General features: G+C 41.7%; 4 protein-coding genes across 5 annotated transcripts; 2 read left to right on the forward strand and 2 right to left on the reverse strand.

The window, feature by feature from the left end:
• The first annotated feature begins 9,539 nt into the window (after positions 1-9,539).
• Positions 9,540-12,053, forward strand: LOC137476595 (serine/threonine-protein kinase pim-1-like). Its single transcript, XM_068194959.1, has 6 exons — positions 9,540-9,999; positions 10,150-10,371; positions 10,471-10,574; positions 10,667-10,717; positions 11,025-11,391; positions 11,790-12,053. Exons 1-6 carry the CDS (start codon positions 9,540-9,542, stop codon positions 11,972-11,974), a joined length of 1,389 nt encoding a protein of 462 aa, XP_068051060.1. The 3' UTR covers positions 11,975-12,053.
• A 1,793-nt stretch (positions 12,054-13,846) lies between these two features.
• On the forward strand, positions 13,847-26,502 carry ZDHHC13 (zinc finger DHHC-type palmitoyltransferase 13). Its single transcript, XM_068194961.1, has 9 exons — positions 13,847-13,872; positions 16,409-16,539; positions 19,854-19,986; positions 20,995-21,057; positions 21,432-21,525; positions 22,891-22,974; positions 23,972-24,129; positions 25,297-25,394; positions 25,905-26,502. The coding sequence occupies exons 1-9, from the start codon at positions 13,852-13,854 to the stop codon at positions 26,035-26,037; spliced, it is 915 nt and encodes a 304-aa protein (XP_068051062.1). The 5' UTR covers positions 13,847-13,851; the 3' UTR covers positions 26,038-26,502.
• Positions 26,503-26,977: 475 nt separating this feature from the next.
• CSRP3 (cysteine and glycine rich protein 3) lies at positions 26,978-40,864 on the reverse strand. The gene is made up of 6 exons (XM_068194165.1): positions 40,726-40,864; positions 34,777-34,907; positions 30,826-30,994; positions 29,322-29,457; positions 28,765-28,858; positions 26,978-27,658 (listed from the first exon to the last, which is right to left on the reverse strand). The coding sequence occupies exons 2-6, from the start codon at positions 34,886-34,888 to the stop codon at positions 27,579-27,581; spliced, it is 591 nt and encodes a 196-aa protein (XP_068050266.1). The 5' UTR covers positions 34,889-34,907; positions 40,726-40,864; the 3' UTR covers positions 26,978-27,578.
• Positions 40,865-44,120: 3,256 nt separating this feature from the next.
• On the reverse strand, positions 44,121-55,426 carry E2F8 (E2F transcription factor 8). Of its 2 annotated transcripts, XM_068194167.1 has the most exons (14): positions 55,269-55,426; positions 53,750-54,025; positions 53,256-53,412; positions 51,854-52,159; positions 51,054-51,215; positions 49,521-49,658; positions 49,001-49,210; positions 48,400-48,484; positions 47,647-48,127; positions 46,550-46,768; positions 45,577-45,706; positions 45,166-45,482; positions 44,990-45,052; positions 44,231-44,453 (listed from the first exon to the last, which is right to left on the reverse strand). In XM_068194167.1, exons 1-13 carry the CDS (start codon positions 55,305-55,307, stop codon positions 45,026-45,028), a joined length of 2,547 nt encoding a protein of 848 aa, XP_068050268.1. In that variant the 5' UTR covers positions 55,308-55,426; the 3' UTR covers positions 44,231-44,453; positions 44,990-45,025. The 2 variants fall into 2 exon arrangements, with proteins under 2 accessions (XP_068050267.1, XP_068050268.1); XM_068194166.1 differs by lacking the exon at positions 44,990-45,052 and having other exon boundaries at positions 44,121-44,453.
• Between the last annotated feature and the right edge of the window lie 14,549 nt (positions 55,427-69,975).

Below are 69,975 nucleotides of genomic sequence, written 5' to 3' on the forward strand. Positions count from 1 at the left end.
AGCTGAGCCAGGCTCTTCAGCTTTGCTGCTTTTGAGCATCTGTGCTCCACTTATGCACTGTGACATCTCTCGAGGTTGTTTGCCTTTGCCAGGCTGGAAAGTGCCCGCTAGTTTATAGAGCTGGGCAGGAGAGGGCAGAGAGCATTTTCATCTGACAGCAGGTTGCAGATTGCCTCGGAAAGAGCCGTGTCCTTGGAATGTGCAGCAAATGCAATTTCTTGGCAAACCGGGGTTAGTGTGCAGTGCAGGTACACTCTCCCCTTGCCAAATGGAGTGGGAAAGCTTTTCGCTAAGATCTAGATGACTAGAGAGGCAGAAGATGCAGCTTTGGAGCTCTCCAAAGGTAAGTGCCGGTTCCCGGTGTCTTTCAGCGGAAGTGGTGCTCCGCAGAGCACCGCTGCCGCTCTAATGATCTGTGCACTAACTAGCTGCTTCTTCACCTCTGAGAGCCAGAGTAATTCTTGCTCGTCCCTTGAGGCTCCAAAATGCAGAGAACACGGTGGCAGCTGCTGAAAAGAAGGGCAGCGGTGAGTTTGCCAACAAGCAGGAACCTGGTCAGCTGACTGTGCTTGGGAAGGAGCAGCTGCTTCTTTTTGTAATTGCCTTCACAGTGCACAGAAGCCCAGTGCTCTGCTGCTTTGTTTTTCCCAGTCAGTGAGTTGCACACTAGTGAAGTTTAGCCAGGCTCTTCAGCTTTGCTGCTTTTTAGCATCTGTGCGCCACTTATGCTCTGTGACATCTCTCGAGGTTGTTTGCCTTCGCCAGGCTGGAAAGTGCCCGCTGGTACCTAGAGCTGGGCAGGAGAGGGCAGAGAGCACTTCCATCTTACAGTAGTTTGTAGGTTACCTTGGAAATAGCATTGTCCTTGAAATGTGCTGCAAATCTGATTTCTTGGCAAGATAGGGGTTTGTCAGTTTGCAAAGTGCCCTTGGGACTGTTACGGCAGGAGAAGTTTGAGGTGGGGGCAGGTTTGGTCTGGGACTCATCTTTGGTTGTTGGGATTTTTTGGTGGCGGCCGCCCACTCAGGGCCCCGATCCCTGAAGACAAAGAGGTTACAGAAAGGGCTGCGGTCTGTTCTCTTATTTACTGCCTATGTTAGCACTGAGCTATAAAAAAAGAAAGATGAATAGGAATAGTGTTACATTTAGTCGAAATTTGCAAATGATGTTTGGAATACACTGTTTAATGACGAGATGCTATTTTAAAAAATGGCATCTTATGGGAAAAGGTCAGCTTTAAAAAGGTTTTGGGACAGTTGTTTCTGGGAAAAAAAAAAGAAAAAAGACATCTAAGGTTTTTAGCTATACCATTTTGAAGATTGATTCAAAACACAGATCCTTCATATAGGCGGAAGGGAGGACCATAAATGCCACCCATTTCAAAATGGAGAGTTCTATATGGTTCTGGTTGGGATTACTGGACGTCATTTCTTGTCAAGTCAAGGGTCTGCACTTAGCTCTCCAATCATTTCCTTCCCTGAAATTCACCTGCATTTGCTCCTTTATCCAGAGTGCCCCTTTATTAGTGATGGTATACTCCATCTATGCACTAGACTATTCAAGTAGGGTGTGTGTCTCATACTTTCTAGTTAAAATTGGCAGGAACTATCAGGATCTGTGATAATTAGATGCTTTCGAGATTGTAGAAAGTCTCTGTCTTTCAGCCCCGCTGCCAAAGAAGGAATCGTAATTCATCTGTGCTGGTTTTCAAGGTTGTTTATTTCTTCTTATCAAAAATATTTTCTATCTGACATGCAGCAGGTCTGTCTTACACGACAGTGTGCGGGACTCTGCCCCTCAGTGGGATGTTACAAACCTTATATGCTAAAAACTATGTGTGGTATATTTACAATAATGTGCCAATACCTATCACCCATGTTGAACAGTGTGTCCCCAGCCTAAACCTATTGGGGTTCCCAATATTCCGACAGAGACCTGCCCGGGCTTGCCTTGCTGCTGAGTCCAATGGCGGCAGCTGGGATGTTTCCTCCCCAGTGACACCCTTGGGTTACTCAGAGGCTGCGAGCGATATTCCTCAGTGGAGAGGCTTCAGGCGATGGTGAAGAAAGGAGGCACTTCTGCTAGAGCTTGATCCAGAGTCTTTATTTCAGCTACAGAGTTGTGGACCTGGTGGCAGCTCCAACAGAAGGGCCGGCCACATGGCTGGATTGTCCTTTTAACCCGGGGGTAAGGGGAGGGGCAGGGACAGGTAGCCACCAACCAGGTGAGGGGGAGGGGTGCCAGGGGAGAAGGGGCACTTAGGTCTACCAATAGCCACAGGGGGCAGGGGGTATCTTTCAAATCTGCCAATCACTCGACCCCCTGGACCCCCTGTCTCACAGCCAGGGCTCATGGGGGTTGGGGAGGGGGGAGAGGGTTACCTTTGGGAGGGAGGAGACACACCGCAACATAAACCAACAGAAAAATGCCAACGCTACAGTGAAACATGGAGGGCATGAAGAAGGAAAAGGACAAGGCATGCCCAGTTTCCTCCATCTTGCCTCCTTTGAACCCCTTATCTCAAATCCTAAAATTCTACTTTTGCACCTGTGCCACACTAATTACTACTTATATCAAACACTCAGAGCTTGTAATTCATCCTGAAAGACTGAAAAATCTTTTGCATGGACAGAGATCAGAGACAGTGTCTCTCAGGGCTCTGTACAGGGGGGTTCCTGGCCCCCTGCCAGGGTCTCAGACCTTCCAGGGCAGCCAGAGGGATGCCCTGGATTCCCACAGGAACAGAATGGATATTTACAGTTGCTTCTATAGAATAGTCTTCTTTGGACAAGTTTTCTTTTGACAATGTTCAAGCAGCAATAGCAAATAGGAAGTACAGCTTGCAGCAGGGAAAGACACTCTTCTGCTTTCTCCAATTTCCTGGAGTTCAATACACGTCAAAAGGCTTTTCATAGTACTACTACTGTCTTGTAGGAATACTTGATAGAATCCTACCTTTGATCAAATTACTAATGGGCTACTTTTCCACAAGGAAGAAAATCTGTCTTTTAATCATATGTTTTTTGTAAGTTGGAAAGATGAATTTGTGCACCAGTCATACGGAATGTACTCCTCCTTCTTCATAAGTTTCACAACCTTCTTTAGAAAATATCCACACCACGTTAACTTAAAAAGAACTCTAAGCATCTTCATTCTATTGATGTCATATTTTTTCTACCATGCTGTTCTTTTTTGATATTCAACTCATTTTTACCAATAGAAATATTTTTCCATGACACCTATGGAAAAGACCACCTATGTTGGCTCAATATTGCAGCATCAGTCCATTGTTTCAAAGGATTTCAACATGGTCCCAACCATATCTGAGAGCTAGACAGCAGAGCTTAGCAACAGTGAAGGGGAATAACTTCGGAACAATTTCAGTCCATTTTCCAGGAAGGGCTTGCTTGCTGCCACTGTCAATTTTCCCATAGATATTGTCTGGTTAACAGTTGCAGCAAAAGAGTCTTGTTGCACAAACCTTGGGGCAAGTTCTGTCTCACATTTACTAGTGAATGCAAAGAGGGTTTAAGTGCTGCTTCCAACCCTTCTGTGCACTTTCGGTACCAAGATGGGGGTGACCCCAGAAAGAAGTTTTTGATCTCTCTTCAGAACACAAGGCACATCATCACCTCATTCATCTTTTTCTGGGACTCCTAGCATCTAAAGACTAAGAGGCTCTCTTGCTTGCTAAAGTGTGTTCAGCAAAAAATCCTTGTCCCATCAGCAAATTTGAACACAACTACAATAGAGTCAATTCCAATGCTGGTAGGGCAATACCCTACCCCAGTAGTAACATGCCACTATTAGAAGACTGTGTAAAAATATTCCTGTATGAAGCAATCAAAGGGAAAAATAAAATTGGGAACAACTGCACATGGTTCTGGAAAAAACCTCCTGCAACAGTCTTACAGCCATCATTTGCTGGTATCATTTTTCATCCTTGGGCTTCTTTTTAATTTGGTATAAGATAAAATATGACTGCATCTGGATGGTTTCTTAATAGAAGTACAACCATTTCTTAATATCATAGAAGTAAGCCATTTGAAGATGTGCAAATGGCCTTTTGGAATACATATGCTATAGCACACTCTGAAAGTAATTAGCTAGAAATAGAAATTCAAAGGTTGAAAACTATTTGGAATCAAGTAAGTCTAAGGTGATAGAAGAAGAAGAAAACAGCATTCTTCTTCTGGTGAAAAAAAAAAGGCAGCAATTGAACAGTGCAGGTGCATTATTTCACTTCCTGAAAAACGGAGTAGGTTTGCTATTGCCAATGGTTTTCATTAGGAAGTAAGAGATTCCTTTGGAGAAAAAGACTTCCAACTGACTTTACATCAATGTTATGATATTTAATTTCACCAATCATGAACAAAAATTCTCATCACTTGCTATGGAAATCATGATGGTCATGGAGACAAGGATGTCTAGGCCATGCATCAGGAACATCAAAAAGCATTCAATTGCAGGTAAGACTGAGCTCCTCTACTAGTGAGAAGAGACTGCAACAAAGACATTGTCCTTTAAGAGTCTTCAGGATTAACAGCAGATCAAATTTTTTCATGTGAAGTATTTATGAATAGAATTAACCTTTAAAATAGCATTGTTTTCAATAACCTGTTGACAGTATCTCTTCTAATGATACACGGTTCTTACCAGTAGAAAAAGAAAAGCACTTTTTTTCAAACTGTTGTGCACTCTTTAACAATCGACAAGAAAAAGACTATTTTTTCATGCTGGAAATGATGTTAACTACAAAAATGCCTTGTAGCATACTTGGCGCAGTAGTCTCTTGATTAGCAGCATTTTTTGATTTATCGAACAAGTTTCACATTGACTATTTTTCAACTTGAATTCATGGTGCCTTTGTACTTAAGAAGCATGTGTGTAGAATTTCTTGGGTTTTATTTTGTACTCAATCCTAAATGCAAGGCAGGTTCTGCATTCTGCCATCTGTCTAGCTTTCCCATTTGATGCAGCTTCTGGGAGGTATTTTCAGAACTGGGGACTACCTGCAAGAATTATGTTAAATACATGCATTTTACTCCTTGCCTCATGCAAAACTATTTTTCCTTTACAGCACAATAATAATAGGAAAATAATGATGATAGATTCAATTCTTGTAGTAATACAAAGTGGACTATTATCATCATTAGAAACCAATGAATCTCTATCATAGGAGTGGATTGAATTTTTCTATTGCTATTTTGCTTCAACCAGAAAATTAATTCTTTTGACAGCCAACTCATGATTGCAACCTAACTTCCAACTACTGCTTTTAAAGGGTTGAGACATGTCTGTTTAGAAAACGATATGGTACAGTACACAATAGCAGATCAGGTCATGCACATTCAAAAGAAAAAAAAGATCCAAGGATGGAGTCATTCACATCTGCAAGCCCTCAAGAATGTACAGGTCAAATGTCTCCAGAAAACTAGGCTGGTAGCACAAATTTTCTATGTTGACACCAGCAGAAGCAGCTGCTATCTTTATAGGATGCAATCTTGCTTACAGCACCCTTCAGAGAAATCTTCTGTACCCCTGCCCAATACACCTTCTGCTCTATTCCTTGGACTTCACTTTGCAGTTCCACAGAGTCCTGCAAACAGACTCAAAGTTCAGGTCATAGATTGCCAAGATTTAGAAATCTTGTGTTAAGTTGATTTATTTCATATTTCGTCCTGTCAAAGCATATTGTAACTTTCTGAAGTGAAATATGTCAAGTATGTCACGTGTATTTTGCATGTTAGTTCTCCTTCACATTCAAACTTCTCACAGACCCCTGTGATGCCTTACTGTAAAAAATACAGAGCTGCAAAGAGTGGTTCCAGGAAGTTAGAATAGCCAGAAAACAATGGAAACAATCTAATAATAGAGCGTTGAATTTCTGAATAGAATTGCACCATGTAAGGTCAAAATAGAAGATTTCAATTCTTTTCATAGAAGGATGAGTGTGGGGAAGAGAGAATCCAGATAGGCTTTTTTTTTTTTTTATTTTAAACAGTTCCAGGAAAAAAATAGTCTTAACTTGGAAGTATAGCATTCAATATTTTTATACAGCATGAGTTCTCATTACCTAATAATACGATTTGTAGAAATGAATTGAAAAATAGGAAATAAACTAAGAAAAATATTCAAGTCATAAAAGATGTGAGTTTTCTCTCACAGTTTAAGATTTTCTTTGTATTTCAGATTAAAAATATTAGGTGGCTAAATGATCAGCCATTATTTTAAAAAGCATCTGGTCATCAAAAGGTATAAATTTCTGCACGACTTGGATGTCAGGTATTCCTGAAAACCTTGATTTCACTGCTGCCCAACCTTGATTCAATCCACTTCAATGCAGCTGTATTTCAGATGCTCAGTGAAACTCTCCATGGAAGGCATATCGTTTAGAAATCATCTGCAGAAAAAGCTAGATCCATTTGAAGATCTTTTTCTGGAAATGGCATTTCAATTCTTTGTACAAACACACTGATGGGATTTCTGCTGTCTTCTTCAGGCCACTTCCTCCAGAGACCTCTCCATTAAATCTCTATAGTTCTACTCTTCTGGGGATCCAAAGTCAGCACGGGCATTGTCCAACTGCATGGAATTACTGTATGCTAGAGCTGCACACTGAGGACTTCTGTGTGCAGCATCTCATGAGCCGTACTAATGTCACCCTGTTGCTATAAACTCAGCTAGCTCAGCTGGCTGACAGCTGGATCTTAAAGGACATGATTGTGCACTGATTTTGGAATACAAATGAGGTACTAAAAAGGAGGCTGGAGGATTTCAATATTTCTGCCTCCAGCTTCAGCAACACTAAATCTTGGTCTTATGCATTCTTTTTGGCCATTTTAGTCATGAGATTTTCTGATATGTTCTTTCAAGCTGAAATTGGTCCTAGTAGATACAAGCACACTGGTAGGTAAAAGTAGACTACAAAAGAGAACCTTCAGATATTCAGACTATAAAAGACAACATTCGTGTCTTCCCATTCAAGCCAGTGAAGAAAGCAGACAGGAGATCTTCACATGCTATGTGAGTTGAAAAGAATCTGTCCTTATTTGAAGCAACTGAGAAACTCACACAAGGAAATACAGTTCAGACAGATGAAAGGGTTACATATGATATCAAATATATACTTTTAAAGTTTGAATGAAACAAGATTTCTTGAAGTACAATCCTGTATAACAAGAAAGGTGAATTTTCAGAAGCAATTGAACTGGGTCTGTTTTATAAACACAATTTTTCTAATTCAGCTTAGGATTCAGGAAGGCAACCTTGACATTAAAAGGATTTAGAAACATACAAATACCAAAACTGGCAGTTCATTAGACGATAAGATTGATTTGGAACTTCTACTTGTAGTGGGTCTGAAGCTATTAGGAATGCTGCAATATTAAAACAAACAAACAAACAAACAAACAAACCAAAACAACTTTCTTTAAAAGCTTTGAGACACCAGAGAAATGATGATTTTTAGGGGTTAAGTAGTCCTTTAAAATTGCCTCTGGGAAAAGAGATAAAAAAACTCTAATGACTCTGAAGTATATTACAAAACTGTAATGAAGCATGTAAGGGGCAAGAGCCTGTAATTAAAATACTATGCTGGGTTCATCTGTTGAAAGCATTCCAGAATGGTCGAAATGACGATTCTGATGCTGTGGCAGAAAAAAAAAACAAAAAAAAAACCAAAAAACTGAGGAAAAAAATATTTGGAACATATTTTCCATCCCAAGAGGGTATAATGGCTTTATTTCATTTTGTTCCTAAGACTATGTAATATCTTATGAAGTGTTTTACAATAGAGAATGAGAGTGTTCACACTAACCATACCATTTGGATGGGTCTCTTTTACTTTATACAGCAGCAGATATGCTTTAGCACTCCACAGTTCAGTCCCCGAAAGCGAATGAGTGTGGCAGATTTAACCTAACTGCCCAGTCCACCAGAATCCCTCATTATCTTTAGAAATGTTTTGCTATATCTCGTTATCTGGACATGTCTCCGTATCTCCACTTTGAGATCCTTGATCTTTTTGATCATCAAATTGGATGAGATCCAATTTGGCCTAGCAAGGATATAGCCTTTCAAAACCACATCTTTTATCTTCTCTATTCTTACAAGTACATTTATGTGAATATGCCAGCCTGGTCAGAGAGCGAGAAAACGAGGTAAGTTTTCTCACGGTGGACTTGGGAGACTTTTAGGGAGTTGTAGAGAAACTATGATAGCTTGTTATTGTAAATAACCTGCAGCTGGTGTTTTTCTACTCTTTGTTTTTCTGTTCTTCTCAAGGATTGTGTGTGAGAAAAGTGTTTTTGCTAAATAGCCAATCAGGTAGAATGTGTCGGAACAGTCTATAAAGAGAAGAGTTTTTCGCATTGAAGTTGCGGTTGTGCAAAGCAGCCTTCTTGGAGTCTGTGACACTTTCATACTTGGTAGCGACACCTGTATACTGCAGGGAACAGTTTGGAAGAAACTAGTTTTTCCAAGCCAAAGCAGTAGGAGGACAATGAGTGGTCCTTGGCAAATCTGGATTTATTTAGAGAAGAGGCACAGCAGAAGTCAGTGAGCTGCTAACAAGAAACTCTTTGTGCCCTCGACAGCCAGTTCAGGAGACCTCCCCAGAGACAGAGGAACTTCAGCTCCCTTTGTCTCCGGAGAATCTTCTCAGGCACAGAGTATGGGTGTTTCCAGCTGGTAACGCTGAAACATCCTGGGAGCTGTGGGCTTGATGCTGCTGGCACCAGCACTCTTCCTGATGTGACACTGGCTCCAGGGAAGGATTCCTTGCAACAGGCTGAGCTCCCATTCTTCCTTCCACCAGGCTTTCCATGGCCATGTCCATCTTCAGCCATTTGCCGGTTCTGCTGATCCCTGTGGCGGGCTGGGATGTGACGGCACAAAGGGGCTGAGCGCTGGCGTGAAGCAGGGCTGTGACATCCCAGGGCTGTGCTGGCTGGGACATCAGCGCGCTGTCGCTATATAAGATGGGCCAGCGCCCACAGCTGCCAGTGCAGTCGTGTTGGGACGTGCTGGAGCCATGAGTGACGGTGGCATCCTGATGACTGTGCTTGTTCTGCTGCTGGCTGCTGTGGCAGTCTGGTGGGCCTTTGGCCACCAGCAACCATGGAGCCGGCGGACATGGACAGCAAAAGAGGAGCAAGCACCCCGGGGTCTGGCCCAGAGATTCACAGAAGAAGCGAGGAGCCCCTGTGGCTCCCAGGTTCCCCAGGCCTCGGGCAACACCCCACAAGCGGCCACGTGCTCCTGCGAACCCCCTGGGCAGCCCCTGCAGCTGCGACCCCTGTGTGGCAGTGGCCCAGCAGCTGCAGGAACTGATGCTGCTGCTCTGGGATGGCCATGGGACACGTGCGCCGCTCTACTCTGGGATGTGGCAGGTGTTGTGGAAAGAACTGGAGGAGCTGCTGAAGCGAGGCCACCTGCCCTACTGTGGCTCATCCAGCTCCTCCAGAAGCCTCCATCCCTTTAAGAGGCTGCTCCCAGCAAGATTCTCCATCCCTGGGAGAGCCTCAAGGCCTGCAAGGATGGCACAGCAGGGGGGAGCTGCCATCCATGTAGGAACCTCAGGCTGTCAGAGCCCCTGCATCCTGCCAGGAGCCTCTGCTGTCTCTGACAGCCTCCATCCCTCGCAGAGGTTCAGTGAGACCTGTCAGCCTGCAGAAGGTGCAGAGCCTGTGGACAGGTCTCCCAGCTCCCTTGGACTCATGGACTTCAACAACATGGGTGCAATCCTGACCATTGACGTGGCAGGAGCCCAGCCCGATGCAGGGGAGCCTTCTCAGGAGAAGCTGGTGGAGCAGCAAATGTCCTGGGGCCAGCAGTGGTCATCCCACAGCAGACAGGATGCTATGCCGGTTGCGCCAGCTGGTGACAGCCCGAGCCTGGTGGTGGAGACGAGCCTCCAGACACCAAGGAGGTTCCTCCATCTTCAGGAAGCTGCCCCAAGACAGTCCCCGACTGCCACGAAGGGCTTTCTAATAGCAGGTGAGAACTCCTGAGGAGCTGTCTGAGGCTCCCCCGGGGCTCTTGAGGGGCACGGCCAGGCCAGGCCAGGGCCCCTGAGAGCAGCCTAGTCGCTGGCTGTTTCCAGTGCCTCTGATGGCACGGCTTGAAAAAGCCCCGTCTGGTTTGCAGCTGCTCCTGGGACCCCCGTGTGTGAAGCCTCGGGCTGTAGCCCCAGCCATCGTCAAGAGCAGAGTCCAGCCCATGACACCAGGTACAGCGATGGTGCCGCCCTGCCCCGCTGCACTGGGGCTCCTGCAGCCACCTGTGCGCACTGCCCTGGCCCAGCTCTGCCACTCACCAGCCCGTCAGCTGGCAGGCGGCAGCCACTGCCTGGCACGCAGCAGGAAGCAGGTGAGAGCACAGCAGACCGTGGTGGCCCAGCCTGCTTCACTCGCAGGCGCTTGTGGGGTGTTCCTGGGCGCAGGGCTGATGGCTCGCTCTTGGCCACAGGGCAAAAGAAGCAGCTGCAGGAGCTGTACCAGCTGGGCCCGCAGCTGGGCAGCGGTGGCTTTGGCACCGTTTTCTCAGGCATCCGCCTCTCAGACAGGAGCCCGGTGAGTGGCCGTGAGGGCCGGGCATGGGAGGAGGGGCAGTGGTGGGGAGGGGCAGGGCTCGAGCTCAGCCTTCCTCCCTCGATGGCTTGCAGGTGGCCATCAAGCGCGTGGCCCGGGAGAGCGTCCGGCGGTGGGTTGAGCTGGTGAGTGAGTGGGGCCAGCGGAACAGAGCAGGGCGGGGCAGGCAGGGAGAGTCCCGGGGTGCCGATTGGGAGTGTGAGGTGGCGGATGGTGGGGGCAGCTTGTGAGCCGCGGCATTGCAGGCCTGGGCATGCCAAACACCGGTGGTGGGGCCAGGCAGGGGGCACCGCCAAGCATGCCCTGGGCAGAAGGAAGCCCAAGCACCAGGGAGGCTGCGCAAGGGGGCACTGGGGCATCCCAGGCAGGGCGCAGCGCAGCCCCAGGGCAGCATCAGGCCTGCTGGAGGCACTGATTTTCTCCTCCTCACAGCCCGACGGCACCCACGTGCCCATGGAGATCGTGCTCATGGAGAAGGTGGGCTCTGGGTGCCACAACATCATCCAGCTCCTTGAGTGGTTTGAGCTGCCTGAAAGCTTTGTGCTGGTGATGGAGCATCCGGAGGCATTGCAGGATCTCCTGCAGTTCCTGCAGGAGCAGGAGTTCCTGTGCAAGGAGATGGCGCGCTGGCTTTTCTGCCATGTGCTGGAGGCCGTGCAGCACTGCACCACCTGTGGTGTCCTGCACCGTGACATCAAGCTGGAGAACCTCCTCGTGGACCCAGAGAGTGGTGACCTGAAGCTCATCAGCTTCAGTTGCAGCACCTTCCTCCAGGAGCGGGCCTTCACGTGGTTTGCTGGTGAGCCCATGGCCTGGGCCCTGCTCCCAGTGCCAGGCACTGCACGGCCCCATTCCCTCCTGGACTGCAGGCTGTGGCCTTCAGCCGGCTGCCCTTTGGCATGGGGCAGATGCTGTGCCCCAGGAGCCAGCTGCCGGCCCTGCCGACAGAGCGGGGAGGCAAAAGCCAGCTCCCGGCCCCTCGGCTCAGCAGGCCCACGATGGGCCTGGGCTGCTCCGCTGGCCTTCTTTATCTTGCAGAATGGTTTCTTGCCTTTGGCCAGCTGGCTGGGGGATGTGGGGTGGCCTTGTGGGGGGAAGTTGTGGCCACGGGTGCAGCCCCTGCCTCAGCCAGGAGACTGGTGCCAGGCTCTGGAAGGCAGAAGCCTGCACCTGGACAGCACCGCCTGTCTCCCCTAGGAACACCTGTGTACAGCCCGCCCGACTGGATCTGCCTTGGCTGCTACCACGGCCATGTGGCAACCATCTGGTCCCTGGGTGTGCTGCTGTACGTCATGGTCTGCGGGAACCTCCCCTTCAGGGACGACCATGACATTGTGCTGGGACAGCTCTTCTTCTGGCAGCAGGTCTCTCCAGGTTGGTAGCCGGCCTCAAGAAGGCGAGCACTGGCAGATGGTGGTGCACAGCCTGGTGCGGCCCTCACACAGCTCCATGGGATGTCGATCTGCCCTCAAGGGCCGGCCGCAGGTGGTGGCCCATGCCGACGGGGTCAGCAGAGCATGGGCAGCCGAAGCAGGCGGCCGTGTCCCGCCGTGCCACTCTTCCGTGCGGGACAGAGTTGGTCGGGAGGCCGGTGCAGCCCTGAGCACACGCAGCGTGGCCCGGGCCCCACGGGCGATGGGGGAAGCTGGGCAGGAGACTTCTGCCAGTGACCAGCGCTTTCTGGCTTCTCTCCCCGGAGTGCCAACATCTGATCCGATGGTGTTTGGCCAAGCAGCCTGCGGACAGGCCAGAACTGGAGCAGATCTTGTGCCACCCTTGGGTGTGGGGCAGGCATTTTTGATGCCTTGCCGCAGCCTCTGCAACACCCACTTACCGAGTCCCATGCAGGACTGAGGACCCGAAAAATAAAACAACAAACCCAATGCGGTGTGTCAAGTCTGGTCCTTGTCAGCAACTTCAGCTAAAGAAACCTCTTGGGAAAAGGGGTAATCGGAGTGCTGCCTTCAGCCTTGGTCAAGCTTTCCATGCCTTTCCTCCAGGGTGGTACTCACAGGCTGTAGTGTGGGTAGGAGGTGCTTTACCAAGCCAAGAATTGCAATAGTGAAACAACAGCTGCCCTTTCAAAGTGGCAGGGCTTCTTGATGTCTCCTGAAGTGACACATGGGTCTGTGTGTGTATTCCAAGGGTTGGCGGGTTTCTGGGACAGAGACATTGCTCTCTTACCAAAGCTCTGAGGAAAACGATAAGCTACAAAATATCATTTCAAGTTAAGCCCTGCTGAACTCTTCTTTCTTCCCCTGAAATGGGAGGCAGGGCTGGGAGCTCTGTGTGTCAGCCATCGTCTGGAGGCTGAGCTGGGAGTGGTAATTATCCCTTTTCCAATGACCTGTGAGTGGGGACTGCCAATTGTCTAAGGGCCATGACACATTTCCTCCAGGAGCTGGAGGTCCCCGTGTCCCCACAGCCCTGGGATGGTGGTGACCGCAGGCCCAGAGCCATTGAGAGCTGGATGTCTCCGGTCACCACATGCTCCGTTTTCTCCTCAGGCCAGAGGAGATGGCATCAATATGGGGGCTGCCAGGGTCCCACCTCATATGGGAAACTTGTGGGTGTTTGACACATTTGGGTGTTTTCCCAGTTTATCCCCATTTCTTCAGGGGGTGACCACTTGCTCCTCACAGCTTGCCCTAAAATGGCAGCTCCTCCCTCACCCTGAAGGTCATTATGAGGGGACATTGGGGCTCAGCTGGGGGTAGAAAGGGTCCCAAATGGCCTTGAACTCCTGTGGGAACCGGGCCAGCAAGGAGGTGACACTACATCTTTCAGGGAATTGTGCAGAGTCAGAAGGTCCCCGCTGAGCCTCCTTTTCTCCAGGCTGAGCTCCTCCAGCTCCCTCAGCCTCTCCTCATCAGATGTGCTCCAGAGCCTTCACCAAGGGATTCCTTCCAGCTGCTGAGGCACATGCCCCGAAAAATTCGCCAGCAGAAAATTCGCCTTATCCGCCACCCATGGGGATCCTGTGCGAAAATGAAAGAGTTTTTCAGTGTGGTTGCCGGGGTAAAAGGGAAGGAGGTATTTCAGGCACCACTGAACAGACTTGGGAGCCGCCGATCTGCTCGCCCCAGCGGCTCCGTAGCAGCAGGGACAGCCTCAGGGACAGCCTCAGGAACAGCTCCCTGGGGCTTACCCGGACTCCCCTGGTCCCGCCCCGGAGCCACCCCACCCAGGCCGTGTGTGCCCGGCCCTGCCCCGCAGCCGTGCCCAGGAAGCGGGAGCAGAAAGCTGTGGGACCGCGGGCATGGCGGGCAGTGGCCCAGCGGTGAGTGAGGGGCCCGCGGGCAGCGCCGGGGCTGGAGCGGGGTTGGGAGCCGCCGCTGCTCGGGCCGGGGGTGCGGAGCGTGGCCGCGGGCTCCTGGCAGACAGCAAGGGCGGGGCCGGGACCGGGGTGGCCGCAGTGCTGCTGGGGTCTGGCGGGGGCTCCCGGGCAAGAGTCGTCCGTGTCGTGCCCTGCATGTGCCTTGTCTGTTCCCTCGAGTCGGGTTTCTGGCTGCACAGGTGGCACCGTTGCTGCCAAGTGCGTTTCAAACCTTCCCCAAGGCCGTAGGTTGTAGTTTCTGGAGTGGCAGCGCTGTTGTGGGTGAGGCTGCTGTTTTGGGAACCAGCTCTGCAGGGTGATGAACGCCTCTGTAATTCGTCCTGATGCACCTTGACCCCATCCCTACTGTTCTCTGCAAATGAAAGGATTGGTGTTGTGAAAAATGCATATTATATGGCTCTACACAGATATTTACTATATGTATTATGCTAGGTTGGAAAGTTATGCTGTAGGGGTTTTTGTAATTGAAATTAAGCTTTAGTAGTTAAAATAGAAAATATGTGTGTGTGGTATTCTTTTTGCTCAAAAGAAGAAGATAATCAAGAAATTCTTCGCACAGAGATAACAATTACAAAAACCCCTAAATCTTCCAGAGGAGAGGAATTTATGGCTTTCTTTATCAACAAAAAAACGAACTTCTCCAAACTCGACTTAGACTTCAAGGCGCCTGGGATTAACAAGAATTCCTCAACAAGTACCGGACGAATTTCTTGTTTTAAATAAAAATATGCATATTCATGAAGTGATTTGTGTATGCAACAGGTTACCCCTCTTAAGGAGGGAATTCTCTTTTATCGGGGTCCTTCTCCTGGCTCACTTTTGTTCAGAGAGAGGTACCCAGCCCGGGCTGTAACTTTTTGCTGTTATTGTCTCTTTAATTGTCCTAACTCTAATTGTTTAATCTTTATTACTATACTTGTATTAATTTTTTTTCCATTTTATTTTTAGTAAACTTTTATAAATTTTTAAAACAAGTGATTGGCGTTTATTACAGTGTCTTGCCAGGAGGCTTAAGTGTGCTTTGCATTATGTCGTGGTTTGACATGGAAGTGAATGTTTTCAGGAAGTTAGGTCAAACCAATCAGTGGTCAAGTTTGGATATTGGCACCTAAAGTGACCACTGAAGGTATGGATAGGCCTCTGAGAACACAGGGGGTTAAAAGCAGGAACTCCTAAGAGCTCGCTCTCTTGGTTCCGGTCAGGGTGCTGTGCAGACCTCCCCTGCCCAACCATGGGGCTGGGTGGGGGAGGGGAAGCCATGCGGCCTGGTCGAGGTGAGCTGAGGGGTAGAAGGACTGGAACCGAGCCAGCTCCTGTGGACGGAAGGGTGGAGAGAAGCGGAGATGCCTTTGTCGTCCCCCCTCAGAGGGAAGAGACTGGGAGTCCGGACGGCACCTGTAACTTTGCCGGCGCGGAGGAGAAGGAGGGGGCAGAGCATTGGCCGTGGGAATCGGCTGCTGGGCAGAGATTTCAGCCGTCCAGGGAGTCTGAACTTTTAACCCTTTCCTGGGAAATGAAGGCTTTGTAAAATATTACTCCTCTTTGATTTGAAGTAGAAGAGAGATAGTCTGGGATCCGAGATGATGGAAGAGGAAATTGTTTAGTTGGAAGGAGATGATGGAGTGGCTTGTGGCTGGACTTTTCTTGTTAGCCATAGACTGAACCAAATTCTCCTGACAGAGGCTGCACTTAGCGGGGTGCATTGGTGAGCCAAGAGACCTGTTTCAGTGATTACCAACAGAGGAGTGGAGAGAACAGAGGAGAGTTGAAGAAGGTGTGGAGAGGCCCTCTGTCTTCGAGGAAGAAGAAGAGGAGAAGAAGGTCTCTGTTCTTGGACCCTTGGCCCCAGGAGAAAATGGGGGGGACTGTAGTCCCGAGATGAGAAACTGAACTGTTGTCTCTTTTGGTCCACGGCAAAACATCCTTAAAGGAGCCCTATGAGCAGTCTGTTCATGGACAGTGGTGAGAGCACTGTGACATGGAAAGGAGAGAGTCACCATGGCAGATTTTCTCCGGGCGGTTGCGTTGTGTTTCCTGGGGGGTCTGTGGCACAGGAGAGACTCCTGTCTCCCTTGAAGGACTGAGTATTTGATTATCTGAAGGGTGGCAACTTGATCAGGATCCTGGGTGGTGTCTCACTGTTGGGTTTGTTTGGAAATTAGGTGGGAGGAGGAGGGGTGTTTTAGAAAGTCTTCATCCAAGATTTAGTGTTTGTAGTTTTATAGTAGTAGTAGATTAATAAAGTTCTTTTCTTTTTTATTAAGCTTGGGCCTGCTCTGCTCTATTCCTGATCATATCTCACAGCATTTGGAAAGGTGCATTTTCATGGGGGCACTGCCTGTGTCAAACCATGACACATTAACATCTTTGTATTAACAGAATTTACCACGCCCAGTGAGTGCTTCTGGTAAAGGGGGAGGTGTGTGTGGTGTGCAGCCAATAAATAGCAATGGTTAATAATTGTTTTGTTAACTGCCAGTGTAAAAGCCATTGCCATGGGCCTCATCGACCTCATATGCACAGCCACAACATCCATGAAGATAAAGGTCTCCCAGGCCCATATCCCATTACTGAAGACCCCAGCACCTGTGATATTGTCAAGGCTACGCAGTAAGTACATGTTCTGAGTGTGCAGAGTGTTGAAATAGATGGGAGTGTTATATGTAACGGGTATAATTTGCGCCATTTTTAGGATGATATTAAATATTTTTTAGAATGTACCTGTTTGTATTAGAAGCCCCCCCCACCCTCTCAGGCAAAACCAGGTGTGTGTTGAAACCCGATTTACAAGTAAAAGGATGTGGCTGGCCAGGAGATGGGCCTTATCTGAAGCACCCAGGTGCTGATCATCGCATGAACGCCCCGCAATTGGAGTTTCTTGTAAATCTAAACCTTGTTGTGTAAACTGATGAGCAGTACCAGATAATTCCATGTGACTGTTATTGTCTGGTAAAATTGGTTTAATCCCATTGGGAAGGGGCAAAGTGACTTTAAAGTTATACATAGACTAAAATTCTGTACCTTCTTGTGTCTATAGATTTTTGTCTTCTTTATAATCTGACCTATTTCATATGTTACTGGAATATCAGAATGAAGATATTATAAAACTAATGGTTTCTGTTAGCATCTCCATGTCACTCTTTAATTTTCCTCACTGAGGCTGTTGTACAGTGATGTATTTTGTCATGTGGTATAAATGGGTAACACATATCTTAATACTGAAAGCATCTCTTCTTTCTAACATTATAAGCATTTGACAGTTGATGGTGTTCATGCTCCTGCCTTTAAAAACAACATCCTCTATCACCACCTCCCTAAAAAAAAGGAAGAAATTTCTTTGTGTTCCTGCAAAGTAGACTGTCTAGTCTCCTGACTTTATTCACAGGTTACACTGAATCTTTATTATACAGTGAATTAATTTCTATCTGACACTTACTTGCTTTAAAGAGGCTTCTCAATGATGAGTACAAAAACATTTTAGTAGTTTGTGCTCTCTTTCCAGTGCCCTGCTCTTTTGTTACACAGTGGGCATCTGTTTATTGATAAAGTTGTATGAAAAAGCCTTTAGGAAGATACTTAGAACTGTGAATAATTTTGTACTAAAGTGGGAACCCAGGGCACGGGGAATATTTTTCTGTCTGCTCTGAGGGGACCTGATGCCTAGAGAAGCACTGATTTTGACCCTCATTCATGGAGAAAGCTTCCAAGATTTCAAGATAGACCAGAGTCCACAAAAGTGTGAAATAGATTATAGAGAGTAAGTATGGCATGTCACTTGGGTGAGAAAGGTAGGTTTTGGGAGTTTTAATATGTTGTAGATGGAACAAGCTGGAGGTTTTAGGGCAGAGGCAGGTTGTTCTTCTTCGCCTTCTTCTTCCTTCTTCGTAAGTTTGGGTGATGTCTTGTAATTGGGCAGAAAAGTCCACATTGCGGGCTTCAAGGGATCAGTTACTGGGTTAAGAGGGTAAATAATTTAGGTGTCATTTCTTAATTGGATAGCTTAGTCTTAAAAGACCTTGTAACAAGAGATTGTTGGCCATTTTTGCGGTGCTTTTCCAGTGCGCAGAGTCTGGTATAAAGGAGGTGCAAAACTTTAGGTATGATAACAATAAACAAGAAGCTGAAGACTGAAAAAGTCCTGTGCATCTCCTTTTCCTGACACAGACCACTCCAGGAGGGTTTTCCCCCGACAGGGGAACCCCAGGCAGAGTCCCAACCTGGGGCGAAGAGACCAATACTCAAGCAGCTATAATGTATTGCTACACAGTTTCAATTAATTTTTAATTCAGCCCTTAAATTACATTTTCTCTTGTACTGTTCCCAATTAAAATGCCCCCAATGGAATTATCAGGATTGACTTTGATGAACTGATCAAGTATATTCCTGCTGGGGATTCACACACATGCTTGTATAAATGGAAATGGTGTTATTGAATTGTTGTGAAGGTTTAAGGTTTATTTTATTGGTGTCATCTAAGTTAAAAGGAAAAAAAATCCACCGTTAGGGATTTAAGTCGGACACTTTGCTGAAGATAGTGAGCACAGCAATATTCTTGAAGTGCTAACCATAGCTTGGTGAGATGGGCCAGTGCATAGGTTTCCATTTCACTGTCCAACCCTTTTTCTCATGCATATGTTTTCCTTCTGGAGCTGGTGACAGATCTGGGTATTTTAAAAGTTTTCAGGATTTTAGTTACCTGTATTTGTCTGTCAAACTTCCTCTGGACTGAATGGAAATCCAGCCATTCTAACTAAAGATTTCTCTGAGCTCCAAAAAGCCAATACCAGTGCAAATAGATTAGCAGTATCCACAAGAAACACAGCATCATTTTGACTTCCTTAATTGCACCCTGCAACTGCATTGTAACAAACACAGCTGGTGTTTGTGCAAGTATTTCATAAGTTATCACTTTGAATTTATTACAACTGTTTGTAGTGTAGTGTTGTTAGTTCATAAGACAAAACAACTTTGAGGTTGCCATCTTGGATTTTTAAAAATAATTTTCACTGGAGTTCATGGAGTGACTGAGGGGGCACTGGAGATGCAATTCAGACTTGAGCTCTCTGCCTGCTCAAGCTCTCTGCCTGCTCCTTGGTGGCAGTAGGGACTGTTCTTTAGCAGCCTGAGCTCTCAAGTTTGATGCATGACTTTAATTTGTATGAAACTTGTCCCACTCCACATTCCTCTGTTGCTGTGTAGAGACAGTTAATCTTGACATGTTCTTCTTCCCCAGTCATCTGATACACAGATGGTTTTAGTTCATAGTGTAAAAATGGTGTTCCTAATGTCCCATTACCTTCAGAAGTGTTTAGCAGTGTGTGCTTGGGTTTTTTTTTTGTTGTTGTTGTTGTTGTTTTTTTTTTGTGTGTGTGTGTGACAAAAATAGTTTCAGGATGACTTTCAGTTACATTTTTCTGAGTGAGTATATTTAGCTGCTTTTGGCTGAAATGAATGGGACAGACAGGGTAAGACTGAGTAAGAGGCTGTTTGAGTTAGGGGTGGGTGCAGCAGCCAAATGAATCTCACAGCTGCCAGAAACTTAATAGCTCTGCATATCTGACTGATAATTGTTTAAATAAAGTACAAAAGCTCCAGAGGGAAAAAAGCAATCAGATTTTTTTCATACCTCTGAAATATTCAAAGGCAGAAGTCTGGAGGACTTCTAAGGAGGATGACATGGAGCCATATTGTGATGCAGGTTTACACAGTTTGTAAAAGTCTTCTTCAGCACTCAAACTGGGCAGAATATTCCATTTCTCTGATAAGCTGTCCTTGGAAGGACAGAGAGGATCCCACTGTAAAAGTGAAAGTAATTTTTTTCTTCTTATGTCTTGCATGTAAAGTAGTAATAACTAATTTTAGAATATTTTGCTCGTTTGACGAATAGTGGTGTTATGAGTTATAAGAATATAGTCCTTAACCTGACTATCACATACCACAAATGTAATTATTAAAATCACTGTTGTGTTCAGTATGATGGGTCTTCTCTATTATTTCTATAAAACCTGGAGTATTGATCCTGGATATATAAAGACTTCAGAAGAAGAAAGAAAAGAGGTAAGTGATTTTGTAAAAACAAATGGAAGGGTGGGGGTGGTGCAACATGTTTCAACCACTTCTAGTGGTTGTTTGTCATCATGTGCAGCTTTGTTAAACTGGAAAGCAGTGAAATATTCTTCCTTAAAGAGGTTTTAGCAATGTTGTTTAACAACACAGATCTTGGATAATTTCTCCTTCTACTGCTTGTTTCCTTATATTCCTTGTCCTGCTATAATTTCCTTGCGTGCGTCTTCTCATTGAAATGTGAGCTTTGGCCAAAGATTGTACAGACCCACTGGTGTTATCTGTGATATATTTTCACATAGAACTTCACATAAAAAATATAAGTTTTGCATGGTTTCTGCTTCAGTTGTCTCTAATTAGAAAGAAATAGTCAGAGTGCTTTCCTATATATCATATGCTAGTAATTATTTAAATTTGATCATGTGCTTTGAGGATGTGTATAATGGTTTGGTTTTTGTGCTTGAATATTGTGCAACTCACATCCTATTTCCTAACTATTTTATAGTGGCCAAAAGAAACCATGGGCAGCCAGTCAGTAGAGAATTTAGTGTCTGGTCTCTCCAACCTATGGGTTAAGGAAAGCTTTTTTTTTGTGATCTCATGGTTCTCATTGAGGCTGTATTTCTTCTGATTGCCAGGGAGAATAAAGAGCAGTTTTAACATATTTAATGTTTTGTCCTTGTAAAGGAGCAGGCTTCAAGTCCCTGAAGTCTGGGTGACTATGTGAGAGGTGCCATCTCATTTTAAGGAATATTTAATTCACATAATTTATTAATTTTGGCAACACAGAAATACTTTTCTGAGTAATCTTGTGTGGTTGAAGCTGTATTAGTCTTTACTGGTTTGTTTTTTCTTGTGCACCTCTTTAAATAGCAAGTTCTTATTCCTGTTCATGCTTGGCACTTAAAATACATAGAAACTGCAGAAGTCCTAATGCAGAAATCTTCACAGCACCTATGGAAATGTTATCCAAATGCAAGCACAAAATACTTTATCTTTCAGGACTTTATAGCTCTTGCAGAAGCTGATTGCTTGGACTTCAAAACATTTTGCACATCATGTCTTGTAAGTAGGGCTTTTGTACTTATTTTCTGTGTGAACCTGCCTTTTACTCAATACTGCCGTAAAAATCCTTTTTCCTCTCTGCTTGTCATTAAAGTGTTACACAAGTAGTTTGTTATGTACTGTTTAGATTTCTTGATTTCTTTTATAGTGATAAGAAATGCTTTGAGATCCTTGGACTCAATATTAATTTTGAAAAATTCCATCTTTTTTTTTTCAAATTAAAGGTGTATGGTTATCATCTATGTTCTGTGTTGTTAGGTCTATGACACAGTAATTATGCAAAATGTGATGGTATCTGTAAGATGATGCCTTAAATTTTGAGCAAAGTAGGTGCTTCTGCTATGAGTGTGTTCTTTCCCTTCCTCCTTACCTAGGTAAGGAAGCCTTTGAGATCTGTGCATTGCCTTGCTTGCCAAGCATGTGTAGGCAGATATGATCAGCATTCTCTGTGGACTGGACAGTGCATAGGTGAGAGTGTGTTGTTTCATCAAATTTGAAAATGCCACATATTTTAAAAGTTGCAGAGATAACATTTATCACCTTAGAGAGCACACATGATGAAAGAATAGCCTTTTGATACAGAAGGACTCTGATAGGTGCCAGAGGGAAATTAGATGGAAGAGAGAAAAGCAACGATTATTTAGGGGCTGTTAGAGTGGTCACCCTAAGATCACATATTACACAATCTGTAACTTTCTTTGGAGAGAGAAGGAACAGGAACAGAAACTTTAAAAAAGGAAAGGAAAAAAATATTAAGATGGTGGCTAAAATGAATACAGAATTATTAGCCAAGCATGTCATAGTAGAACTAGGGATTTAAAATTGGTAAAGGAGATATGTCTCCACATGGCAGGCAGGGAAATTTTGGAGCTTGCTGCTGTAAGGTTTTGCAGACATAGGCAATATCAGCAAGTTCAGAAAGGAATCAGACAAACTTATTTGGACAATCTGTCCAGGAGTAGATACTAAAAGAACCAGACAAGTGTGCACAGTCTGACATTTTAATGCAGTAGCTGTGGATGAGGAGAATGAACTGCAGGAAGTGGCTGGACTGGTGTGTCCTCCTGAACTTCCATTGCCCCTTGTCACTGTTAGGGACAGCTCTGAGTGGAGCAGCTGTACCACTGAGATAACCCTGCAGGGCATTTCCATCTTCTTGTGTTCTTCCCTCTTGCCCTCTCTCTTCCTTTCTGACTCATTACTGGTGATGCTCAAGATAGGAAGGTGAGAGCTTCACATTTGTAACAATATATTTTGTTCACATTTGTTTCAATATATTGTAACAGCCTTTTTCCTAGTGTTAAATGCTATTTTTGCAATGTTTGCTATTTACGAGGTGCTGAGACATCCTTCTGATGTGTTGCCTCAAAGCTTTGAGCAGTATCATTGTAATTTAAAAAAAAAATACCTTCTTGTAACAGTTTTTCTGACAGACGTCTAGGGTTTTTTATGTGTATGTTTTCAATTCTGAAGCATACAAGGTCCAGCAAATTGAATAGCTTAGACTTCTCTGTATATGACACAATTTTATTGTGCATGGGAGGGAGTTGTGGTTGCTTAATTAGGTCTCATCAGACTAAAACAGCTGAAGGCATGCTCTGAAGGGGAGACAAATCCTGACTGACTTTATCAGAACTAATTCTATTATATAAATTGGGATGGCTTACAGGACAAAGTTGAGAGAGAGATCAGCCTTGCCAAGCTCTCTTGTGGATGGCAGAGGTTAAAATAAGAAATGGTTTTGACTCTATTTATTCCTGCTAAGTTTAGTAGAAATGCAAGTACTGCTTAATTTTAAAATGTCCAACTTAAAATATTTTTCCTCACTTTCAGGCACTGGGAACCATTATTACTACCTGTTGTTCCTGGTTTTCCTGTCAATGACTGGTGTCTGGCTGCTTTATGGAACTCTTCAGTGTATGTATCCATGAATTTAGTTTTACTTAGCTTTCAAATCCATCTCTGGGTTGTCTTTATTTTTCAGCATTTCATTTCCAGGAAGTGCAACTTGCACAAGCCATACCTTATTTCAGCAGTGATGTTACTGTGTAGATTAAGTGAAAATGCATCCTATCTGAGTCTTTGGTCATACCTTATTTCAAGTTATACCTTACTTTACTATACTAATATACCTTATACCTTACTTTACTATACCTTATACCTTACTATACTAAGGTATAAGGTATACCTTATACCTTACAAGCCATACCTTATTTCAGCAGTGATGTTACTGTGTAGATTAAGTGAAAATGCATCCTATCTGAGTCTTTGGTCAAATACATGATTCCATTTGTATGGAGCAAGAACAAAGATGCTGCTGGAGTGGGATATCCATTGGAAAATTACATAGCAGGAAGCATTTTTGTTAGAGAGGAAATAGGGAAGCCATGTGGCAGAAGGTCAGGTGACAGGTTTTAATCTGGATGCCCTTTGCTGTAACAGAAAATAAGTTTGTAAATACATTATTGCAAAAGCTTGATTGATTTTTTTTTAATTTGGGAATATCCACACTGAACGCAGATATTTCTTTTTAATTTTAAAGTAGTTTAATTCTGAAGAGAAAAATTGTATATTATCTCATTAATTAATCACAACTGTTACTTTGTAAAATTAAAAAGTTTATTGGAAAGGAGAGGAAAGCCCTTATAATTTAGTTGCTGAGGATGAATTACTATAGCACCAACCCTTAAAACAAGGACATTTTTCTGTGGATCATGAACACAGAATGTAAAGATTGTGCAGCCAGAGTAGCAAGCACTCACACATCTGTGTGGGTGTTTTTAGGTGGCAACAGGGTAGATGAAACATGATATTTCTAGAGGCTGTTGCTATGTAATATTAATTTCATGCAAATAATCATTCCTCAGCTCTTAAGGGCTTAAAAACACAATTAACTGATTGTGTCTTATGTCAGATTGGTCCAACCACTGTGCAGCAAATTTCCATCAAAATGGAGCATGGACTTACTTCACCCAGATAGTGTCCTGCTCTCCCTGGGTTTCCTACATTTCCTCAGTAGCCTGTTTCCACACCCTGTGGGCCTCTGTGTGGCTCACTGTTCAGCTTTATCAGGTAATGTTTTCCTTCAGTTTATGCTTCTTGTCAAATTAAAGCTCTTCCCTGGGTGATTTGCTCCCATAAAAACTCAGTGCCTGCTCTCCCTGGTTACTGTCACAGCAAGGTGCTTCTCTTAAATCTTAGGGAAGACCTTGAAGTTTTACAGGTTCAGCTTGTGCACTCAGCATTTCTCTGTTGGAAGTAGAATCACAGTCTGCAAATCATTCCTATAACTGAGTTTTGGGCTGATTACTCAAAATTCCAAGCCTATAAAAAGTTGTATTTAAAACCAAGAAATTTATTTGACTAATAGAACTGGTATTAATGCCCCCAAAACTGCACAAAAGCTCAGTAACAAAATTATTCCTATGTTGAAAATTCTGTGGCAGAGCTCAGCCATGTATCATTAGACTGTATTAAATCCCTCTGCTATTGTAAAAATATATGACCTGGATTTTATCCTGTTGAGAACTGTCAAATTTCTTGTTTACGTTTTTCTCAGAGAAAAGCTTGGCTATGCAAACATAATTGAGAAGACCTGTCTTAAAACATCTGTGAAACGGCTTGTTTAGCAGCTCTTAGGAAAGAGGTGTCTTTGAAATATGTGTTAAGCACACTGAGCTAAGGCCTTGTTTTACATCTTGTTCAGTGTAGAAAAACCCAAAAACCAAAAAGCTCCACAATCTTAGATGTGTACTGCTACATTTTTGCAATGTCCAAGACAGTGGGATATCATGCTGGAAAAAGATAGGGACTACTGTGTTTCATACACAGTGATTTGAAAAGGTACTGCTTTATGGCATTTAGTGTCATTGTGGATCAAGGGATCTTTTTCTACCATTTTGTGTGGTAGAATGTAGACAAAAATCTGAGGAGATTGGTACTTAACTGTGATAGGTCTTACACTTCTGCAGATATCTGTGAAAGTACAGTCTCCACAGACATCCCAATTAAACTTGCCTTCTTGGGAAGCTGGTGTTAGAGCTTGCCAGGTTCTGTTTTAGCCCAAGTGATATTTAAAGGCATAGTTTTCAGTCATCAGTTATAGCAGTGGTTACTTATTTGTTAGATATGTCCAGGCTCTTCTCCCCTACTCCCTTCTTATTAGTATCTTTTGCTCACTAGGATTTTAATTTGTGATGTTCATGTTGTAACAATTTCTTTTTTTTTTTTTCCAATCAGACTGCATTCCTGGGGTTGACCTCACATGAAAGAATGAATCTCCTGGTACAGAGAAAATCCTCTAAGCATCCTGTTTCATTCAGGAGGACTCCATACAAGTGGGTAGTAATGAATAGAGTTGTAAGCATATTATCTCTTCAGTACTGATTTGCTTCACTGCTTCATAAATGCAAAAACACAGTTTTTGGGGTGAGGGAGTGCTGTCCAAAAATTTGTTCATCAGTCTCTGTGTCTGTTGTGTAGGATCAGAAAGAGAATTAAGGTCTGAACTGGCCTCTTTCTGACTTCTCCTGCAGTATTTAGCTCTATTAATAGAGAAATCGGTACCAAGGTTTCCCTGTTTCCTCAGGTATACTAACAGATGAGATCTTACTAAGTTTTAAATATTGAGTTCAACTTAATCTACTCTCATTTGTTAAAGTAAAACATGTTGTAAAAGTTCAGCAAAGGAATAATGCTCAATTGAGAGCTCTTCTGTTTCTTCTCCCTGAGCTGTCTGCCTTTACAGGTTGATATCTTAAGTACTGTCTCATGATGAAGTGGTATTTTTCATGCTTGCAGTCTTCTTTTTTTAGGTTTATGAATGCATATTCTTCTCTTTTTTTCAGCCTTGGATGCTTCCAGAATCTTGCAGACTTTTTTCAGTGTAGTTGCTTTGGTATGTTCAAACCCAACATAATTGACTGGACCAAGCTATACAAACTTTTTCATCTGGCAGAGAAAAATGTTCATTCTGTGTAAAGTTTTGCTTAATTTCTATGACGGTTGAGCTGAAAGCTAAATAAAACTAGATATTTTGGTAATTTCTACAAATTCTCCTGAAACCGCTTGTTTTTATTTTTTATTATTGTTTTGAATATTAAACTTACCTTACATAAGATACAGCAGATTTGTATATGGAACAGTCACTGTGTGTCTGTGTATGTATAGTTTGAGCTGAAACTATTTAAAATTTTATGTAAGGAGATGACACAAATATATATTTTTAAAGGTAAATTTTTGGGACAGAATTTCAGAATTATGTTGGTACCATTTGCTTTACTTTTCTGGTAACAAAAGACAATTAAATTTGAAAATTAGGGTGAGTGTTCATGTTTAACAACTTAATATTACAATTACATTGTAATTTTATTGCTTATGCTGTGAAAATCTCTATTAAGTCTTTGTATTTGAAGAGTTTACATGTAATAAAATAGAGCTTTCATACTTCTAAGTGTATTTTTGCAGATTGAAATAGATTCAAGGGATATGTGACCAGTGAGGTATTTAAGAGTGGGTGGGCACAAAACCATAAAAAGGAGCCTCTTTGCCTTATGTTTTTCACATATATATGCCCTGTTAGGGTATGAAAATGGGTAAGTTGATGATGGAAGATAGAAATGTACATAAAAAGAGGGAGTTATTCCCCACTGCATCTGTAATAGCTAATGCCAGTCATGTTCCCAAGAAAAGGAGGGGCCAGCTGGACAGTGTGATATGAATGTAAGTCAAAGTAGGTAACAATGAAAACCAGCAGCGAAAGAGTTCAAGATCAGGAAATTAAAGCCAGATACCATCTAGACTAGACATCGTAAGTACTGTAGTGAAATGCAATTCTTGTGAGGAGAAGAATTCATCTTGGTGAAATCCATTTATCTGAAACGTTGTAGAATGCATAAGCACAAGCAAATACAAATAAAAATAATGTGAAGCAATAAGTAATTTATTGTAGCTTGAAAACAGACACAACTTATAACACTGTATTCTGAGAAAATGTTGGGTTTTTTTAGAAATACCTCCCTCAGAGAAAGGTAATTTCAAATCCTTTTTAATTGTCTCAAAGCAAAGAACATCTACTTGTTCTAACACAAATGCCAGCATGTTCAAAATTCAACTAGGAGACTGTGAAAATACAGACACATTAACATTGTGAATAAAAGAAAATACAATCTAACTGGGAACACCAGGACCCTTCAGTCCAGAAGGGATCCCTATCATAATGGGGCACTATGAGTTTAAAATTCCAGTCTGAAATGTGACAAGTACTAGTTTAAGAAGCAATAATGTTCCATGAGGTTCCTTATCTTTATATACTAAACACAAACATGAGTCTAGTTTTATCATTGTACCTTTTTAATCTACTGTAAGAATTTCTTAAGATACAACTCACAAATTTTTCCTGCAAGGAGGAAAATCTTAATCAAATGCCCTAGGTACTTAGCAATGTGTTGTTTAATGTTTTACTTGACAGCTATCACTTGGTGTCATCAACAGCAGTTTGAGTCTGATGCATCCATTTTTTCTCATTCACACTCTTTCTTTTCCACTTGAGTGAGGCCACCAAACCCAATTCCTTTGGGACCAAAGTTTTTTGCATAGCAAACTGCAAAAGAAGGAGTGGGAGGTAAGTGGTACTCTGAAGGATCTCGGAGGTAAATGTCTTTCGGTTTTAATTTTTAAATTACTATCAAATTTAGGTTGATAAAAAGGAAGGAAATCTGAAATAGTGTATTTCCCATAACTCTATCCAGGTCTTAATAGTAAAACTGGTATTACATATTTGAATTACACAGAAGTTGCATCTGGCGATCTCAAAGAAAGTTAAGAAATTATATATTTTTTACATCTAAATAATACTTTCATTGAAGCTACTTTTCTATCTGAAAATGTTCAGTAAAACTTGGTCTAATGAATAATACAGAGTAAGCCAGAGATTTTTAAGAAGAACTGGAGCATAATCCAGAAACTATTGATGGGCATTTAAGTAATTCCATTTGAACTCTATATTGGTAAGTATGTGCATGGTTGTTTATCACAACTCTGCTAAGTGGTAATGGTGAGCATATTTCTCCAAATATGCTCATTTGATCCACTTGTGGTTGAGAGACTGTACCCAAAGTCACAGAACTCCAGTATTCTTCTTCAGGGTTATCTGTAAAGTTTAGCTTTGTATATAAAAGCTTCACGTACTTTTCTTCCCCCTTAAACAATTTCTAGGAGTCAAGTGAAGTCTGAACTTCGTGAATCTGAGAAGAACATCTAGATGTGTAATTTGCCTTTTTCACATTATCTTCTGTGCTACCAATGCAGTGGAAATATCTTTAAAATTTTACTGGCAAGAATTCTGATTTGGAGGGCCAAAGATCTGTATCTTTGTGGATTTTTTATTTTAGTGAGTGAGACTGTGCAGGTACAAGAGCCTGCCCAGCAGATATGGCCAGTGCTCTGTTAGAAGGTCTGACAAATTTGAGAGGTTGTCCCATTTGTAGAAAAATTATAGCTTTAAAATTTAAATGTTAATAGTAGAAGCTGCAACTGCAATGTTACTGTAGCTCTTTGCTTTCAGAAGATTTTTAAAAAAAGACAAAAATGGAATTTCTTGGCGGATATTAAGCATACAGCAAGGTAAATCACAATGGCAACCCTACATCTAAAGAGACTAACTTTAGATTGACTCTGTATGCCCGTTCAGCTCCCTGCAACTCTCACCTTTACAGTAGAGCTCTCCATCCTTGTCCGTAACGTTCGTGGATTCTAAACTCTTCCCACAAATGGCGCAGCGGAAGCAGGTCTTGTGCCAAGGCTGAGCAAGGGGAGACAATTCATTGTGTGGCACAGAAAGTGCATGGCCAGCAGGTACAAGAAACAAAAAAGTACTGCTTTGTGTGTGTGGAAAGGTTAAAATTCATTTGTAGATCTTGTGGCTTCCATTTTTAGTCATTCTGGGTTAGCCTTTTTTCAGTTACGTTGTCTAATATATCTTCAATTGCCACTACACATAAATGTTTATAAATATACCCAGAGATGGAGGAAGAGCCAGCTTGTACAGTAATCTGTGCTTGGTCCTCAGACATCAGTAAGAAGCAAAAAATTGAAAAATATTTACAAAAAGTACAAGATTTTAAACCTGTTGGTAGCAATTTGCAAATTCATCTTCGTGTTTTCTTTATGAATGAAAATTTAAATGATCAAGGACCTCTTAGCTATAGTTTCTCACCATTATAAAACAGTGGATTTTTTTTCCTAGTGCTGAAGTCACTACTTACTTTTCCTCCTCCCATGATCTTTTCTGCAGCATACACTGATTTGCCACAACGGGGACATTTATCCACATCTACCATCTTTTTGGCAAACTTTGAAGCATTAGTTGGTGTTGAAGGGCGAGCAGGCTTTGGTGACCCCCTAAAACAGAAGTTTTTAAAGCTGCTTTAAAATCTTATCTTCTTTAGAAAAAGGATTTAATTATTTTTTAAATAAGGCATAAAAAATACTAAGTTGCTCATCTCTGACATGCAAAAGGGGATAAAAAAAGAAGAAAATCAAAGTATTCTATTGAATTCTGTGTTGTGTGAGAAGTTGTTACTGTAAGCTCTGAAATTACCTGTTCTGGGCTAAGTTCATGGAGCTGGCAGCAGCCACATGCACAAAAGATTATATTTAATGAAAATTGAAGTAAAAACCATTTTTCTTTCATTGAGAGGTAACAGGGAAAATACAAGGAAAAGATGTCTCTAGTCTTTGTAACTGGTTATCTGCTGGTACTCAGCAAACTGAAAATAGAAATTCAGGTTTTGCATGCCATAGTTTCATTAGGCAGTGAAATGTTTGGACAGGGGATGGAGTTCTTACTTGGCCTTGGGTCAAAATGACATCAGAAAAGTAGCTTTGTTTTTTATTTCTGGACTTCATGCTTTAAATCTTTGTGCATAAAGCCTTTCACAGAATGATTTCTGTATTACCAGATAGTTGGACTGCAACAGGTCATTTTATCCACAGAATGCAACAGTTTTGAGTGCAGAACTCTGCCGGTAATGGCTTTGTTTGGTACAAGGAGCTACAGTTAAATATATTGTTTAAGCTTTTATTTCCTGCACAGCATATTGGTTAATTGGTTTCTATATAGTAGACCACCAGAAAGAAGAAGAAGAAGCATCATTGATTTAGAAATGTGCAGCTTTGAGAATTGCAGGAAAATCCTGTAACAATGAACTGTCAGAGCTAATTATGTGCTTTTGGAAGATGGTATCTCATTAGAATTTCTCTGTTCAAACACATTCTCAGTCTGTTTGTAAGTGTTATTAGAACCACAGGGAGGATTTAGATATGTTATTTCCCCCACTTAGAGGAGAGCTAACAGTATGGGGTAGTGTGATTATTTCTCTAAGAGTAAAACATTAACTGAAATTTAGCATCTAAAAGGTAAAAAAAAAAAAAAAAAAAAAAATTTCTATGGTCAATGGGACTTTACCACTGTGCTAGAAATGGCAGATTACAATTGCAGTGAATATTTACATGTGTGGTGGCATATAACGGCTGCTTCTCCAGAATAATTGCCTATTGAAGGAGGGTATAATTTGTAAAGCAGGCTTAAAGAGACTGAGCATCATTAAAAACTGTGAATTACTGTGTCCATGGAAGGAAAGGGTGTAGGAAAGTCTGCTCTGCTCCTTATGCTCGATATTGTTATGGAAACAGAATGTAATATATAAAATACCCTGGTAAGAGACAAATAGGACCAGAAAAAGGAGCTGTCACTGGGGTTTGACTCACTGCTGAAGGTTCAAGCCCAGGTGGTCTCTGGTATCAGTGCTAAGGCATCCAGCCCCTTGTCCAAAGCCAACCCCTTTGGGGCCGTATTTTCTCCCATAACAGGTTTTGCAGTAGATTTCAGATTCATGAGCTGCTACTGTGGTGCTGTCCAGAGCCTTCCTGCAAGCCACTGAAAACAGGGAGAGAAAGGCACGTATCAGCAGTTACCTTTTCAAATTTGAATTTATGTGGTTCAAAATAATTGCAATTAGTATTCCTTTTTGTTTAGCTTTAAAAATGTGAGGAAAGGAGCCAGTCAGTATAAAACTTGTCAGTATAAAACTTGACTGGGCTGTTGCTGAAATAAGAAGGAGGTACGTGTGTGTGCACATAACCCGTCCTTCTTTTGCCACTCTGAAGTTATCCTGTAACCCCAGGGGAAATCTTGATCTGTGAAGCTTAAAATGGGCTTGAGATTGAAATTGGGCATCCTGAACTCCCAAATTTTAAATAAGGGGGGAAAGAAGGTTGCAGGGACATTGATCTGGCCTTGTCAGAATACTTGCTCTGAGTCTGTGGGGGCTTTCTCAGCTCAGCCCAGGCTGTTTTGATGTGGTGTGTTTCTGAAAGAGGTTTTAACATCGACTCCTCTCTGGAGTCAGACAGGACATGTTGGGTTTTTTTTTTGTCATTATTTGTTGGAACTGTGGCACCAAGGCAAAGCAGGTGTCAGCTCTGTCCTACTTCCTCCAGGATGACAGGAGTTTGGCTGTAGCCATTCCCAAACAGAGCTCCTACAAATCATCTTTGGTACAGAGAATGACAGCTTAGTTTAACTCACTAAGAAAGGTCTGGCAGACTTTTGGACAGAAGGTGTCATAGGAATGCCCAGCTTTCATCAGGGAATACAAATACAAATTACAAATTATGTCCTCTACAGCACTACTAATAATGAATGGGAAAAAATATATTAGCTACACTCCTTATTACTTAGTGAGGAGTGCATGCCTGTGTTTGCTGTACCATTTGGGGAACTCAGTGTGAGACAGCCTCCACCCCACAGAGAGAGAGAGAGAGAGAGGAAGACCTTTCCATTCAGAGTCTCTCTTGAAAACCATGATTTTCCAGTATGCTAAAACATTACTATTTCAGTACTTCTTACAAACTGTTCACTGTTCAACAGTGGTTGATTAGAAGTGAGTTAAAAATAGGCAAAAACTTTCTCTTCGGGTTCCTTAGAACAAATGCTTGCCCTGCAGAGGGCATTCCAGTCATGGGTTATTGATAGCTTGGAAAACAAAGTTGCTGAGTTCATGTATGCAACAGAAAGCTGTGAAATACAGAAGTATTGGAAGTGGCTGGAAGTGGAAGGTCTGGAGGAGCTACCTGAAGGTTTGATTAGACCCTTTCCCCCACGTTTACTTTAAATGTCCTCCTCTCAATTCAATTTATCCACCACAGGGAATTTACACCCTGGAACCTCTGCAGCTTTAATTACAGATTCCTAGAATGATTTGGGTTGGAAGGGACTTTAAAGATCATGCAGTTCCAACCCCCAGACCAGGTTGCTGTTAAGGGGCAGTATAATTATGTGTATACATCCCGAGCTCTCTGGTTATCTTTGTGGCTTTCCTCCTCCCTGTATTGCATGAAGGGAAAAATAATTTGCAAAGACCTTTATACTTAACAGAAGTAAAATGAAACACTTCTGTAAATGTGTGAACCTGATCTCCTCATACTACAGTCTTGCTTTGAGATGATAATTGTATTTGCTAAGGGAGTTAAGGGATGATGGAAACTCTAGCAGTGGATTAAGTGTTTCTATTTCTGGTACCTTAGGGATAGGGTATTAATTCACCACAACAGATGGAGCAAAAGGCCTTGAAGTGCTGTTGTTGAAATAACTTTGAGACCTATAATCTGCCAACAGATTCTGTTCTGCTGGCACTGAGGAGATCCAGGTTGATGGCGTGAGATCCTGCCAAATGTCCATCACAGCTGCAATTTGGATAAAAGCTGTCGGTGAAACATCAGTCTGCAGGTAAACAGGAGTCTGCATGGGAAGGAGGGATTGCTGGAAACAAATTTCTCTCTTGCAATACTTGTAGGGGAAAACTATGGAGAAGAGAGAGTGTTATAAATAATTTAGCTTGTTTGATTCTTCCTGTGTTAACGCGTTGCTTTGAGTTGTTTATAATTCTGCTGAAATTGAACTCTTTGGCCAAAAAATATTGATGTGTTTTGTGTGCCTGGGCAAATATAATGTGAAATAGAGGATATATTTGAAATAGTTTTATATAGAAATATACAAAAGTGCAGCTAAAATAACTGTTTTCATGCTTGAGTTTAGGCTGGGGAGAATTGGTTTCCTTCTGTTGAGAAATGAAATCCTATAAATGGTTCATACAAAAGCTCATGAATGTGATACGTGATCCTGAGGCATCCAGAGCTGCTGAATAGTGTACGTGAATCATGGGGGAAAGTAAAGCCAATTAACATACCTTTCAAATGCCAGCTGGGCAACTTAGATGCATCTTTAGGTTTTGACCTTAAACATATTTCTGATGGGAATACTATTTTTAGTATCTAACCTATTACTAATTAATTCAGACTTAAAACAAGGGACAAATAAAGGAACATTAAAAAAAAAAAAAACAACAAAATACAACACCAACCAATGAAGAAAAGCCCCACAACAAACTAAATTTTTGATACAGCTAATGAATGTAAGTTGTTTATCATGAATCATTAGAAGAAAATAATTCAGTTGTACTAAGAATGAAGACTACACTTGAGAAATATTCATAACTATGCTCTATTAGGGCAGATCTTTATTTACTATTTGTTGTTATGGGCAGAACATGGAAGCATTAAGAAAGTTTTAGTTGAGACTGAGATTTTCCTTTTACTATTCTGTAAGAATTGGCTGAAGGTTGTCAGTTAACTGAAAATTTTTTGAGGGAATCTTTTCTTACTTGTCCTTTTAGGCATCACTAAAGGCATCATCTGGACTTTCAGGCATCACTTTTAGGGCACCTGGAGAAAGGCAAAGACAACTCAGGTGTGTCCTTTGGTCTCATTCTGCAAGGACCTGCTCTGTGTCAGCTAAGCACGTAAAGTTAGTCTGACGCCTCCAAATAAGAAGTCTCTATCCCTCCAGAAAGGGAGGGAGAAAATTGGTTTCAGTGGCTCCTAAACTGTCACGCTGGAAGTCGTACTGCAAAGGTACCAATCCCAAGTATTGTTTGCAAAATAAACTCTTCAGCTATCTTTAGTTCTTAGCAAATTGTTTGCTCTCTCCCTCTCCACAAAGGAAAAGCAGAGCTGAATTGGTACCTTCTCTCTGAATTTTTTTTTTTTTTAATTTCTACCTCTTCTGAAGAGAAAGCAAAATTCCTGGAAGTCAAACATCACAGAGGAGTGTGGAGGGAAAGATTAAGTGAAATGGGACTACGTGAAATATGGGAAGGAGGCTGAGGTATGTGCAGGGTGTTGGTGGGAGGTTTTGATGACACCAGGGTCTTTCAGCTTTTTGGTGTGAAACAAATTAATGTCAGGATCCGCTGTGAAAGTAATCATCTCCTAAAAGTAAAGAAGTAATCATCCTTCTGTCTGATGAGTGCTGTTTGTTTAGTTCTGCTGGGCTTTTTAACCTGAAGCAAACCTGTGGTGTGCCACACTGTGGGACAGAAAGAAGAAAGTCCTGGAGATGGCCTTAGATACTGGGATTCTGCAGCACCTTTGTGTCCCTGACAAAATCAATTTCATATTTGGACAAAGAAAAGCAGTTAAAGTAGTTAAAGTTAAAGTTAAACTATTTAAACTTAAATTCACCCAAGAGGCAGAATGCTCCAGGTAAAAGGCAGCAAAACTGCCTGCCAAGTAAGACAAAAATAAATGTTCTGGCTTTAATGGAAGAGTTATACAGAGCTATGGGAATGCTGTGATGTTAAACCATTCAGCCCAGCTTACTGCAGAGGAAACACGACTTGTGGAAACTCCTTCCATTGCACTGGATTTCCTCAGCGTGGTACACTGTCTTTTCACAGGCCCCACACTTAGCTCCTCCTCCCCAGTTCGGCATCCTTATCTGAAGGGTTAACCTAGGAAATCAAATACATAAATAAATGCAACAGCAAATGTGAATTCTTTTAAATGGAACAGCTTGACTTAAAAAAAAATTATTTTCCTCCCTCTCCAGTCAACTGCTACTGCACACTTGCAATATACTTCGTACCTGTGTGGTAGCAGAAGTGAGGGTGTTACCCTGCTGCTTTGGGGACAGGACAGTCTAAATCCCTGTGATTCTCTCGTTAAAAAAGGATATTCCTTAGCTTGGTATATTGTGATGGTAAATATGTGAAATGATTGTGAGGTGTTTCAGTGAAAAGGTGCTAGGATCACTCAACCCTCTTCAGGAAACGAGGATCTAGGGTTTGTTTTCCATCAAATAGTCATTTTCTTTCAACACTGCCCTCTCCTGTACCCCAGCATAACCTTTTCTGAGTTCCTCATGAAACAGCCACAAGATCTCTGTGCTGCACAGCCATTGTAAAGTAATAATGGACAGGTTCCTGAGGTGCTTGAGGTGTGGTTTTTTTTTTTACTTTGCCAATTGCATTTAAAATCTAAACATCAGAGAAAATAAAGGGCCGTGGTTTCTGTTCCAGTTCTTGCTGTTCCAGTTAGCACTGGAGTGCCTTGCCCAAGGTCACACAGGAGGGCAGGAGTCCAGCCCAGGTCTCCTGATGTCAGGCTGAGTGCTCTCGCTGTGATTATGCTGTCACACACCTGGAACAACCCCAGGCCCCAGTCTGCCCTTCTGTTTTCTTGTTTGAGTCATCGTTTCTGGAAAGACTGGGATGTCATCTTGTCATCTGCGCACCACATTATCGGGTTGTTCCAAGCTGCTGGCATGGGCCTTCCTCCTCCTTCTTGGAAAACCAGTCACCTTCTTATTATAGTTATTTTGAAGCCTGCTTGTGCTATTTTTGTTTGATTAAATTCAGCAAAAGGTACTTTTAACTAAGAGGAGGATTTTGAAGGCTGAATCAGGCCTGCTACTTGAGAATTTTCTTCTGAGGTCAGGTGATAGAGAGAAGGGAATTTATCACAGCAGTGATGTAACAGAGCTGGTATTTTCAATTAGTTGCATTTTAGACTAACATTTTACTATATATTTACATTGGACTAATGTCCTGTGCTTATCATCATCTCAGTGACTTCTGCACTTTAATCTTCTGGATTTCAGAATGAAATTAACAATGTCGGCATGCCAGCTCTGCACCCTGAGGGGAATCTTTTCTGACAACTAAGACCAAAAATCCTGCAGGGGTATGAAAGATTTGTCTGTCCAGCAAAAGGAAGGGTCACAGACTGAAGCAATAGCACTCTAGACATGGCAATGGGGGCAGGTTTTGCAATCTGTGTTTGATAACAGTGCAGATACCAGCATATCCAAACATCTCTGAGTTACCACAGCAGTTATTAGCATATCCTTAACCCTGTGTAATTTGTCACTGTTGTGATAGCTACCTTCACTAGACAGTGTACCTGTCATCCTCGTGCAAGATCCAACCTCTCCTCCTCTTTGGGAGGCTGGTTTCTGCTCAGCTGAACACCCTCCCCAGCTCAGCCAGCCCAGCCTTCTGCTGTCACACAGCAGCAGCATTGTTAATCTCTTCCAGACCCTCCCAGCTCTCTTGGGAGGCTGCTCAGGAGCAGAACTGCTCTGGCAGTTCCAAAACAGTAATGATGCAGAAAGGAAATGAAAACTCAGCTTTCTTCTAACTGTTTATCTGTAATGTAACAAGTGAGAAGCAAAAAAACTGATGTAGCTGAAATAAGAAACAAAATTGTGCACAATGAACAGATGATTAATTTGATCTCTCTCACTCAGTGAAGCCTTCACTGAATAGCACTGTTAAATTAGTTTTTCAATTTCTTTTAAATGTGAGATAAAGGAACAGAAAGGAATCTTTCATGTAGGTAAAATCTTATTCTCACTCTGCCATTCTGTATTTTCTTCTGCTTTTAAAGTACTTTTGTATTGGTGCCATTTTTTCTTTCTCTTATTAAAACAGTTAAAGCGATACTTCAAACATTTTAAAAGAAGGAAGAGCAACTGTGGATAAAAATCAGTTTTGTGACACTTCCTTGAAAATTAAAATGATTTTTTTTGTGTCTACAGTATTCCCTTTCAAATCAGGTTTCCAGTGGAATCCCTTCCCAACTGAGGCAGCACTGACAGCTGGCTGGGAGGAGAGTGGTTTGTACCTCTGGTCTCTGTAAAGCTGCTTCCTCTCTCTTAGGTCTCCTCAAAGGTACACCAAGCCTCTAAACTGTGGCAGCAAGGATAGTTGTTGGAAAGTAACTCCAATTACATCATCAGCTGAAGGGGAAAATATAATCTCTGAAAAATTCTGATAAAGTATGATAGTGAACCTTGTCCTGTCAAGGGCTGTGGTTAAAGCTCTTAGAAAGATCATTGTTCCTGAGGCTAATTATAGTAACATGACTGGGCATGCATACACATTTTCCATGGGTTTTTGGCATCACTTGATGGGAAGCTGTAGCATAAAGAAGAAAGGTATGGCAGAAATATTTCTGTAAGGATACTGGTGTAAGAGCAGAAGTGCATGCTATGATGTCTGTGCTGGCTGGAGGAACACCTGGGTGAGGTACCAGGGCACATCTGTGCTCTTCCTGTCCAGGCTTTGCTCATCCCTATGGAGCCGTGTGGCCATCCCTGGGGATGCTGCCTGTGCAGCAAGGTCACCATGAGAAGGTAATCTCCATAGGGGATGTGGCACTCATAGTTTTGTACTCATCTAAATTATAACAGTGGATAAAGCTCCATCCTTTCAATAGAAATAGAACCTGGTCTCCCATTTGTTATCAGAAGAAAATAGATCCAAAATCTCCACTTCCCATAATTTCATTGGGTGTCAGTGTCTAAATCCCTGTGAAATTCCCTGAACTTTGTTGTCTTAATCTGGTTAACTTTTACTGTCTGCTTATCACATGGTACTTCTTATATTCTGGTGGTCTGGTGGGAAGTGGAGCAGACTCATCCTAAAGGTAAGAAATGTGTGACACAGAAACATCTGAGTGCTAGCTGCAACGTGTGGGCACTCAGGGTGCTGTTAAGCTGGAGGAGTGTTCTTGGGTTTGCTCAAATGCTGTTCAGCAGCTTGTGTCATTCTTCAGAATGCAGCTTCTATATGGAGCAGAATTTATACATCAAATGTGCAGCCAAGGATTCATGCCTTCCATTATTTAGAGCTTATATCACTACTTTGTAGGCTGGGCTTGGAGCAAGGAAGCCTTTGAAGTGTTTGTGTGCTCTGCACAGGCATGAAAACATTGTGAGCCATCTTCTTTTGGGCTGTTAGTCATACTGTCCAAATCTGGGTGTCACATCACTCTCAGAGGGCACAGAGGGTCTCTCTCTCTCTAATCAAAGTGCAATTGATAAGGATAAAATCCAAAAATGTATTTTGATCCATTGATCTAAGTGTGTGGTGGATGCAGTATGGGCCTGATGAAATGTGGAGGAGTAAAAGGCAGTGCTAATGCCTGACTGAGCTGCAGGTGAAAAATGTAATTAATTAATGGATTAATTGGAATTAATTCTGGTGCTTCCTTGCTAAACACAAGGTTTTCCCTTCTATGTGCTTATGCATTTGACAGTCTAGAGCTCATGTCTTATCTGAATGAACTGCAGAGTTGTGTATTGTGTGCCTGGCAGAGTTATGTCTTTGCCACATGTGCTGCAGGATGGCTTTGAAGGGGATAAACAGAATGGGGAATATTGGTCTTTGTGACCACTGGCAGTAGAAATGCTGAGTGGGAGTGGTGGGCAGGGTGTGCATTGCATCTCTCTGTGTTTTAGTCCCAGCTAAGCTGCTTAGTCTAGACTCAAAGGATGAGAAAACTGATTCCTTGATTCCTTACCTAACACACAAGCAATAATAATATAAAACTCACACATCCCTGTCTACATGGAAATGCAAAGTATTAAGGCCATATTTGAAATTCTTTTCCCAGCTGAAGCCTGTGGGAATGCTAGTGCAGCCAGAACTTAATTCTGGTATCTAATCAAAGCTCTGCTGTGACCTGTCCTGTGACCACCATGACTCATTTGACCGTCCTTAGTGGTACTCACCCCACCAGCACCATGAGGGTAACAAGATATGTCTTCCTTTATATAATAGCAAAAAAATGCTGCTGTGGTTTTTCTCTGCAACTGACACTCATAGTGAGGTTTTCTTTTGATGTGTCTGCATTTGAGATGCCACTACGTCTTGAACAGCCTGGAGGTGTTTCTGTCAAAATCCAGCCCCTTGTGGAACATGCTTCTCCCTCAGCAGGAGAGATTCACAACAGAGGGAAGACTGAGCTCATTTGTATTTGAAGACTGAGCTCATTTGATGGAGATGTGATCTTGTTATGTGTTTATAATCGTATTTCTGATATTACAACACATTCAGCGGGCTGTGGCTACAGGTAAATTTTATTAGTCAGTGTCATACATTGAGCTTCCACCACAATCTCATAATAACCAGCATTTTCCCCTTACATCTGCTGTAAAGTGACATAGAGAGGTCAAGGTATGGGAATTCCAACACTGGAAAGTAAATATTGATTTTTCACTGACACTAGTCACACTAAGTTACACGTGGCACTTTGAAAGAAAAGATTTTAAGTTACTTGATGTGAAGCACATGTGCATTGCTGAGAGGTGATATATAGTGCCCCATTCCCTTGCTTTCATCTCTGTTCTTCCACTTTTTCTATTATTTTCTAGCCTAGTGATGCCACATTTCCTTTGAAACTTCCTTGATGCACACTTTTGCAGAAATTTAAGATTGCATCTCCAAAAAATACAGTATCCTGATGCTAGAACAAGGTACTTAAGTCTGACTTATAAACCAACCACACCCCACATTCACATGCTTGTACATTCACACTCATGTTTCAATCTGATCCATGTGGCTGTGGAAAGCTTCACCCTGCTGTACAAATGACCCATTCAGTTTTCCAGGCCTAATCCGGGGCCATTAGCTTTCACTATTCCTTCCACAAGATCCTTCTCTAAATCCTTACCCCTGCACTAAGTCCATTAAGTGCCAGGCAAAACTGTTACAGACTTTGAAATAGCACTGTGATGACTGAGATAAGACACAGAATTGTTTTATCTACATGCACGGCTTTATTCTCTGAAATAATTTTACCTTTAGGCAGAAAACTTTCCATAGTAAAAACACATATGTATTTATGTATTTATTTATTTATTTATTTATTTGAATTACTGGGTTTTTTTTTCTGAAGATTTAACCAATCATGCTCTCTTAGAGTGCTTAAAGAATGGATTTGGGAATAATTCTTCCATCCTGCATTCTTACCTAGCCATTTCTTGTCAAGTCTGCACAGAAGTTTTCTTATTTGATATGAAACCAGTTGGTCATCAACATTAAATATTTTGAATATTTTGGGGGGTTTGTTTTGGTTTTTTACTTCTAGGATATCATTTTGAAAGCACACAAATTTTTATGCTGTGTACGTGTGCTTTCTAAAGACTGACTGTTTGCGGGAAAATAATTCTGTAGCTTTGTAACAAAATTTTTAACCATTCTGAAACTTCTGTTATCCAGTCTTGCCTAGTCCAAACAAGTGTCTCTAATGAGGATCCCCCCTAGCCCTGCTCTTGCAACACCAGTAGCTGCTCACCTGGCTGAGCCAGAAGAGTCTCTCTCTCTACTGGCTACTCCAAACCTAAAACACTGCTCTGTAGGACTCATATTTCTGTACTATACCTATGTGGTTTTCTTTGTCAGGAAACAAATTGCTTCTATCATCTGTTAGGAATAAAAAGAAAGCCCAAACCCTTTTTGGCAGAACCCGTGGGGCTCTACTCACCAGAGTCACTTGAAGTTTCTCCTTCTTTTCTTGGGTCTCAAAGGGTTTGAACGGGAGGGGTTCCTGCTCTCTTTAAATGCAGTGACCACCTCTGCCAGCCCTAGAAGCTGGGAGGGGAGGGGAGTGAGAGTTTCAGGGTTCTGAGCAATGCCATTGCTATCACCAAGCTGAAAATAACCTCTGACAAAAGCCTGGCATTTTGTTCCCTTATGTCTGCTTGTGAGTAGGTGAACAACAATGCAGCCCCTCAGATTACACCTAAAGGACATTCCTGACTGCAGCCTTACAAATCAGAAATAAAGATTAAAGTTTTATAATTGCTCTACTGCATTGCTTGAATGTGAATCATAAAATAACAGTCCTTGAAATGATGATTTCATTATTAATGGTCATACTGTCAAAAGTAATTTACCAAAATAATTGTTAAAAATAATAATACATCAAAACTTTTTTGTAGCACCTCCAGGAAAACAGCACTTTTAAACTAAATAGCATTTCATTCAGCAGTTCATGGTTTGAGAGATACAAATGGTATGTCTTCTAGGATACAGAGGATTATGCTTTTACCTAAAATCTTTCATTTTTTACTGTTTTTAGGCATTAAGGTGGGTAGATAATATGTATAATATTTAGCCTGTGTAATTATTGCAATTATCTTTGCCATGCCTGACTGAGCCCCTTGGAAATGGACGAGGCTGCAGATATGTTAGAGATGTGGGCAGTAAAATATAAACTTTTTTTACAGGTCTTTATTTTTAGGGCTTTAAATATTTAGAAGCTAATTCTTATTTTTCTGAGCAGATACCTGAATTTAGCAACTTTTTTCAGGAACATGGACTTTGCTGTGTATGAAAGGGTCCATCCCAGGGGTTAAACACCAGAACTCTCAAGCTGAAAGTCTCAAATTGGGGACTTTCATTGAAGCATAAGAAAATTAGATGACAAATCCATGTCAGACTTTAGGATTTAGGGGTCTGTTAGCTGAGGCTGCTAAGAAAACTCTTAGGAACCTATAAACCTGTTTGCTGTTGAGTCTGGCACAGATTTTATAATGCAGAGACAGGTCCTTGGTGTAAAATTGAAAGACTATTTCTTTCCTGAGCAGAGGAGCTGGACTCCATCTCTTCTGGGTCGTTCTTCTCAGATAGTTAATGGAACTATTCTGTATCAGATAAAGCCAAATACAGAGGGGACAGTGCAGTGTGTGATATGAGGGTTCCTTGTAAGAGGGCAGAAAGAAGGGGTTGGGGCAGGCCTGAACTCCCTCTTGGAACACATGGGAAGCACTGAGAAGCTTCTTAAATCTTTGTGTCTGTGCCCTTGGTGACTTACATTGGGACCCCTGACATTTGTGAGGGATGAACCTTCTGTAATGTTCACTCATCTTTTATAGAGCATGTACTTGGATGGATTTGCACCATAACCAACTGCAGGGAACTCTGCGAAGAAAGCTTTTGCCCCAAAATATAAGTATTTTCCCTATGGTTTTGGCAGAGGATTTAAGAGAAAAATGTAGGTGACAATAGTTTAGTTTTCCTGGTGTTGGGTGCTGCCTAATTTCTGTGCTGCTGTGTGCCCCTTGTTGAAAAGCTCTTTGCAGTGCCAAGGAACAGCTGGATCTGTACAGGTTACTTGGGTTTACCTGTCATTCCAGGTCAGCTGTGCTTAGCAGGACCTGGGATTGGAAGAAAAGACTCGACTGGAATTGCATATGCCTGAACTGGAGTGAGAAAGTAGTTTTCTATAAATTAGTGGAAGTAAAAAGCCCTGCCCCTAGAGATGGAACACAGCAACTCCAAAGCAAAGCCAGCCTGGGGATCAGAGGGACTTCCCCAGAGTACATCAGGCACTCAGGGCACGTTCCAGGGGAGGTGAGGCAAGGTGGGAAGAGCAGCGAGCTGGGCTGTCAGAGACAAAGGCAGGTCTGCTGGGGCAGGAGCCCCTTGGAGCTGAGAAAGCAGCAGCTTTTCAGCCTGCAAAACCAGCACACAGGAAGAAAAGTGCTCATGAAAAAGCAATTGCAGTGTGCCAGGAGCTAAGGGACACTGGACAGAAAGTCAGAAAACATGCTCAGGTTTCCAAAATATGCTCAGCTTTCTCAGCACCATGTGTGAGAGACCATTTCCCCAAGCCTAATTACTGCAGTTTCTTAGTCTATCAGCTGTGGTGCTCAAAAATGAAAGGGGTGTAGTTTGTTTCCTTGAGTAATGCAAGTTTCTAAAACCTTTGCCTTTATATTTCCAGAATGAAGTTGATAGCAGGTGTAAAGAAGATCAGTTATCTCTTTGGAAAAGAAAAATCTACTCAGTGCTCTAGTGAGAATTCTTCCCTCTTCCACCTTTTATTCCTCTTTCCCCCTCATTTAGGAATATTTCAATAATGATCCTATTCTGTCAGGTATATTTTGTATTAGAACTTTGCACTATTAAAGAGCAGTTGAGGTTTTTTTTAATGTGGTAGCTGTTTTAATTTTTATTTGTGCAGTCCAAGCCTGAATCTTGGGCTTTGCTACCATTTCTCCTATCCCAGGTTGGTCTGCCAGGCACGTTTCCCCTGGAAAGGCAGATACACTGTATTTTTATTTAATTTGTCAGCTATTACTTGTTATCTGAGTGTTAACTGTATGAGGAGTCTTCATCTTTCTTCCTTCAGTGTATATGAGACACTGCTGGCCATATTTAAATTCAAGTGGTTTGATTGAACCTGTTTGAAACTTCTGTGACATTTGGACACACGCTCCTGAATGCTCCAGGGTGCTATCTTCCTTCCTAACTTTTTTGTTCTGACTTGTTTTTAGGAGTTGTAATATCTACTGATAAGAGTTCAGAAGTTACATTGAGTTACTTAATTAACTTTTTCACAAAACACCATTTTCCCCCCCTTCCTTCAGAACACAGCAACCCCTGCCTGATAAAAGAAGAATTAAGAGATGCCAGTGAATATGCAATATATGCATATGCAATATGTAACTTAGGTAATAATCTGATCAAACAGAAAAAGTCAGTGTAGAGTTTTATGTAAGTTTAATCTGAACAAATTGATTTAAAAATACAATATAAATAATTCTTATCTTATATAAAAATTGATTAAGAAAATTTGGGGGTTTTTTTTTGTGCTTATTAGCTTTACAAAAGAATATCATTAAACACAGATGCAAAACATTTTACCTATGGCCTTTTTGCTAAGACATAAAATATTTACACGCTCACAGTACTTCTTTTTTTGGTGCAAAATATGTACTGACTGATAGACTGTACCTTTCTGTACAAAGACAATTTCAGCTTACTTTGCATAGAAGAAATTAACACACACTCACAAAAAAACCCACTAGATACATAACTTTGCTGTTAAAGTACTTCATAAAAGCCTTTTAGAAAAATTCATTAGGCATTAACTTTCTCTTTAAGAGTCAGTTTTATTTTCTAAAGCATCAGTTAAGGCTATTCCAGCATTGAGGTCTTGGCAATACATGTCCATCATACAATGCCAGATGTGTGCAGTGCTCTACCAGCAATTTTGCCTGTTAACACAATCAGCAATTCCTTATCCCAAAATTAGTCTTCTGAAACTTCAAGTTTTCGTTGAGGAATATATAGAGTTCCTTGAGAGGTTCTCTGGGTATCATCTGAGTTTGCAGATAGTGCAGGTTCTGTGTTTGGCCCTCCTGGTGTGCGGAAAAAGTTCTGTGTAACTGCCTGAGACTCCTGAGGTTCCTTTGGAGCAGAAGACTGAAGAGAAAAGAGAAAATTACTTTCATTTAAGGGGGATTAAAAAGTAAATTCTACTTCTAAGTTTCTGCAGGATGTTACCAAACTTTTTTTCCCCCTGAAATTTAAAAACTAAACTTTTTACTGAGAAGGATATACCTGCATTCTTTTATAAGTATATAAATACATAAAAATATGTTTTTTCTCATCCCCTTCTTTTTTAACATAAACAGATATTAGGCAGTACAGTATTATATAAAATATAAAGAGAAACTTCCTGTGAGGAAAAAAAAATTTAAATCCTGTACAGTCCTATCCTATTAAAAGAATAGCTATTATTAAACACAAGAACTTGAGGGTAGATTAGGGAAGTAACAAGAAGAAAAGAAAATAACAAAGGGACAGTTTTTTAATAAGGACAATCTCAGATTATGCTTATTAAAACATCTCTCAGATACATAAAATCTTCCCTCTAAAACAGTTGTCTCTTCACATCTTGTCATCTTCCAGCTGGCTCCACTTCCACCACAAATAAGTCACTTATCTTCCTTGCTAACCTCTCATTTCTACTGTACTTAGGCTGGCCTTCACTGTTAGCTCTTTTTGGGCAATGCTGATTTCTAAAGATCAAAAAGAAATGTTTATTTATAAATTTTACCTGCTGTAAGGGAATTACTGCACTGCACTTCCCACTCAACCCACCATGGTGGAGTTGCAATATAATTTAACTCACCTTCCCTTCTTGCACGTTTGTGCTCCCTGAGCTAAGGCTGATATTTTCTGATTGGGAAGAGACTGGCACGTGCTGAAGAATGGGATTTGCAGGAATTTGCACACCAGCAGGTATTAGTCCTATGTGTTGCAGCATAAAGTTCAGAGCTGAAGAGCTTGGATTTGGGGCAGAACTGGTACTGCTTGAATTGAGGCAGGAGTTGCTCAGTACAGGTGCAGCAGCTATGGAATTTGGTGACAGCATTATGTTCAAGGGTGTTATATGAAAAGCAGGAATATTGACTGTCTTCAGTTCTGAGGCTGGCATTGGAATGGCACCTGGAACAGAAACATCAAGTGTTGAAAGGAAATAGGGCAAGCTGGCCCTGGCCCCTTGAGCCAGCCCCCTGTGCCTGTTTCCCTGGACACTCACCAGTGATGGGAGAGCTGTAGGCTGTGTGCTGCAGAGAACACACCCCAGCCTTCTCTTTAGTGGAGCACTCTGCCTTGTTGCCATGGGTGCAGTGAGTCAGAGGAATAAGATAACCAGACGGAAAAAAAGTCTAAGAAAGAAAGAAAGAGACAGCACACCTTTAGCCCAAACATGTAATAAACAAATCTCAAGTTTTCTCCAAAACTGCAACCCTCCCTTGCCTTGTTCTTATTCTTTATCCTCCATGTCCCCAGGATGCCATATCCCATGCCTGTACTACTTTCTGTCTGAAATGAGACACAACAGACTCAAGGACATGCTCTTTCAATTAAAACCACACAGAAGTCAGCTGGCTTCATTTCCAGCTGATACTCTTGGTGGGGAACTGGAAATCCACTTTAGATTAACACAGTGCAATTTGACCAGATGGAAAAGAAACCCTGATAGCGAATACTATTTTTCCAGAAGAAACATTCTGGACCCAGTAAATCATCACATCACTTCATTCTTGGAGTGTGTTTTTCATAAATCAAATATTGGACGACAAAACTTTTGCATTTACATGTTCTGTTTTTGTCAACAGAACTAACAGAACTGTTCCTTATTCAGGTTCTCTACAGCAATCAGTCTTAACTGCAGAATACTGAATTTTACTGATGAAGAGAGTTTCATGTGATTCTGTTTCAAAGCATTTGACAGTAAGTATAATGCAAAGAAAGGACGGGGAGGTAATGGATCTCAATACTGCCCTCAGCTCCTTAGTGTGACCTACATTCCAATGGAAGCCTGAAAGCCTCTTTATGTCCTCAGTGTAAAAACAGAAATCCTACATTCCTACAAAATAAGGTTTTAAAAGCACACTAAAATGAATTCAGCCAAAGACAACCTATGTAGGTGTAGTTTGTTGTAGTTTTGTTTCTTTTGCAGAGACTCCAAGCAGTGTTTTCCTATGGAATGGCAAGACAAATCTTACCTCAGGAGCAGGAATGGCAAATGCCACAGGTATGTCTTGTTTTGTTTTGATTTTATCTTCATCTTCTGGAATATTTTCTTTTGTACATTGGTCACAGCAACTTGCCACGTTTTGATCTACTGTTTTGGTTTCATTTTGTCTCTCTTCCTGGACATTGTCCATTTCATGATTAGTTTGTGAGCTATTGGAAGGTGGTTTTTCATTCTTAGTGGATTCTCCCTTTGAAAAAAGCACATACAAAAAGTAAGACAGGTGTTGTAAAGCTTAACAACCTCAATTAGAGCCCTACATTAATAGTTATACATTCTTAAAAACTGAAAAGAAAGCTTTTTACTTCCTCCCCATTCCCAAGTTTGTACTATAAAATTTTCTGGTCACTAGGACAGACAGGTCCATATCACATCTTGTTTCTTCCCAGCTAGTGCATGTTGGATAGCATGTGCTGTCATAGCACACCTATAACACACAATGACTATTTCAGCAAGCCAAATTTACAGCAGATTTATAATTTACAGAGATGCTAAAACAGTCATTAACTGAGGAGTAGAAAACAATCCAGCCCCAATCTCTCCATATACATCAAGTTTATCTGAACCTCTTATTAACTTCATGTGCTGTTCTATTATGCCTACAACAATCCAACACTGAGTGGAAATACTTTGAAGGCATCAGGATTTTGGGACGTTCCCTGTCCATTGACTTTTATACATCCACTTTCCTCCTAACACCTCTAAAGCCAAAAATGGATGCCAGCAAGTTTACAGAATCCTAGAATTCAAGGGACCTTGAAGATCTCTTGCTTTCAACCTTGCTCTCAACCTGACCTACTCCAAAATCATGTATAAATAGTAAGTTTTGACATAGTGTTTTGTGAGCTGCTTTATTTTCACTACACCTGTACACTTTGTCTTCTTAGACAAAGTGATTAGATACAAACCCCAGCCTCTCAAATATCAGCAGGCACAGCAAATGAACACCATCTCTTCAAGCCTGATGTTACTTAAAACACCTACACTCACTGGCAGGTTCCTACATCACTTTGAAAATGAGTAGGTGGCAACATCACTAAGTGGCATTTTAGAACTAATTTAACTTACCAAAGAAGTATCAAGGCTTTCCTCATCACTTTTACGCCTTTTAATTAAATTAGTCCCTGGTAGTGCTTGTGACCTTTTAAGGCACCGCTGAGATGTTTCTGATTTCGTTTCAGGTCTTTCTTCAGATGCCAAGGATTTTGTAGGCTCATCCAGACCTCTCTGAATGTCCCCTTCCTCAGTGGTTATTTTATTTAATACTTTTGAATTATTACTCTTAATTCCAGTTACTTTAGCACATGGCAGAGGCTGCAACATGAAGCCTGGGCTGTAGGTTGTCACCGTGTGGGCTTGGGAAGGGTGCAGATAGATTGCATATGAAACCCCAGACTGAGGATGAGGTAGGATGACTGGTGACACAGAGCTGTGGCTTGCAGGGCACACCCCGAGGGACTGGCTCAGAGCTGGCTGCTGAGAGGGCTCAGGCTTGGGGACAGTCTCAGGCGAGGACAGGGCACATTTCATTTGCATCTCTTCTGCTGTCCTTCAGGAAAAAACAAACAAAAAAATCCCAAATGTGTTTTAATTCCTTCATGTAGAAATGAATGTTCTGACAAATTATCTTCTGTAATGTATATTATCTGCTGTAATACGAAGTCTTAATGTGAACCTGTGAACCTTCTCAATCCACTAAAAAGAAAATAAATGAAAAATTAGCTTGCAGTACTCAAGGTTACTGTTTTATGCAGGCTATTGCCCCACTTTAATTGAGCATAACTTTAACTTGTTCTCACCTTTAAACTTCTGCAAACTTACTTGGATTGTCCTTCCAGCTGATGTTTAGTGATTGCTGGAAACTGAGCTATTGTATTTGGGAAAACTGGTAAACTTTGATAAGTACCTGGTTGGAGGAGAAGAAGAACAAATCAAAACAGTAAGTTCATCAAATTCAAAGTAAAAATTTAACTTTAACTTGAGGAGACGGCATTATGTAATGTAACATTTAATGAGATAATTTATCCTCAAACTCAGCCCAGATTTGATTGGATCAATTGGACATCAGCTTACATCAAACATTAAAAACATGATGTTTTAAAGGCCCCAGAGAGGATCCCTAGCAAGAACATGAATACTGACAGGTAATTTTCTGGCCATGTTTTGGAATACAGAACTGCTTAGATAGGATGAACCAAAGCAGAGTTTCTACAACAAAGTAGGTTCAGAGAAGATCCAATATTCAGTGATTCTAGACAAACAGAAGGTTTCTAGTCATTTCTGTATTTTTGATAGCTCTTAAGATGTATTTTTTGAAAGGAGGTGCCACCCACACATCCCAAATATTTAATGCAAGACTACATCTGACTTAAAAACAAAGAAAAAGAAGTCCCTTAAAGAAAAATTATGAAAAGATACATACTGGCACTTATTTTAACTGGGCTGCTTGGAGCAGACTGGATCTTCCTTCTGTCGTTCTCTATACTCTTAACTAATTTTATTAGAGATGAATGCCGAGTGAAGTTTTGCTTTCCTTTTGAAGGAAAAAGGGCTTTTGAGCACTGCTCTTTGGAAGTGATGGATTCTGAAATAGGTGGAGAAGAGGTTGTAGAAGTTGCTTCAAGTTTTGTATCTGAAAAACAGAAAAAAATAAGAAAATAGGTATAATATGCAGATCCAGTAATTAAAAGCAATTATTTGAGCCTGGATTATAATTCTTGAAGTACCAACAGCAGCAAACATGGAAATTCAAGAATCTCAATAGCTGAACATCACTGTGTGCAAATAGATACTGATTACTGTGCTGATAAGGACAGTGGTGGGACTAGTAAAAGATTTTCTGCTTAGTTATTCTGTCTTCCGGTCAAAAATTTCTAGTGGAGAAAACAAAAAACCCAATCAATATCATCAGCAGAACAAAAGGAAATGACACATACACCTACCCTGAGTATTTGGCAAGACCTCAGGTCCTGTCCACTTGAATGCTGGTTTTCTACCTCTCTCCTCTGTAACATGAACTTTTTTTATAAGCTTAAGGCTGCTGAGAACATTTGCTATGTCATAAAGTCTTCTAATTTTGGCTGGAAGAAATAAATGGAAAGTATAGCAACTGCAATTAACAAGTTAGCACATATCAGATAAAGAAATGTTGTAACACCCTTTAAACAGCTAAAAGGAAAAAGATTTTTTAAAAATTGTAAGAGCAATTTTGTGGAACAGGTATTTATACAATGAAATAATATTGTGATACAAAGTTTACATGTAAAATAGAAGACATAGATACAGATCTAGAAGACACTGCAAAGTTTATTATGCTAAATATGGAAAAAAAGAATGTTTTCAAAACAAGTTAATTTCTGTGCAATGATCAAACCTACACAAATCCTGAAGTAAATGTAAGTAGATTAAAGTGCAGGTACACACATGCAATGGCAAATGTGGGAACTGGAGGGAAGAGACACACTAAAATCCAACAGGATAATTGCATATCTTCCCTGTCTCTAGGTTGAGCTATTAGGGAAAAGTTTCAGGTAGAAGTCAAATTACAAGTGAGTTCTAGAGCAAAGTGAATGTGCTTAGGTCATGGAATTTTTTTGTTTCATAACCAAGAACATGGTAAAACACGGGATTGATACTTGAAATACAGGTAGACAGATGGAATGCCCTGAAAATGCTTTTATTGTGAGACAGGTTCTTCTTATGGAAGAATAAAAGCAAGCAAACAAACCCTACTGAGTAGCCACCCACCCTCTCTATGTTGCTGTGAGGCAGTGGAAAGGAAATCATGAACTGAAACCAGCAAGGATAAGTACTCACATAGACACAATTCCACCAAACCTCAAAACTAAAACAAAAAATAACCCAAACAAGCAAAGGAATCTGAGAATTAAGGAAGAGTCTAACTTTCAACGGAACCCACAACTATCCCTCAAAAGCAGCACCTTTTTAATTATTATATATCTACTGACCTAGACCTAGAAATACCATTTCATTTGAATGGAGGGGAAGGAGAGGAAGTGTGCAGGGAACTGAGAGAAGGGTAAAAGAATGAATAAATAATTGGCAGTTAGAGCAACGGGTTTCACTTCCTCTGACATGCAAGTTAGTCACAGGACTTTTACAGAATTTCTTTAGATTTCTATCAAGTTAGTTATGTGGCCAGAACACAGATTTTGCATGATTCTGGGGCATCTTTGGTGAAATGATGCTGAAAACTTTGACAGGGTGCTTGAGGAAAGAGAAATTGTTACCAATATGGAGCCTTGTAACAACACTTCAGAAGGGCGGATTTAATGGACTTTTCCTCTCAGGTGGGCATTATGTATCAATACAAAAATTATAAACTGCAGAAGGTGTTTAGTGAGTTTCTGGAGGCTCAAATAAACAATTGTGGCAGGAAAAATAAGACTGTATTTTTCCTTATATGAATTAGTACTGGGATAATTAATTTAGCTTACACTTGCTGTTGTACTTACTTTTAAACTTGCTTTTATCTAAGTCTTCTAACTGATCTTCTCCAATCAGGATTTTAGCAGCAACTTCAAGGCTCACTATTTGAGGTGTTGATACAAGAAACAGCATCACAAATTTCTGACTCATCACTCGTAAGGACTTGTATTTCCTGGCATTCACTGATGCTGCAGCAGACAGGAAAAAGGATTAAAATATTCAGTGACACACCAGCAACAAACATAAAACACTGAAGAAATTTGTCAGTAATTGTAAGAATAACACAGAGACTAGGCAGGGCCAATGCTGACTCCAGAATCATGTTTCTACGTGACCTTGTCACAGATGATTGATTGGGTGGATACCAAGTCTAACTACAAAGAAGAGACAGTGGTGTATCCCACATATACATTTCCCATTGTCTGACAACTTGTACTCTTAAACATGCTTAACCCTTAATTAAAATTTCTTCCATGAATCAAAGCTAAATTAAGAAAACAAATTGAGTAATTTATGCTTCAAGTTTCTACAACATTTAGTAGTAATTTCTGATTTCTATAACAATTCAGTGGTAATGGCAATTGGATTATATGTTGGTGTATTTGACAGTTTCATCTGGTGTAGAAACAAATTACAAGAACTGAATGAATAAGACAAGTGAAAGAGTGCAGAGCACTTTTTCTCACTACAAACAGTTGTGGTGCCTTTGGGGCAGCACCACCTCAGAAAAAAAAAAAGGAAGGTTAATAAATGTTTTTTTTTTCAAGTTCATAGAAATGTATAATTTAAAGTACATATTATTCTTGGCATTATAGAGAATTATTACCAGCACGAAATTCCACTCCTGGGAGCTCGACAAAAGACATTTCTGACTGCTCACTTGAGCCAAAAGAACTTGCCATTTCTTCATTCCTTTCACTGTCCGCATCGAAATCATGCTCATACTCTCTTTTCTTGATCATCTGGATTTGCTGTATGTATTTGTTCTCTTCCCCCACCTTTTTCAGGGCCTGCAGGGTCTGGGGGAGGTTGTGGCGCCCATGCCAGACATATCTGTTCCTGGCCAGGCGGCTCACCATGTGCAGGCTCTCCAGCACGTTCACAATGTCATAGATGCGCCTACGTTCCACATCTGCAGAGGGAAAGGTGAACCTGACAGCTCTGCCACATAACACATGTGCACTCATGCATTACCTGCAGCACAGAGTCCTGTCCTTCCTCTTAGTATACTACCAAATAATTTTTGCCAATTCCACAGCACAAACTGAAAATAGCCCTCCCAGGTCTTGCCAGCAAGGAAAACAAATCTTGTTTCATACATGCAAGGACTTGCTGTTCCAGAGTTATACTTGGCTTTCAGCATTCCTTAAGAAACAAAACTTACTGTTGCCAGAAGAGCCATTACATGGGTTTCAATCCAGCTTTAGAAAAAAACAGAGCATTTTTAATTATTTACTGCATTGATTCTAGATTGTGTCCTTAAATAACCTTGGAAACTCATGGTAGGAAACTGTTTTAGAACTTCTTTTACAAGTCATTTTATTAGCACACTCTTCTCATTTGTCTGATAAACTCCTGGTTTCTGATAAAGTCTTGGTTTTGACCAGACATTTCCTAAAAGTTATGTCCTTTTGTACCAAGTGTACAAAAAGGTAAATCATACAGCTTTAAAATTTTAAAACTGTTATCCACATATAAGCTGTAGAATACTGTAACTCCATAACTTTTTTTGATTTAAAAAAGCTTCAGCTTCATGTTAGAAATGTGGAATCTACAGAAATTATTGGTGCAATATAAAAATAGTGATACAGAATGAGAAAGTTAATATACCATCAAGAACAGAAAGATGTTTCTCGCTTTGATGACCTGATCAGACAGGAAGCTGTGGACTCAGTTTGAGAAATGCTAGTTCCTGCTGCAAAAATCTAACCACTAATCTTAGGTATCATCTCTGAATTAAAAAAACTGCAACTGGATATTTGTGGTATAAGCAATAATTTAGATGTTCAATATGAAACAGAATGCAGTGTTTCAGTTCAATTCACTGAGGAAACATCAGCATTCTAAAAGAACTGCTCTAGGAATTAGCAGTTTAAAACTGGGTTTAAATAAACTTGAGAACAGAGTAAGCATCCAAAATTATATGGAGCAAAAATATACTAACAAAAATGGCAGGTTATTGGCAAATTTGCATGAAGAAATATTTAATAGGATGAACACCAACTTACGCAGCTCTTCAGTGACTTCATCAAGGCAAATGTAACTTTTCTGTGAAGGGCTGGGGTAGTCAGGATACCGAGCTAAGAATTTATGACACAGTAATCCGAGACTTTTCTCTTTGCGACTTGGCTGAGATTTTTCATATTCATCCCCCAATAAGTGCTCCTACATGGGAATAAGGAAAAGAGATTGTGAGGTTTCTAATATGTTAGCACAGATATTTAACAGCTTCACAGTGAGCACTGTCAAAGGGCCAGTGTTCTCCTTTTGTCCTTAGCAACTGTGAAATAAAAACAGAACATTACCTGTTGAATGTAGCTAGTCAATATCATTACTTATGTTTGGTAAATGCTCCAAAACCATAACTTTAAAAAAAGATGTGCTGTGTCAATGTATAATTTTTATACTGAATAAACAGCTATCAGCTACCGTAACAAAACAAAACAAAAAAAAAAAAAAAAAAGAGAGAGAGAAAATAAATACAGACAACTTTACAACATACCTGCAAACAGTGTTTTGTCCGTAGGACCTCACTTGAACTGTCTGACAGTTGCCTTCTCTGTTCTCTGCTCCTAATTTCAGGACTAGCTGCACTAATCAGCATTTTCAGGTTGGAAGTAGGTGTCCATGGATCTGCTGGAGGGGTTTCCTTCGGTTTTGGGGGTGTGGTTAGAGGCTGACAGTCAGGCTGTCTCTCTGACAGTACCAACTGTGAGGTAGCCGCTTGTTTCAAAGGGGTTTTCAGTACATTTTTGCATGGCTCAGAATGCTCATTTTCCTACATATCAAGGAAAAGAACAACGGTGATGTTAAAACCCAGGTGCACCATGATCTATTTATCAATAACAGTCAAAGGGGGATAGAGACTCATCACATTTTTGGGTAGTTCCAAGTCAAGGGTTCCAGTCCTACTCTGAACCAATGAGTCCCTTTCCTAAAACCATTTCTGTGCCTGTAGCTAAGGCTCTGGTCCCCAGGCATTTATTTCTCGGATAATTTTCCTTTTCCTTCCTCTGAGGCAAATACAATCAGAACATACGTTAATGCATTGTAGAGAGCTATAAATAACAGCTGAAACATGTAATGACCCGGGAGTGGGTGTGATGTTGCTTATAAATTCTTGTTGAGCTAAATAGACACCAGCTTGTATGTCAGGGAACTCTTATCCTTTATCATATAATCGCCTCAACTCCGGCGACCAGCCCGGTATTTAGTAGTCATGGAAGCATTGACTAACAAGCTCTTAACTTTTACAGTGAACTTTAACAAGCTCCCAGCTCTCTCAACAAACTTCGGAGCGGAGTAAGGGATGGAATGTGATCGCGGGGCTTGCCGAGATAGAACATGAGAGGAGACGATAAAGACGGGAAAGCGGAGGAAAGGGATGTCCGGGCGGGCTGGATCAGGGACCGATCCACTTCCCTATCGTTTCCCTCATATTCCCCTCTTTACTTTTCTCGCCGTGTCTCTGCGCATGCGCGGTCGGCGCCGCAGAGGCCTCCAAGAAATGGTTCTGGGGTCTGTAGTGGTCTCGGAGCCCCTTTCGGGGAGGTGCCCGGGGCTCCAGGCAGGCTGGCCAGCCTGGAACTGTGAGGGAAGTGGGCTCGGCCCAGCGCCGCCCCACCTCCGCGGGACCCTCTTCCAATCGCAACTTCCCTTCACGGCACCACAGAATGTCCGAAACAAACACGCTCCGAACATCATTATCCCTGCTCCTCCACACACCTTCTGTTAAGGGAAAAACGAAGAGGAGAGGAGAGCCCGGAGAAAGAAGTGTTCTTCACGGACTCCGTGGATAAAGGTCGTGAGAGATGATGTTTCAGGAACTTTTGTTGAGGACAGAAATTGAAGTGACGGTAAAACGCTCTAGGTTTCTGCCATCCCGCGGTTTCTAGGCGCGATCGTTCCGACCGAAGCGGTTTCACCCCCAGCCGGGCTGAGCGCGGGCAGCGGGGCTGTCACCGCCCCGCGGGAAGCGGCAGCCCCGGGGTTCGGCTGCTCTCGCTCAGTGGAGGAATTACCTTGTCGCCGGCTCCCATCTCCCCGCCCGCCGGCTTCATTCTCCCGCCGCCTCAGGAGGCGACACCTGCCGCTCCTGCCGCGCCGCTTCGCATCGCAGGTCCCGCCGGCTCTGCAGGGCGGGAGGAGGGAGGGAGGCACTGGCCGGGTGCCCCGTGACGGGCTGGTTATCGTTGTTCTCCGCGGCCGCCAGGCTCGTCCCGCCGTCTCCCGGCCCGCGCGCGCCCGCCGCCCAACGGCCCGGCCCGGCCCGGCCCGGCCCCGCCCCGCCCCGCCCCGCCCGCTGCGGCCCAGCACCGCCCATCGGCGCTGCCGGCGGTGCGTTTAAACACGAGGGAGACGCTACCCCGGCGCCCTTCCGCTTCCGCCGCGCACCCCACGGTCCAGGAGAGCCGGCGGCCCCCAGGGAGCAGCGCTGCCACCACCCGCCACGGCCCGGCCGAAGGGCCGGGCCGCTCCCGGTGCCGGTTTGAATTCAAAGCGCGGAGCCGTCGCGGCCGGGTGGGGCGGGCGCGGCGGGCGCGGCGGGCGCAGCAGCCAATCAGCTCCCAGTCAGCTCCCAATCAGCTCCCAGCGCTGCGGCCCGCGCGGCCAATGGGAGCGCGGCGCTGCGCGGCCTCTCCCTCCGCCTCCCGCCGCCGGGCGAGTGTCGGCGGGGTTCGGGCCGTGGCTTTGGCGGGTTCCCTCCCTCGCTCCCTTCCTGCCTCCCTCCCGCCCCAACGGCCGCGGGGTCGCGGGGCGGAGCGGGCGGGGGGCGCCGGGCGGTTTAGCGGAGTCTATTTACCCGCCGCTTCCGCCGGCCTCACCCGTCCCGTCCGTCAGGGGCCGCTCGGGCTCTGCGCTCCCCTCACGGGGTCCCGCCCGCCGCTCCGGCGCCAGTTCGCAGGGTCCCCATGGTCGCCGCGCTCCTCGGAACCCACCGCGCACGTTGTATTTCAAACACACCGCACCTGGCGTTTAAAGCACACCGCACTTGGTGTCAAGTGCCTCGGGCCGGGAGCTCCAGGCTGAGCCCCACAGCCGAGGCCGGGGCTGGACACCGGCTGGAGAGACTCCCCCGCTCAGCAAAAAGAGGGGATAAAAGGTGAGTGGCTGAGCCGGTGTGGGGCTCGCAGCTGCGTGGGAGCGCTTCGATCGCCCCTGGCCAAGGGGTGTTATTGCCCCCTAGATAAGGGTCCTAGCCGTCTGATGCCGCTTATTGCAAAATCACAGAACCAACTAGGCTGGAGAAGACCTCTGAGATCAGCGAGTCCAATTTATGACCAACGCGGTTATGGCAGTGAGCATCCAGTCTTTCCTTAATCACCTTCAGGGGCAGTGAGTGACTCCAGCACCTCCCTGGGCACCCCATTCCAATGTCTGATCACCCTTCCTGTGAAGAAATTCTTCCTAATGTCCAACCAAAAACCTCTATTGCATCTTAAGACATCTTGTCCTGTCCCTTGTTCCCTGGGAGCAGAGCCCGACACCCACCAGGCTGCACCCTCCTGTTAGGGGGTTGTCGAGGGTGATAAGGGTGCCCCTGACCTTATTGCAGAGGTTACAGTACTTTTGTTCTGCAGGCAGGAGTCTGGGATTTAAACCCACCTCGTCTCGACTGGTTTTTATACTAGAGCCAGGATTTCCAAGCCTTTTAATGTAACTGTAATTTCTTCTGAAAGGGAAGTATGAAAGTTTGTTAACTCGAATGAAAAAATTGACCCCAAAGTGACCTTCACTTCTTGGTGTCACCAGCCATGTAGCAGCCAAGGGTTATTCTCTTGCAGTACCTATGTGCCACACCTTAAAAAGTGGGATTTGAGTGGACATTTGCTCTTTTTCCTTGTTTATGCTTTGATACAGTAACTGTGTATTGGTTTCTTTCTATAAAATGTGCACTAGAAGGTGTGATTGTTGTAACCCAGAGCTGGTGTGTGACTCACAAGAAGTACAAATGTAAATACTAAAAAAAATAATGTGTGTTTTTTCTTTACTCCCACAGCACCAGGCATGACCATATGGAATTTGAGTTACTTAAATGAGGAACACTCACGTGTTTCAAAAATCAGACTGGGGAAAAAAAAATCAGGCTTTTACGTTCAAGCTGTCATTTGAATATTTATTTAATTTATGTTGAGCTTTGAAAATTACCTTTATCAACTAATCAAGAAGCCATTATCTCTGTTCAAACAACACACTCTTGTGACCTTTGTTCAGGGGACTTCTTTCCTGGTCTTCAAGTTAGCCTTAAAAGCTGCCTATTACAACAGTACGAGACATTTTAAAGTAAAGGTTTAAGGAATTTCCAAGGTTATTACATCTACTGAAATAATTATTCTGTTAATAACTTCTGTGCCTCTTTTACCATGCTCCTTACCATGAAAATGCCTTTGCATTTCTGAGATTATGGAATTATGTGGAGCAATAAAGGGCATTCTCACTTGCAGCCATCAATTGAAACTGTTTGTATTTCCCTCTGCTCTTGCTTGACTTGCATAAGAAACTGCAATTATGTTCCCTGCCTCTTAAAGGAAAAAGAACAAAGATTAAAAATTTTAAAGTCCCTGACATGGCAACTAAAATCACCAGTAGCTAGTTAATAATGGACCCTTTAACGTATAACCTTGAAGCCTTTTGTGTGATGATCCTTGTGGGGGATGCTTGCTGTTTTCAGGTATTGTGCTGAATCAAGACACCACCTGATGCCAGAAATCAGAGTTGGAGAGTCATAAGTGATTTTATCTATTCTGTTTCAGCTAAAGAGTTGCTTGTAGCATTGTCATGTGGATTAAAGAGAATGTTTGACGTATCCTAGTGGTTTGGTCAAATCAAGTCACTGATAAAGTGGTAAATAAGCAAAGAATTTGTGAAATTAAGTGCTTCCAGTGCCTCTATTTTAGTTTAGCATCCCTCCTCACCTGCCTGTAGAAATTTCCTCTCCCAGAAACAGCTTTAGCAATGCATTGTGCTAAAGAAAGCATTAATCTGGTTTGCACTGCATACACTGCTTAAGTTGTATTTCTTGTATGAACATATGTTGTCAATAACAGATGTGTTTCAGTGTGATCACAAGGCAGCAAAGTTCACATCTTGTGCTGGTGTGCTTCCTAAATGTGGTGCTGCACTTCTGTCAAGAGGAATTGTAATTAGTGGCTCACATAAAGAGAAAATACACACTAAATTTTACTGGAGTCATTCTTATTAGGTAATTCCATGCATAAGACCACTTACAAAATGCCCAGGTGGAATCTTCATCCTTGGGGTTACTCAAAAGCTCTCTGGATGTGGTCCTGAGCAAGGGGCTTTAGTGATCACATTTCTAAGAATACTCTTTTGTAAAATTCCAGTTGATAATAATAATATAATAATAAAAATCACTGATAGTAATGTGAATTGAAAATATTTTGTGAGCTCTACAGCCTTTAGAAAGCTGAACTTTCTGTGGCTTTCTGCCCTGCTGTCAGAGTTCTCAGACTATTTTAGGCTGCTTTCCTCAAGAAGCTACTTTGTTATTTCTCTTTCTAGGGCTGGAATTGTGAATTTGAACATCATAGCTGCCACCAAGAGATTTGCAGGTAAGTGCCTCGAGTTCAGCATCCAGTTCCACTGTTGAAACACTGCTTGTGGGAACCTGGCAAGTGATGCTGTTCATTGCATGTGTCTCTTTCAAGTGTCATGTTTTCTGGTAATGTTTCTTTTATTCAAGTTAATTTTAAAAGGCAACTGATACCTTTCATTTATTATATTTTAATTTTAATGTCTGCTGGGTTTCAAGGAGAAACTGCAGGCTTCTGTAGGTATGTACTTTTAGGCAAGAAGTTAATGATATAAGCAGATCCCCAAATACCTCAAAAATCTCTCAGTAGATTGGGCTAAATATTTGATATATTTTAAGTATAAATTATGGAATTATTGCCTTCAGTAAAAATGAAAAAAAGACAGAGTAGTTTCAGAAGTACAAGGTAGTAGTCAGAAACCATCGTGTTTCCTTATTCACATGCTGCTGTAATGTTAATTTCTCACTTCAAAATTGTGATGAAATCTGTATTATTTATCCTTTTCTTCTCCTTGTCTTCATTCTGGACTGTGATGTAACAAAAATATATCTTCATTTCTGAGCTATGAATAAAGTTTTGTGGAGTGTGCAGGTAACTTCAGGCTGTGCCTCTTGCAGGAGTGGTATAAACCCTTGGGTTCACTAGAGGTCACACTTCTTTTACTCCTCCATGTCTGCAAGACAGACTTCTGCTCCTCATAGAGATGTGCTGCGGGCTGTGCTCCTGTCATGTTATTTACCCAGCAAAGTGACATCTACAATTCTGTTCAGGGTATAGCAGCACAAAGTGGCTATAAAATAATTTACAAAAAAATAAATCCAAAAAACACCCAAAAAACCCAAAAAACAAACAACAACAAAAAAAAACCCAAACCTTTTAAAGATTAAACTGGGAAATGATGGCAAATAAATGACATGTGGCAGACTGAAAATACAATATCTAAAAGTGATGTCATGGATTTTTGTCAGACAGTATCTCCACAGGCAGCAGCATGTTGTCACAGAATCCTTAAGTGGTTTGGTTTGGAAGGGACCTTAAAACTCATCCAGTTCCACCCTCCTGCCATGGGCAGGGACACTTTCCAGTTTCTCATCCAGTTTCTCTCCAGTGTCCCATCCAACTTGGCCTGGAGCACTTCCACGGAGACCTTCTCCAGGCAACTGCATATCCTGGGCAGTCTGTAAGATTAGCCCCACGGCAGAGAGACACAGCTGTAGCTGCATGCAGACACCCAAAGGAATCACTGCTACCACCTGCCAGCCTGGGGACTGGTGTGGTGGCAGGGAAAAGTGATGGGGGAGGAATAATTGGCAGCCCCAAATCCGGGTGTGGGAGCAGCTCTAAGTGCAGGGCACAGCACCGGCTCAAGAGGTGGCAGTGCCTGCTCCACAGGGCCCTATGGAATGCTCTCCTCCAGTCCTACCTAATTCTGTATTCATTAGTCTGCATAAAATTAAATCATATTAAGGCATATTATTGAACAAGCTGATTCAATTTAACTGTAGTTTATTTGCTTTCAGTTGTTACATTACCTTTTAAAATTAGGCAAATTAAATCAGCTGGTCAAGCTCTGAGGTGAAGGCTGAGAAGGAAACAAACCCAAAACATTATGAAAACCTGGATTCCTAAACAAACAAATGCCTTTTTCAGGCATGCTGATTTCAGGGAATGCTAATTAAAACTAAATGCATGCAACCAGAAACTACCATGCAAGAATATTAATAGCATGATACGAAGAAAAATAGAGATACAGTGTTTCAGTGCTTCACTTCTGCAGGTATATTTTTCCTGCTAGGATGAATTACTAGGAAAAAAAGGTAACAGCTCAGAAATGTGTGTTTATTTAAGATCAAACAGAGGGCACTTTCTTAACTCTGGAACACCTGGAGCTATGAGTTTAGAGTACTCAGTAAACAGCATGTCTGTACTTGAAATGCGTTTTACTTTTTGTAGTCAAACATTTCACAGGTAATATCTAAATTATTTTAGTGCACTTTAGATTTTGTTGTTTCAATGTTTCAGAGGTAAGTGATCTCCACTAGGAGTTGAGACTCATGGCCATTTAAATGAGTCAATATTTTTGAGAAATTAAGAGGAATTCTGATTACCAAAGGGAAATATACGCAAAAGTCTTTTACAAGAATTACTTCCTGAAAGAGTAAGTTGGAACAAAGGTCTGCTTGCTTCATGTTCTTGAAGTAGAAGATTACATTTTAAAAAATTATTTATACACCCAAGTTTTTTATGTGTAGGGAAAAAAAAAAAGCTTCCTATTATATTGTTATTTGTGGGAGCTTTTGGAAGATCTTATTTCCCTAAGTGATGTTCTACTGAAAATGCTTCATTTATTTTGTATTTTTCTGTCACTTATTTGTAGTGGAATCCAGCATGGATTCTTAAAGCAGCCTATGAAGCATTTTTCTTAAGACCTGATCTCAATTTGTTCTTGTCAACAAGCAGCATCTAAGTTCTTATTTAAGAGGATTCCTACTTCACAGACACATCCAAAAGTTAACGTTTGTTTAAAACACAGATTCTAACACAAATTCCTTCTCCCCTCAATTCTTTAGCTGAGAAATTACACATGTAATTTTCAATGGCATGTCAATAGCAGAATACTTTGTACTGTGGGATTAACAAAACAGATTATACTGACATTGTACACTCTTCACTGCTCTGGTTCAACTGAATAGATTCTCAATATTTTCATGCCGAATTGTTTGCCATAACTTACTGAGTCAGAATAATGTTACATTCACATCAAGATATTTTCCTCTTCTGCAAAATGACTGGTTTCAGAGGACTTACATCAGGAAGGAATTTAGTTTGATAAGGTTAATAGTATTTTCTATTTGAAGGCTTTTCTCCATGTCAGTGTAATTCTCCTTTTCCTGAGTTTTTGTACCATATCATATTTGAAAGCTGTTTCTTTGAGTTTGCTCTTTATGTGTCTCACTTAAACCTTCTGCCCAGCTCTGCCTTTCTAACTTGGGCCACCTTTTCATCTTCTTGCTCTGAAGGTTCTCTTGCTCTAACTTCTGATGGCTCATTAGTTCCACACTGACCATCTTTTAAGCCTGCTCTTGGGTACTCCCACTTAAAAGGGGTGTGTTCTTGCAGGCTGCCTACAACAAGTACATGGCAGGCACCCACCCAGGGACACGAGTGTGCATTGTAATAATCTCTAAGTTTGTGATGTATGGCTGGACACATTGGACAAGGACTCAGCATTCCTCTTTCCTTCCTTCTGCCATCTTCACAGCTGAAAGGACTGCCTACGGAATAACCTTCTGCTTTTCCAAAGTTATTCAGCACCATATGCCCTGTATCCAGACTTCCTTGTAATAAGTAGATATGAAAGGCTTAGCTTGTCTGTGCTGTGGATTCCATGTTGTGGAATGGGTAGTAAAAATTCCTGGCTTCTTGGAAATGGCGTGCATTATAATGGCATAAAGGGAATAGGGGATTCTGAGCTCTTTCCTTGTGCAATTAAAAGCAAAATTCTGTTATGAGCTGAACACAGACTTTTCTCTCCATTAGCTAGTTTTCCATGTCTTTTGCATGTAAAGAGAGTTGTTCAGCACTGCACACATAACCTTTTTCTTTTTTCCCCTATGAGAATGCTGCTTGAGTGCAATAAATCCACCACAAAGCTCATAATACCCAAAATAAACTTTACTTGCACCTGCCATCTTCTATTCCAAATGCCATCTCTATTAAAACACTCCTCTATACTCTGCATGTAGCATCTCAACCAAGCTGAATTATTTCATCTGCCCAAAGGGATTAAACTTGTCAACAGTAATTATCTTTGTCTTAATCTCTGGCAGTTGCTTTTCCTTAAATATGTTCAGAGGTTCATTATAACTTTCTCACTGAATCTCTTGCTGCATGAATCTACCAAGGTATCACTTGCTGGCACAGCAAGTGCTGACACATGTCCACTCTTACAAACCGAAGATGGTCAGGAGGGTTTTACTCATAAATTCTATTCTGTGTTGTTCTAGTTAAAATCCCAGTGGAGTTTACACTCTGCTTGGAAGCCTGTTGGGCTGCTGGAAAGTGATTCTAACCTACGAGAGGACTGAGAATTTTTGCAGAGCTTTGTGTTATTAATATGGAATACTTAGTGCTTTGAATTCTAATGGCAGTCAACCTTTACTGGCAGACAAGCTTTTAACTAGAAGAATTGGCAGAGGTGAGTGAGGACAAGAGAGCAAGCAAGAAGAATTACTAACTTGATATTTAAATTTCATTGATTTTTTAAAGACACAGGACCCCCAAGCAGTGGGCTCCTGAGGGTTTCAGTTTATACAATGACTGAATAATATTTTGTAGATAAAATATTTCAAGTGCTATTTTTCAAAACCTATTAGTAATTCTTTCTAATAAAATAATTTTAGCTTCATGTCATGATTAATTAACAAGTTCAGTTACTTAAAATGACTGTAAAATATCATATACCAACACCTTGAAATAAAGGTGATGATAAAAAGCACAGAAGTCAAGAGAAATAAAATAATTTGTTAATATCAAGATTTAAAGGGTGGTGCTTTTTTAATATTAAAACCATGTTTCACTCTTTTGAAATACTTGTACTGGGAAAAAGGGCATCATCAAATATACATTAACCTAAAACTGCATTAAAAGATAAGTACAGTCCTCTGTTATTAAAGAAAACTTGTGTTTATTATGTTTACACTATATTCCTGCTGAAAGGCTAGCAATTAAAGATAATAACTAGAAAAATACATTTAGGGTTCTCTCTGGGCATTACAGTATTTCAGATAAGGTTTTTGGCATAGGCAGTATAATGCAGTAAAATACTTGTGCTCCAGGAATGCATAGAGGATGAAAAATACACATTGTGGTATGCCCATCAAAATAAAATCCTGTTTGCTCTGCTTGGCAGCCTCTCCAGTTCTTCACAGAAATGATAAATCTCTGAGGATATTTTCTTGGGAAGACACAAAAGAAAAAAAAAAAAACCAAACAAAACCAACCAACCAACCAAAAAAAAAAAAAAAAAAAAAAACCAAAAAAAACCCAATACCCTTAAATGCATTTGAATATTCATTTCTTAGCTATCTTGTTCTGTTTTGTTTCTTCCCACTCGGAGAATGCAGGAAAATTTGTGGTGCTCTAACAAAGAGCCTTATTTTTTTCCTTCTGAATAATCTGACACAGGGAAATTCTGCATCCAGTGATGATTTAGAGGAAGTGGGGTTTTCACTGTGAATTCCCTGCTGTCTGTACTCCAGAACGTGGTATGTCAGTCAGGGAGGGGCCATGTGCAGCGCTGGCTTCTCTTCGCCCTGAAGGGACTGATACAGTGTTTAGCCACAATGGAGAGTTGTCCATTAAAATGACAGGGGCCTGGAAAGACACTCGGAAGGCTGAGCTCTGAGATGATGCATAATTAGCTGTTAAGAGGCAGGCAGGCAGGCAGGCACCTTTTCCAAGGACCATCTATCCTGAGGGAAGCTCACTGAGCATCCTTACCAGCCAGGAATGCCTTTGTGTTAGTTTAATGAAGGGAAGCTCCTCTTGAGAGAATTTTGTGGTATGAAATGATGCTCTGCAACATGTGGTTTGTCACCAGGCTGGGACAGCAACCAGCTGGCTTTACACCTATTTCCTCCTGGTGTTTCTTGTCTGAGTTACAGCAGCATCCCGGAGCATCAGCTGAAATAAAATCTGTTTTCATATGGTATTCACCACCACAAAATACACACGGATGGATTTTCCAGCAATCAGGTGCTTATTGGAAAGATGGCCTTAGGTCTTCTAGAATCTTCAGTTGATTGTGTACTTTAGATACTGAGTCCCTTCCCCCTAGCCAAGCCCATTCCAGCCTCCCATTCCAGCCTCTCCAAACAGCTGCCTCTGGCTGTGCCTGGGATTATTTTAAACTTTCTGCATTATAGATAAGCAAACATTTATTGAGCCAAAGAGTGAAAAAGTATTAGAATGTGTCACAGCACCTTCATCAGTGAGAAGGTACTCCTGGTGCCTTCAGTGCTTACTTCACACAAAATACCTGTTTAGCATAGGGCAAGAATGGCAGATGGATTCCCTCATTTTTTCATTGCAATGTTTTTCTTTCTCTGTCCTAATAAAAAGTCAGGTATGCTCTACAAGTGACAGAGCTTCAACAGAAGAATGTTCTCCTGTGCTTAAGGCTGTCATAAGGAAACAGGACAGAGAAGTTCAAATGTAGAGAAGAACTACACAGAAGAAACTTCTTCTGTTTAGAGAAGAACTTCAACTGTCTTACTAGGGAGGATTTCCCTAGATGAATTTTGTGGGATGGAGCAGAGGTACTTTATTCTAGAAGATGGTGTAGACTAAAAAATCCTGAGGGAAAGAAGTTGCTGCTTATAAAAATTACAGAGGCCTGTGTGGGTGAAGGTTCAGCTTACTAAGTATGTTAAGAGCTCAGATTTTACTATCTCTTGAGCTTGTAGTAGCAATAATATGTCTTCTTTATTCATTTAGCCTAGATACCCATTGCTTTCTTAATCTATTTAAATTATTATCTTTACATTAAGAAAAGGTAAATTCTGAAATGTTTTTTATCTTGTGGGGGGAAATTGCAAGGTTCAGACACGTCTCTGTTCTCCGTTTCTCCACATCCAACAAATCTGTGGAAAAACAGATTCAACAAATCTGTGGAAGTCAGCACCACTGCTGGTTTTTAGTTCACAACTCAACAGCTGGATTTCATCTGAACGTATGATCAAAGAGAGACACTATCAGGTAAGCAAAGCTCAATATTTTTATTTTAGAATTTACAGTATGCACAAACTAGCATTGACAGACAAGTTTCAAGCAATTAAATACATGAATCAATGTCCTGATTAGAGCAGGAGATTTGGGTGGAAGTAGGGTCAGGTTAATTCAGTTAGGAAAAGACAAAAGCTCCTTATTCTGTGAGCTTCAGAGATCAGAGATGTGCTCCCAAAGGAAATTCAGTCTGACTATGGATTGGTATTGGCATGGAAAGCTACTTCTGTATTGGAAAAGACACGATCTTTTGTGTACCAAAAGTCACAAAAATTACCTTGGTGGCAGTGCTAGTAGTACCTTAAGTGGCCTTTACACTCAGGCCAGATTGCTCTATCAAATTTTGTTTTCCTTCACCTAATTGCTGGAATGCGGCTGAGCGGGTCCAAAGCCAGTCCATGGGGATGGTTTACCAGTGTGAGTGACAGGCTGTTGGGTTGGAGATAAGCATGTTTCTTCAGCTGTTTGCAGAAAGTCTTGCCTCATGTTGAATCACTTCTCTCTGTAATCAGTGAATCACAGATCAAGATAAACACTGGTATGGAGTCAATAAACCTAATTTTTATTTTTATAATTAAATCTTGGGAGCCACCTGATTCTGCATTGAATCAAGACTATAATTTCAGCAGTAAACATCTGATATTTTATTGTAATGAGGAAGCTAAATATTAATAGAGCCATATTTTTGATTAATTAGAATTTTGTTGCCAAAGAATTAATCTGTTTTCCCTTCTCTGTGGAAAAAACCCCATAACTCCAACCCTCTCTAAAATGAGTTTCTCAGTAGGGATAATTATAGAAATGTTGAGTGAACTCCAGCAGCAGACATGTTTCAATGTTTCTTTGTTTTCCTGGAGCAAGTGGAATATGGGAGAGAATAGATGACCATTAAATACTGACTATGGCTGTTACTTTTCCTGATCATAATGTAACACAAAAGCTAGTCCTGGACCTAGGACTTCCTGGCCACTCAGCCATTTCCAGGTGAGATAAGAGCGAGTTTAGCTCAGGCTGTATTAACTCAGACCCATATTCATGTAGAAATGGCTCCAGGCTAGAAGTCTATACTAGTTAGCTGCTGCTGTATCAACTGAAGAGATGCTGTAGTGATACAATACATGACTGTGCTTCCTTGGATTATCCTTTGGACTGATTCCCATCTTCTTATGAGGCAATGGGGGTGATGCTAGCAGAACTGACAAGCCCCCAAAATGAGTTAACTGTACTGAAGTAAATTTTGCTGAATTACTTGTGATTTATGGATGTGAATCCATTTGTGCACACGGCAAGCTAACGTGTAATTTCCATGGTTATGAATAAATAGAGCAACTACTTAGTATATTAAAACATTGCTTTCTGTCATTACTTATGGCAGCAGGGGATGCATTTCATTTCTCCTAAGGTTAAAGGAAGAAATGCTTTTTCTTTGCTACAAAAAGCTACCACACTTACATATTTGTAGTAAGCAATGTGTCTGTTGCTGTGTTCCTGCTTTAATATGTCTCTGTAGGATGCAGAAAGCTGTGTTCAAAATAAGGATAACCAGAGAGCATTAGAACATTCAAAAGGATACTGTCTCCATATCAGAAGTGCAGATCCAAATGCTGCAGTTCAAGTTCATCAATATTGATTCAGATGTGAGTAATTGAAACTTGCTGTCACTGCATGCTTCTAGCAAAGTGTGAAATTGAGGAACTGGAAGACAATACCCAAATGCATGGATGCATGACTGCAGCCTTGAGTGCTTTCCTTGTGGGTGACTGAAGGATTTTATTGCCTGGTTACCCACAGAGGAGAGAACAAAGAAACTCTTAGGCATGAGAATACTTTGAGTCCTAAACTTTACTTCTTCATTTTATTGTTAACTAAAAAAATACCCCAACCCAAAGCCCTGTGTAAGACTGATTAATGTATAATAAGCAGTTAAGTCTTGCTGTTAACATAGTTGAGACTCTACTCTTGATATTTTAAAATCACTTTCTCTCAAAAAGATATTAATGTAATTTTTCTTGTGTGAGTGATGACGTACATGGATTGAAAACTTGAACATGATGATCTGGGCTATTTCTTAAGAAAATGTTTGTGGTTAAATAAGGATTGGGTTGTTTTGTCGTCCAGCTCATGCTATGCAAAGAGTTCTCCCCATACAGAAGGACTTATTTGTTAAGATTTTCTTCTGTATGAATGATTTCTCCAGTTGTAGGGAGAGGGATGAAGAAGAAAGAGGCCCTTGTCCCTTTAAGAGCCATGTAAAAGAGCCCCAAATAAGTTTGCTCAGTATACAGAGTTCTTCTCAAAGAGGTATTACTTCTTGTGCACTAGGGTCCTAAATAGTGAATGGAAAATCTAGTATCTGTAGTAAAGTATAATAGATTGTTCTGTGTTAGGTCTAACTAAACAAGGTAGAAGACCCTGAATATAGCAACTTGGTAAGAAGTTATCCCCAAAGACAATTTCTATTTTTGCCTGTTTGAGCAAGCAAGACATGGTTTATTTTGAGCTACAAATCAAAGGCTAACCCTGGACCGAGTCCCACAGGGTGGCCCTCAGTTGGCTAGTCAACGGGTGCCTGGATAGCATAATTAAAGTCCCCACCAGAAAGACAGAAGGACTCTTGAGCTGCTGGAATCCGAGTGGGTTTATTGAGGATTGATCAAAGGAGTAGGGAGGCAGAAATAGGAGCAGGGAGACAACCACACTCAGGGAGAGCAGACTCCGAGAGCCCCGGGAAAGGAGGGGCCAGAGTATATAACTGGGGAAGGAAGGAGTAACCAGGGTACAAATAATCCAATGGGAAGAGAGTGTAAGGGAGGAACAGGAATGGGGTAACACAAATTGAGCCAATGAGGGAAAAGGGAAGGAGTGGTTTACAGAGGGAACCATTAGAAACAACGAGAAACAGAGAACTTTCCAGAACATGGGGAGATGACAACCATAAACTGACAGGTGATGGGCATGTGCTCATTTGCACTGGGGGGCAGAGAACTCTGGGGAAATGCCTTATGCTAAACAACTGCAGTTTCCCATGGCATTCCCACACTGTCCTCCCCATGGGCACATCCCACAACAAATTTTTGTGTGAACTCAACTTTGTATCCTTCTAGGACAGGGAAAGCCATTTTATTCTCTTCTGGTCAGGTACATTTATGTCTCATGGAAACAGGGAACAAATGCTATTTAAATTAAAGTACCTCATAATACATATTTGTAATTTCCTGCATCCTTTTGAAAAAGAATAAAATGTTCTACACATCCTAGGAATTGCAGCCAAACAGTCTTTTCACTCTAAGAGGAAGTAAATTAATACAGTGAATCCAAATTTATTCTCTGGTCAATTCAAAATTCAGGCATCCTGCTAAAATCCATAATCTGCCTTAACTCGGAAACCTTGTAAACATCTGGTTATGAAGTGAAACAAACAGTAGGTTGAAAATGACTGCAAACTCATGGATATATTCTGTTTTCTTTCTTGCTCTGATTAATATTTTATTCCAAAACTGTGTTTTGAACACCTCTGAGACCAGAGCTATATTATGAAAGAATGATAGATGGTGGATGAGAAGAACCTTTTTCATAAATCATTTCCCTTTGCAATGCTTCTATTTTATCTTCTGTAAAATAGTTAGGTAAAAATATTATATTCTTTCTGCTACTAATGAGAAAATCTGTAAACAAATGAATTCTTTGACTCCAGGCAGTTGCATTTTACCTACCATCCCTCAAAATTAAAAAAAATAAGGTATCAGAAGCTTGAAGTGGTGTCTCTTCCTGGTTGCTAGCAAATTTGCTGCTGCTTCTTTCACCATTTCATCACAGATATGGGCTTCAACCCTTCCAGTGTTAATATTGAAACTGCTATTTTGGGTTTAAAAAAAAGTTCTTTCAGTCTATTAGAGTGTAACAGTATCATTTCATTTCACATGCTACCTCCTTAAAAGGTTGTCACAGCAGCAGTAAACCCAAGATTAGTTAAAAGCCATGACAAAATTGTAACATTCCTATACATCAGAAAACAGGTGATGAAAGATTTCCACTCCACTGAAAATTCCTGCTCTCTTACACCTTCTTAACTGACACTTAGTGCTTGGATAATAATGAGAACATAGGAAAAAAGGATTATAGCTTTATGTTAGTGACAGTAGAGTTATGGCTGAAGAGCTGCTTTCATTCTAAGCCTTCATTTTCAGCACTTCCAGCTTCTGAATATATTACCCTTTGGGCTTCCATTACACATGCTTGCTTTCCTCCCAAAAGGTGGTTTGTGACTTTTTTGTTTAGTCTTTTTCTTTTTTTTTTAATTACATTTTCTTGGCTATTTATTTGATATCTAAACATGGGAAAAAGTATCCTCACTATTTCATCAATAGTTCAGATTTTTTTTCCCTGC

The sequence above is a fragment of the Anomalospiza imberbis genome, chromosome 6 (assembly GCF_031753505.1).
Source record: "Anomalospiza imberbis isolate Cuckoo-Finch-1a 21T00152 chromosome 6, ASM3175350v1, whole genome shotgun sequence".
Classification (NCBI taxonomy): Eukaryota; Metazoa; Chordata; class Aves; order Passeriformes; family Viduidae; genus Anomalospiza; species Anomalospiza imberbis.

Coding starts and splice junctions, on each gene's coding strand:
- LOC137476595 (XM_068194959.1), top strand. CDS start 9,540: ATGGCACAGCAGGGGGGAGCTGCCATCCATGTAGGAACCTCAGGCTGT. Junction 10,718..11,024: donor TCCGGCGGTGGGTTGAGCTG/GTGAGTGAGTGG, acceptor TCCTCCTCACAG/CCCGACGGCACCCACGTGCC. Junction 11,392..11,789: donor GGCCTTCACGTGGTTTGCTG/GTGAGCCCATGG, acceptor TGTCTCCCCTAG/GAACACCTGTGTACAGCCCG.
- ZDHHC13 (XM_068194961.1), top strand. CDS start 13,852: ATGGCGGGCAGTGGCCCAGCG. Junction 13,873..16,408: donor TGGCGGGCAGTGGCCCAGCG/GTGAGTGAGGGG, acceptor GTTAACTGCCAG/TGTAAAAGCCATTGCCATGG. Junction 25,395..25,904: donor TTCAGGAGGACTCCATACAA/GTGGGTAGTAAT, acceptor TCTTTTTTTCAG/CCTTGGATGCTTCCAGAATC.
- CSRP3 (XM_068194165.1), bottom strand. CDS start 34,888: ATGCCGAACTGGGGAGGAGGAGCTAAGTGTGGGGCCTGTGAAAAGACA. Junction 30,995..34,776: donor CAAGTCGTGTTTCCTCTGCA/GTAAGCTGGGCT, acceptor CCCTGTTTTCAG/TGGCTTGCAGGAAGGCTCTG. Junction 27,659..28,764: donor TGGAGAGCTCTACTGTAAAG/GTGAGAGTTGCA, acceptor CTTCTTTTGCAG/TTTGCTATGCAAAAAACTTT.
- E2F8 (XM_068194166.1), bottom strand. CDS start 55,307: ATGAAGCCGGCGGGCGGGGAGATGGGAGCCGGCGACAAG. Junction 48,128..48,399: donor CAGCTGGAAGGACAATCCAA/GTAAGTTTGCAG, acceptor TTTTTCCTGAAG/GACAGCAGAAGAGATGCAAA. Junction 46,769..47,646: donor AAAGCCTTGATACTTCTTTG/GTAAGTTAAATT, acceptor CTTTTTTCAAAG/GGAGAATCCACTAAGAATGA.